Here is a 72,089-nt window from a genome sequence, read left to right on the forward strand (position 1 = left end):
CAGGTTAACTTTGCTATTGAGGCCCAGACAACAACTAAAATAATCTTTGAGAAACTAATCTGTAGCTGGTGTTTGTATATACTCTTTAAAAATATTTATCTCTAGGTAAAATTTGTACAAAGTGAGTAATATATTTACTTAATATTCATATGTCTATTTTAAAGTAATGCTTTCTTGAAAAGCTAAGAAGCAGGGTTGTGTGGTCCACACTGCCTGTCCTGTGACATGCACTTGAGGACAGCTTGGCTGGTTAGGCACAGAAACATAATTTCTCCCCTGAAGGCAAAGTCCCTGAGGAAGATAACCAACTCCTAACAGCTGACCTTGGGAACCCAATTCTTAAGAACAACTGCAAAGTTCATGGTAATATCATAGATTTTTTGTTCTCATTATTTCCTGCAAATAATTATTATCTACTATGTGACAGATACTGTTCTTTGCACTGGGATACGGTATCAGACAAAGCAGAGTTCCCTGCTCTTGTGGGATTACAGTCTAGTAGTAGGTGCAGTCAATTACCAAGGAAATAAAAAACATGCTTGGAAATAATGATATGCACCATGCCGAAATAAAAGCAGGGCATGCTCTAGGCAGAGGCAACAATTACAAATTCTCTGAGATAAAATAGGACTTGGTGTTCTTACAAGATGAGGCAAAAGAGAAAAAAAAAAAAACTAATAGGCAGCCGAAAATAGTTAACTTTTATTTATATCAACATAGTCACATTCACAATCATGTGAATTTCTGAGGTTGACATATTAGGCTCAAAAATCCTTTTATTTCAGTCTTTTACATTTTCTTTTTAGATTTTCTTTCACCTTTTAAAGACTACCAATATGTAAAGATTATAATTGTAATCTTTCCTGAAGTCAAAGGATCAGTTATAATTGCTTCTTGTATTGTGCTATATGGGTTAAGAGTCAAGTATTACATGAATCTTACCCTCTGCAGAATATGTTTGAAGTTTCTATTCCTGAATAAACCTGTATTAGTGGCTTGATCTCAAAAAATAAATATCTCTTATTTCTAAAAGTAGAATGATCTCTTAGAAATTGAAAATTAGCCTTTCTGCAAAATAATTAAGTAGCTGAAATGCTTGAAACAGGCTTATCTGAAATGGTCTTGCTCTAAATAAAATAATCTTTGTATTTTGATCAGTGTTCTTTGACTTTTAAGAGGTATCATTTGGCATATAAAATCTTTTTAGCATCATTACTGCTTCTAACACCTATTCAGCTTCAATTCAGGCTCTAGAGTCCTTCCTCTAAACTGACTTGCTGACAATACCATTTGTGCAGTCTGCTAAAATGGAAAGGACACTAGATTTGAAGGAGTCAGACATTTGCTCCATATTTGTTCATTCCTCTAACTGATTAATCTTAAAGCCCTTGCTATGTGACAGGCTCCAAGATAGGACCTAAGTATGGGGTAGTAATGAGCAGACACGTCTTCATGGGACATGCAGTTTGTTCCCAGTTCCCTCACAGTCCTCCGCCTGGACAGTTCTCAGTGAGGAACTCTCTCAGAGCCTGGATGTCCTCATTTGTCAAACTGGCAATATAGAGGGGTTGTGAGGATGATAGATAGTTAAACTGGCATACATTAGATACTTAGTAAATAGATATCAATAAGGACAAGATTGCAGGAAGTCTGGATACTATAGCATAGACAACAACAAAAAAATTTAGTTCTAAAGAACAAATGAGATAGTTTCAATTTAGTGTTTATTTCATCAGTTTCATTTGTTTCACTTATTGGAGAGCTGTATTAATTTGTTAGTTTGAGCAAATGTCTCTCCAGTTTGCCAATGCCTATTGATAAATAAGAACTTTAATTCCGTAAGGTTTCCATCACAAACTCACATTTCCTAGAACAGAACTTGCCTCAGTAACTTTTTTTTTTTTTTTTTTTGAGACGGAGTCTTAGTCTGTTGCCCAGGCTGGAGTGCAGTGGCGTGTGATCTCTGCTCACTGCAACCTCTGCTGCCCGGGTTCAAACAATTCTCCTGCTTCATCCTCCCAAGTAGCTGGGATTACAGGCATCTGCCACTGAGCCTGGCTAATTTTTTTAATTTTATTTTTAGTAGAGACGAAGTTTCACAATCTTGACCAGGCTGGTCTTGAACTCCTGACCTCGTGATCCACCCGCCTCGGCCTCCCAAAGTGCTGGGATTAGAGGCATAAGCCACCGCGCCCAGCCCCTCAGTCACTATTTTTAATCAATGACAAGAATCCAGGAGGACACAAGTTCTTTAGAATCTTAATTGATGGCTTTGACAATAAATGTTTACTATTGCAGATAATTGTTTTGGTTCCCTACCAAACATGTGACAATAAGGAGATGCACAGTGATTTTTCTTTCAGGAGGTAGAAACAAATTGAACGCTTCCTTCAAAATATTATTTTAATCCATTCCCCTAAAGCACAACATAATCACTCATTTTCAATTAAATCTCTTTGTAAAGGTCATATAAGTAAAAAGAGTCTTTATCAAAGTAGAAGCTTAATGCAAAGCAAGGAGGAAAAAGACATTTTCTTTAAGGTGAAGGTACCTTGGTTTCATAGAATTTGTAAGGTAAACAACAATTCCCCACCAGAGTCATTTGGGAAATGCCCATGAGCACCAGTATCAGGGGCTTTGCCCACAGAGGGACTCAAGTTTATATGGAAAAAAGAAGGCTGACAAATGAGGGCCAAACTCAAGTATCCTCCTACGTTCATGGGGAGAGACAGCTCTGACATGGTTTTTGTCAAGTGCACCACGTGGCATATTTCTGCATAAAAGCTGGATTCCAGATATCTAGCCCAGTTCTACAAATCCAGGGGAGGTGGACATGCCATAGTCTTTGTGGCCTGGCTCCCCAAAATGGGAGAGGGTTCCTGTAAGGCACTGACAGGTAAAGCTCATCCATTCTGATGGTATACACTTGAATTTTTCCTGTTTTGAGTCCGCAATTTGCTAGATGAGTCCGTGTATACAATTGCCTACTGTGTTAAATAAAGTATTCCATATTGGTTTGGTGGCAAAATAAAATTATTTGCCTACATGGTTGCCCAATTGCCCAATTGTTCACCTGAACTGACCAGCACTTGGCATGAGTCAACTGTCCTTACCATCAGCTAGATGTTGGCTGAATGGATTGGTTAGTTCACTGACCACTTAATTCAGCTAAGAGGGTAGATCCTATTCATATAGCCCCTGATTCCTCCTCTGCTTTTTGTTGTTGTTAGTGGAAGTTACAAAGCCCAGGATAATTCACCGAGTACTTGTGTTTTTTCTTGGCTTTGTGATAAGCGTCTTATATTTTGCCTAAATTTGCTTTATGTGTGTGTCCTAGGGGAATGAAATGCTTCTCAATTAGGAAAAAAAAAAATCTCAAGTTTGAAAGGAATGTTAAAAATCGTCAGATCCAAATAATTCTCTACTGATTTAGTCTCCTTTAGTTGTCTTCACATGTTTTTCTCATTGAACATCTCCAGTGATGGGGAGCAGATTCCTTCCTGAAAGAGTCCATTTACCTATAGACAATACTAACTGTGCTGGGCATATTTGGAAGGAAAGGAGGGAGTAGAGGAGGAAGAGCTGGAGAGGAGAGGATGAGGAAAAACCACTGCCACTTACTGAGCACATTCCCTGGGCTCAGCCCTGTGCCAACATCATTTACAGACATATTGTGCAATTTGCCGGGCTGTGGCTCTAGAGTCAAGCTGCCTTATGTGAGCGGAGTTAACATAAGAGCATGTTAGCAGAGTTCACACCTTTAGCTTTTTCAATAATATTCTTTTAAAATTTGCTCACTTCTGCTGAGGAGATAAGGGAGGAGATAGTGGCTGCATGCTAGGGTGGGAGGTCACTATCACTGGCTTCTCTGCTGCCCTTGAAGGCCTCTTTCTACTCAGATCTGGAGACAGTAGAAGTGATTTTCCCTTAAAGGTTATCAAACTTGCCTTTGCTGAATGTCTTTGTCGCTGAGCAGCAGTTTGAAGCCAGCCTGTTTAGTTTTACAGCCCGTGCTCTCACAGGCTTCACTGTCTTTCTAGTCAATTCTCTCCTACTTTCACCTGGCCTTCCATTCTCCATCATGGGGCTCTGCCCTGCATCCAAGTGGTGAGGCAGTCCCGCAGCAGAAATGTAATTGCCTGGTAGAGGGGAAGTGGTAATGCCCTGTGCACATAAAAGTAGCAGCATGAAGGCAAATTCAGGAGATGATACAGAAAGTTGTCAGAGAGTGTGACTCTTTATGGGATTGTACTCTCACCAAGCAACAAAGCAGGCCTCACTTTCGCTGAAGTTAAAACCAGAATGAAAGGCTGCCCTGTGAAAATTTTTATCTTCCTACCGCTGTGAGATGATGCACACGAGCCAATGTACTCAGGCTCCATGATGGGCAGTGTTAGCGGTTAGGTACGAGAGATGTAGAGTGAGTCTAAGTTTCATCTTTGCCATTTTTTAGATGATTGTCATGGATAAGTTATTTAACATCTCTGTGACTCCACGTAAGTGTGCTTCCATCTGTAATAAAAGTACTCACCACATAGGGTTGTTGTGACGATGATATTTAGTTCTACATTTTCAGCACTTAGAACGGTGCCTGGGATAGAGAACATCACCATCATTAGCAGCAGCCCCAGCCAGGAGTTTGGCTGTGTTCTGTCAGAACTGAAGCCCTCTCTTTGAGATCTCAGATCATAATTTGTGCTTTGCAGGGGCTGGAGAGAAGTTTTCTCTTTGCACCTTCCCCATACTCCACTCAATGTGTTCAGGGTCTGAATCACCAGTTGCTGGGCATCCTCTGGGCACCAGGGCATCCTCTAGGCACCAGGACTGCCAGGCAGGTTATTTCTATAAGCCACCTGGAAAGCTAGAACTGATGCTCCACAAAATGGTTCCCACTGGATCAGTTTAAACATGCGATCAGTGTATTACCAAAGGCTATTGGTATGAGAACAGATAGCAGGAGCAGCTTAATTATTCATGCAGCTACACACACACACACACACACGTACACACACACACACACAGAGTACAGGATACTGCAAAGGAGACTGAGCTTTGTTTCCAGTGCTCCCTTCAAAGTAAAAGCAATTCCTTGGTAAATTTAAGTAATGTCTGCAGCCCTGAATAGCCAACGATTTCCCAGTCTTTTCAGTTATATGCTTTTTGTACATATTTAGCACATGTTAAGTCCTCCAGTCCTATATCCCATTTTATAGTTTATGGCAAACTGTTAAACAACTTGCTCGAAGTATGATGCATAAACAGAGCTCCTGGCTTTGTTTGGGACTCTCTGGCTACTCATGGTAGCTACCTCATTATTATGGCCACACAGTGCTTTCCGTGCCTGTGTGTGTCCCATCTCCACTTGCTTTCCTGCAGCCAATGGTCCCTCTAAAACTACCTTAAGTAGGTGCAGATCCAGCACAAGGGAGCTGAGGATACTAAAGTGGGTTCAGCTTCAGACCTTGCCTGTGGCCTTAGCAGTTTTTTGGGGGGGATTGGGGGAGATTGTCTATCCATCCCGAGCATTTTGGTTGAGTGTGTGGTTAGCTTTAACCAAGATGGTACTGAAGATGAGACTTGGGCTTCCTTAACTCACTTAAAATAACCCAAGGCTACCTTACACTCAATTGGTTGTTTGCACCCAGTGTGTTAGGCCAGTTAGTTCTGAATCTTATTTTCCCATTTACTGCAGTCCTAAATAAAATACTTCCAATGATCTGACTTTATCTATTTAAAATTGCAATAGAAGGCATTCCTGGGTTATACCAGCATTGCACGCTGACCTCAGAATTGGGGAATCTCAGCCAGGCATGGTGGCTCATGCCTGTAATCCCAGAGCTTTGGGAGGCTGAGGCGGGTGGATCACTTGAGATCAGGAGTTCAAGACCAGCCTGGCCAACAAGGTAAAACCCTGTCCCTACTAGAAATACAAAAATTAGCCAGGTGTGGTAGCACGTGTCTGTAATCCCAGCTACTTGGGAGGCTGAGGCAGGAGAATCGCCTGAACCCGAGAGACAGAGGTTGCAGTGAGCCAAGATTGCACCACTGCACTCCAGCCTGGGTGAAAGAGTGAGACTTTGTCTCGGGAAAAAAAAAAAAAAAGGAATCAGAGAATCTCAAACCTCACATTCACGTGATTTTCTCTTGATAGTGCCATAGAAACCGAAACAGAAATAAAAATCTTCCTTCCCAACTCAGGAAGAAACTGAAAAGTAAAACTGAAAAGTAAAGGATACATGATTGATAGGATGGGGCCATTTCACTAAAAACAAACAATGCTTGAGGCAGGAGGGAAGGGCGGAGGAGTTCTTTGTCTTGGATCCATGACTCTCTAGGTACTGTGTGAGAGTTCTCGAATCCTCCAGAATGTGCTCCTCATCCTGTTCTTGGTCCCACCTCCCTTCAGATCTTCTTCCTTCCTTTTCATAACTCACCAGATGAATACAGAACATGCAGGAAGGGCATATAGTAGGTGATTCTTCCTCTCTTTCTTTGTCCTCCTTCCCCCTTTGCATTCCTCTGTTTCCGTTTTCCTCAAAGACTGACATTGCTCCTGAGGAAGTGAAGATACGAGATAAGAGAAAAGAGGAGATTGAAATCATAGGTTCTTATTCCAAATTTTTTTCTTTCCCATTTTAGACCTTGAAATGAAAAGATGATCTCTCTCCACTCAAATAAGAAACCTTCCAAAAACCTGAGTGGGGATTAAAAACCCTTCACTGTCCGTGTTCTTCATGTAAGCTAGAACTTTCTGCATTTTCTTGTTTTATCATTGGGTGTTCTGTTTCTAGTGAAGTTGAGGCATGGTGATCCTGTCATGGGAAAACCAAATGATGAGAGTGGAATTCATGCTTCGAGGATTCTCTTCCATCAGACAGCTAAGTATTTTCCTTTTTATGATAATTTTAGTTTTCTATATCTTAACTGTTTCTGGAAATATCCTCATTGTCCTTCTAGTTTTGGTCAGCCATCACCTCCACACCCCTACGTATTTCTTCCTGGTGAACTTGTCACCTCTTCTGCAGTGACTCTGGTCCCATTTCTCCTCATTGTAGCCTCCTACTCCTGCTTCCTTTCTGCTATCCTAAGAATTCCATCTGGCACAGACCAGAAAAAGGCCTTCTCCACCTGCTCTTCCCACCTCACTGTGGTCATGGTGTTTTATGGGACACTGATTGCCACATACCTTGTGCCCTCAGCCAACTCATTCTGACTCTTGCGCAAAGGGTCCTCTCTGCTCTACATCATCCCGACACTCCTGTTTCACCCCATCATGTATAGCCTGAGAAACAAAGACATCCATGAAGCTCTGAAGAAGTGCCTGAGGAAGAAGTTAGGTTGCCCTAGATAATACGAAAAGGAAAAAAGTTGTATTTGTCTAAATGTTGATGAGCTGGGTTGAGTCATTTAAATTCTACATGAAACACAATTGCCTAAATGAGGAGCTACCTAAAACAGATGGCCAGACACTTCTACTGAGTTATGACAGCCCCAGGTAAACTGCTGTCCCAGGATACGATCTATGCAGGTCAGAGTGTGCTCCATCATCTCCCGTAGACTTGGATTCTTATGTAGAAGCCCATATTCAAAATGAGCCAGTAAGCATGTTCACTCATTCATTAAGATATTCATCAAGGGTTTGTTATGCTCAAGGCATTGTGTTGGACATAAGCAATAAAGTGATGGGCAAAAACAGAGGCAGTCCCTGCTTTCACTGAACTCACAGTCTATGGGGAGAAAAACATTAATCAAGTAACGAATATAAAACTACATATATGACATACAACTGTACTTGTAATTCATAATTGAAAATAAGAAGATGACCAGTACACACCTATTAGAACGGCCAAAACCCAAAACACTGACACCACCAAATGCTGGTGAGGATGTGGAGCAACAGGAACTGTCATTCACTGCTGGTGGGAATGCAAAATGGTACACCCACTTTGGAGTATACTCGCAGTTTCTCACAACACTGAATATACTTTTACAACAAAATTCAGTAATCACACTCATTACTATTTACCCAAATTAGTTGAAAACATATGTCCATACAAAAACCTGTACATGGATGTTCATAGCAGCTTTATTCATAATTGCCCACATTTGGAAGCAAACAAGATGTCCTTCAGTAAGTGAATGAATAAATAAACTGTGGTATATCCAGACAATAGAATCCTGTTTGGTGCTAAAAAGAAATGAACCATCAAGCTATGAAAAGACATGAAGTAGCCTTAAATGCATATTACTAAGTAAAAAAAGAAACATCTGAAAAGGCAAAATTATGCGAAGAAGTCAAAAGATTAGTAGTTGCCAAGAGCTAGGAGGGAGGGAGGAATAAGAGCACAAAGCAGAGCACAGAGAAATTTTACAGCCGTGAAACTACTCTATATGATAATATAGGGGTGGATACATGCCATTAAACATTTGTCCAAACCTATTAAGTGTACAACACCAAGCATGAACTCTAATGTAAATTACGGACTTTGGTGATGATGTGTCATTGTGGGTTCATTGATTATAACAAACGTACCACTCAGGTGTGAGATGTCAGTAGTGGGGAAGGCTGTGCATGTGTGAGGGTGAAGGGTATGTGGAAACCCTCTGTATTTTCTGCTCAATTTTGCTGTGAACCTAAAACTGCTCTTAAAAATCAATTTAAAAATAATAACTATTATAGATGTTAATTGCATATCAAGAATGTAAGACTTCAGTCTCTCTGGAGTAGATTTTGCCTAGGAAAAGCATTTTCTAGTCCTTTGTACTCTTGAAATTAGAAGTGGGAAAATGAAGATTTGGGGAAATATGCTAGACAAAGGACCTATGACAGAATCTCCAGCACTCCATCTTCTCTGCTGCCACAGGCTAGAGTGCAGTGGTGCAATTTCGGCTCACTGCAACTTCCACCTCCCAGGTTCAGGCAATTCTCCTGCCTCAGCCTCCTGAGTAGCTGGGACTACAGGCATGCACCACCATACCTGGCTTTTTTTTTTTTTTTTTTTTTTTTTTTTGTATTTTTAGTAGAGACAGGGTTTTACCATGTTGGTCAGGCTGGTCTCGAACTCCTGACCTTAAATGATCTGCCAGCCTTGGTCTTTCAAAGTGTTGGGATTACAGGTGTGAGCCACCACGCCCTGCCTGTCATGTCTATCTCATACTGCTAAGAACATGTCCATTTCACGGTCTGGCCCACAGGAAAATCTCAGTAAATGAAGAGCTCTTGTAATTCTTCTAGATTCCACCTTTTGCACCAAATCCTAGTCAAAAATATGCTCTACTAAGAATTATTTTTGATATTATAAAGTGATAAATGCCCAGAATTTTTTTTTTCCTTTGAGACAGAATTTCACTCTGCTGCCCAGGCTGGAGTGCAATGGTGCGATCTTGGCTCAACACAACCTCTGCCTCTGGGGTTCAAGCGATTCTCCTGCCTCAGCCTCCTGAGTAGCTGGGATTACAGGCATGTGCCACCAACCCAGGCTAATTTTTGTATTATTAGTAGAGATAGGGTTTCACCATGTTGGCCAGGCTGGTCTCGAACTCCCAACCTCAGGTGATCTGCCCGCCTAGGCCTCCCAAAGTGCTGGAATTACAGGCATGAGCCACATGCCCGGCCAATGCTCAGAATTTTTAAGGTGCAGAGAGAATATATGGCTTACCTAGTCTATATTATTTCACAGATAGAAAAGTGATCTCCTACTTTAGGTGGACTTTTCCTGGATAATTATATAACAAAGGCTAGAATCCAGTGCTTCTGTTTCCAAATCTAGGCCTCTTCCCCAGTGACACACCACCTACCAACTCAGTGGCTTCTCTCTCTGTCCAGAGGCACCTAACAAACTTCCCTTTCACAGTAGTGCTCCCCTTATCTGAGGTTTTGCTTTCCAAGGTGTCAGTTACCCTCAGTAAACTATGCTCCAAAAATATTAAGTGGAAAATTCTAGAAATGTATAAGCTTTAACTTGCTTGTTCTCCTGAATAGCATGTTAAAAATATTTCACTGTCCCACTCTGTCCTGCACAGAAGTGAATCATCTCTTTATCCAGTGTATCCACACTGTATAGGCTACCTGCCCCATTAGTCACTCAGTAGCCCTCTGGAGCGTCAGAGCAATTGTCTCAGTATCGTAGAGTTTGTGTTCAAGTAACCATTATTTTGCTGAATAATGGACTCTAAGTGCAAGAGTAGTGAGACTGGTATATTGTTATTACTGTTTTATTTTGTTATTAGTTATTGCTGTTAATCTTACTGTGCCTAATTTATAAATTAAACTTTACCAGGGGCATGTAGGCATAGGTAAAAAAACATAGTGTATATAGGGTTTGGTGCTATCTGTGGTTTCAGGCATCTACCAGAGGTCTTGAAATGTGGTATCCCCTGCAGATAAGAGGAGACTACTGCATATGCCACAATTGCCTCTAGGATCACTGTTTGGTTACGCTTGGCAGGGATAGAGTGCAGTGTATCACAGCACATGCCAGCGCCATTGACATCCTCTGCCAGCACTGAGCTCCACGTTGTACCTTCTACAAAGTTACAACCTTGAATTAGGTAACATGGCCTCGAATTTTTGTGGTGAGCAAACCTCTATCACCTGAGAGATATTCCCATTATTCTTTCTGCAAAAAAGCCACAACTCCCAGCCTTCTAAATAGGGAAGGGGAAATGTTGGGTATAGAACTGGCTTATTTTCATTGTGACATGACAATGAAGCACAAAGACTGGGGAGTCTTCTTCCAGGTCACTGAGGGATGTAGGACTGGAGGAACCACCCCCCTGGTCTCAAAACTGAAAATAAATTCCAACACTGGCAAGGAACCCAGAAGTGTGACCCCCTGGACCAGTGGTTTTCTATCCTGAGAATTGGGCAAAGGTGCCTAAGAAGCCACCAAAGGAGAAAAGTGGCTGGGCAGTCTCTGAGCCCCACCCCTGTGCTCCCTGAGCAGTTCTGCTTTTATCTATCCTGTTTACTGCTATTCCGTTTAAAACTTCATTTGAATAAAGACTTTTGGTGCCATATATGCATGCCCACACACTTTCACACATATATCTTTTTGCTAGGCCTTTTCTTTCTTTAGAGCTTACCTTATTTTTCTGCTAGAAAACATGCAAAACACAAGGGTCATGTTTGGCTTAATTTATCTCCTGTGAGTTCAAAGACAGTTGGTGTGCCCTGGCTGAGAGGAGAAAAAGGAGAGAGTATCTGGAGAAGGCTACAGCTCCTAGAGAATGACCAGCTTCTATAGATAATTTTGTACATCACCATTACAAGCACTACACCTTTTTAAGCCTTCTGAATCTCTGTAACTGACTTTTCTTCTACAAGTTGAGTCTTAAAACAACACTTGCCAATGCCTTCTCCAGATTTGTCAAGGATGCCCATCCCTGTGTGGCACAGGATACCCCCAGTTAACCTGGCTACACCCTGACATATTTGTTCTTTGAAGCTCAGGTGTGAGATGGACTTCAAAAGGAGTGTCTTGTTATCCACAGACAGTCAAATTACTTTTGAGGACAAGAAAAGGGAGTAATGCTACATCATGATCTATAAATTACTGCTCATAGCTGGCAGTCCTTTGGTGATAAATGGGAGAGGATACTGATGTACAGTCAAGGTCGGATTGGAGAACTGCATGGGAGATAACATAGCCACTGCAGTCATCACAGGATGTAGCAGTGTTTCCTGAGAGACTTCTCACTCTTCCCTCTTGGGACAAGAAAGCCCATCTAGTCGGGCTACGGTGTCATCCAGTCTTGGTTGCTTCTCACCTATCTATATCCATCTGAGCTCAAAGAAGATGAAACCTAAACAAGAGAGAGTCACAGCTTTCAAGCTGAAATCAAGAGTCTGCAGCATAAGGAGACCACTTCTTGTACATCCTCCTGGGACCTACCTGTCCCTCAACCGCTGAGTGAGTCAAGGTTGTGATGGTTCCTATGTAGCTGACAGACCTGGGCCAGTCTCTTAACTGCTTTGGGGCTCAGACTCCAAATCTGAAAAACCAGGAATATTGGCTACGTGTTTTCTAAGGAACATAATAATAACTAATATTTATATTTTATTTTAAACTTTATAAAACTTTTCCACACAGTTACTCATGTGCTCCTCATTTAGTTGTAAAGTAGAAACCATCCCCATGGCACAGATGAAAAAACTAAGACTCAAAGATGCTAAACAACTTTCACAAAGTGTCTCTGTGAATGCCTTCAGGTTCCCAACATTCCATTATTTATTTCCATTACATCATACTCTTAGCTCTAAGATTTCATAATTCAGTGTTTTTCTTCTGGAGATATATATATAAATATATATATATATATATATTTCTTCTGGAGATACATATATATATATATCTCCATCCAAAGTACAGCAACTTCAAAGACTGAAGGAACATCAGCCCACACAGATGAGAAAGAACCAACTCAAGAACTCTGGCAACTCAGAAAGCCAGAATGCCTTCTTACCTCCAAACAACCACACTAGTTCCCCAGCAACGGCTCTTAACCAGACCAAAATGGATGAAATGACAGAAAGAAATAGAATTCATACATATACGCAGTTATATATATATATGTATATAATTATAGCTATATATAAATATATATATTTAATGACAGTTACAATAATCAGTCATAATACAGCCTTATGGGCCGGGCGCGGGGGCTCACGCCTGTAATCCCAGCACTTTGGGAGGCCGAGGCGGGCGGATCACGAGGTCAGGAGCTTGAGACCATTCTGGCTAACGCGGTGAAACCCCGTCTCTACTAAAAATAAAAAAAAATTAGCCGGGCGTGGTGGTGGGCGCCTGCAGTCCCAGCTACTCAGGAGGCTGAGGCAGGAGAATGGGGTGAACCTGGGAGGCGGAGCTTGCAGTGAGCCAAGATCGCACCACTGCACTCCAGCCTGGGCAATAGAGCGAGACTCCGTCTCAAAAAAGGAAAAAAAAATACTGCCTTATCTTTGGGGCTTAATCCAATGTGATACAGATTGGAAAGCTTGCATCCATGGTAGCTGCATGCTGGTACCATTGTCCCAGATGCCATACTGCCAAATAGTTTGGTACTTTTTATGTAATCTATGACATATTACGCATAACTTGAATTAGGCCCTAGTAATGATATGGGTTCTTGGCAATACATACCCAATGTCTGAAACCCAGATTTTAATTCATATTTAATATAATTTTTTTAACTTTTATTTTAGGTTTGGGGATACATGTGGAGTTTTTTTACATAGATAAACACATGTCACGGGGGTTTGTTGTACATATCATTTCATCACCCAGGTATTAAGCCCAATACCCAATAGTTATCTTTTCTGCTTCTCTCCCTCCTCCCACACTCCACCCTCAAATAGACCCAGGGGCTGTTGTTTCCTTCTTTGTGTTCATAAGCTCCTATCATTTAGCTCCCACTTACAAGTGAGAACATGCAGTATTTTGTTTTCTGTTCCTGCATTAGTTTGTCTAGGATAAAAGCCTCCAGCTCCATACATGTTCCCACAAAAGACATAATCTTATTCTTTTTTATGGCTGCATAGTATTCAATGGTATGTTTGTAACACATTTTCTTTATCTAGTCTGTCACTGATGGGCATTTATGTTGATTCCATGTCATTGCTCTTACAAATAGTGCTGCAATTAACATTTGCATCCATGTGTCTTTATAGCAGAATGATTTATATTCCTCTGGGTATATACCCAGTAATGGGACTGCTGGGTTGAATGGTAGTTCTGGTTTTAGCTCTTTGAGGAATTGCCATACTGCTTTCCACAATGGTTAAACTAATAATTTACTCTCCCACCAACAGTGTATAAGCATACCCTTTTCTGTGCAGCCTTATCAGCATCTATTGTTTTTTGACTTCTTAATAATAGCCATTCTGACTCGTGTGAGATATTATCTCATTGTGGTTTTGATTTGCATTTCTCCAATGATCAATGATATTGAGATTTTTTTTCACGTGCCTGTTGGGCATATGCATGTTTTCTTTAGAGAAGTGTTTGTTCATGTCATTTGCCCACTTTTTTATTGGGTTGTTTTTCTCTTGTAAATTTGTTTAAGTTCCTTATAGTTCTGGATATTAGACCTTTGTCAGATGCATAGTTTGCAGATATTTTTTTCCCATTATGTAGGTTCTCTGTTTACTCTGTTGACTGTTTCTTTTGCTGTGCAGAAGTTCTTAAGTTTAGCTCTTAATCAGGTCCCAATTGTCAATTTTTGCCTTTGTCGTGAGTGCTTTTGGTGTCTTTGTCATGAAATCTTGCCCATTCCCATGTCTGGGATGGTATTTTCTAGGTTATCTCTCAGGGTTTTATAGAGTTTTATGTTTTAGATTTAAATATTTCATCCATCTTGAGTTGATTTTTGTATATGGTGTAAGGAAGGGGTCCAGTTTCAATCTTCTGCTTATGGATAGCCAGCTAGCCCAGTACCATTTATTGAATACAGGGTCTTTCCCCATTGCTTGTTTATGTCAGCTTTGTTGAAGATCAGATGAATGTAGATGTGTGACCTTATTTCTGTGCTCTCTATCCTGTTCCATTGGTCTATGTGTCTGTTTTTGTATCAGTACCATGCTGTTTTGGTTACTATAGCCTTACAGTATACTTCGAAGGTGAACAACATGATGCCTCCAGCTTTGTTCTTTTTGCTTAGGATTGTCTAGGCTATTTGGGCTCTTTTTTGTTCTATATGAATTTTAAAAATTTTAAAATAGATTTTTCTAGTTTTATAAAGAATGACATTGGTAATTTGATAGGCATAGCACTGAATCTGTAAATTGCTTTGGGCAGTATAGCCATTTTAATGATATTGATTCTTCCTATTTGTGAGCATGGGATGTTTTTCCATTTGTTTGTGTCTTTTCTGACTTTTTTGAGCAGTGTTTTGTAATTCTCATTGTAGAGATCTTTCACCTCCCTGAGTAGTTATACTCTAGATTACTAGATATTTTATTCATTTTGTGGTGATTGTGAATGGAATTTACTTTCTGGTTTGGCTGTTGTTGGTGTATAAGAATGCTAATGATTTTTGTATTGTACAACTTTGCTGAAGAGTTTATCAGCTTGAGGATCTTTTGGGCTAAGACCATGGGGTTTTCTAGATATGGAATCATGTAATCTGCAGAGATGGTTTGACATCCTTTCTTCCTATTTGGATGCTGTTTATTTATTTCTCTTGCCAGATTGCTTTGGCTAGGAATTCCAATACTATGTTGAATAAGAGTGGTGATAGAGGACATCTTTTTCTTGTGCTGTTTTTCAAGGCGAATACTTCCAGTATTTGCCCATTCAATATAATGTTTCTGGAGTTTTGAAAAACCATTTGTTGTCCCACAGCCAATGAATTTTTTTTTTTTAACTCCAGAAATATCCAGATTATATGAAGGCAAATATTAGAATTTTTAAGCACTTTTGCTTATTTCTAAGACAAAGTAATAATAGAAATGAAATTATATGATACATTTTTTTACCGAAGATGATGTTTTGGCACTGAGCTTAGTTGCTATTTCCATTGCTCCATCTTCTCTGTTCTAGGAGTCTCTGAGTGATTCTACTGCAGCCTCTGTCTGTCATCCTGTGACCTGCAGATACTGGGAGGAGATCCATAGAAAAGACTCCAGAACATATGGAGGCTGGGAAATGTGCTGGTTGATTCCACCATGCTGTCATGGCTGCTGGCATGCATGAGTGAACATAGATCCTGATAAAACACTTTGGCTAGAACCACCCATTGGAGTGTTGTGGCCAGTACACTAGCAACACTTTGGGCCCACCAGTGTAGCAGGTTCCCATCCCTGAGAGATTGGAGAACAAAGCCAGAGGCTGAGTACCAGCCCCCCAGAGTTAGACCATGCAGATCAGAAGTGCTGAGCTGAGCCTTCACCCTATAAAACTTTCCAGATATGAATCCAGTCGACTGAACCCACCTCATGTTACAGCCAAATCCCCAAAGGCATCAAAGAAGATAAAAGCAAAAAAAAAAAAAAAAAAAGAAAAAACAAAAAACAAAAACAAAAAAAAACACACCAAAGTACAGCATCTTCAAAGACTGAGGGATCATCAGCCCACACAGATGAGAAAAAAACCAATGCAAGGACTCCGGCAATTCAAAAAGCCAAAATGTCTTCTTACCTCCAAACAACCATATTAGTTTCCCAGAAATGGTTTTTAACCAGGCTGAAATGGCTGAAATGACAGGAAGAGGATTCAGAATATGGATAGGAACAAAGATCATTGAGAGGAGGAAGTCTAAACTCAATCTAAGGAATCTAAGGAATACAATACAATGATACAGAAGATGAAAGATGAAATAGCTATTTTAAGAAAGAATCAAATTGATCTGATAAAGCTGAAAAATTCATTTCAAGAATCTCATAATACAATGCACATATTAACAAAAAAATCAACCAAGCTGAGGAAACAGTCTCAGAGCTTGAAGACTAGTTCTCCAAACTAAGTCAGACAAAAATAAAGAAAAAACAATAAGGAAGAACGAACAAAACCTCTGAGAAATATGGGATTATGTGAAGAGATCAATGTATGACTCATTGGCAACCCTGAAAGAGAGGCAGAGAAGACAAGCAAGTTGAAAAACATATTTGAAGACACTATCTATTAAAGTTTTCCCAACCTTGCTAGAGAGAAAAACATTTAAATTCAGGAAATGTAGAGAACTCTTGTGAGATACTATATAAGATGATCATTCCCAAGTCACAAAGTAATCAGATTCTCAAAGGATGAAATGAAAGAAAAAATGTTAAAGGCAGCTAAAGAGAAGGGAGGAGACACCTACAAAGGGAATCCCATCAGCCTAATAGCAGACCTTTTAGCAGAAACCCTATTGAAGGGGTGGCCTGCCCCTCCACACCTGTGGGCGTTTCTCGTTAGGTGGAACGAGAGACTTGAGAAAAGAAATGAGACACAGAGACAAAGTATAGAGAAAGAAAAAGTGGGCCCAGCGGAACGGCGCTCAGCATACAGAGGACCTACGCCGGCACCGGTCTCTGAATTCCCTAGTATTTATTGATAATTATCTTTACCATCTTAAAGAAAAGGAAGTGGAAGGATAATAGGATCATTGTAGGGAGAAAGTCAGCAGTAAGACACATGAATAAAGATCTCTGTGACATGAATAAGTTTAAGGAAAAGTGCTGTGCCTTGATATGCATATGTAAACATCTCCATCAACCTTTTCAGTGCATAAAGAACAGCATTGCGCTAGCAAGTCCTGTCTTTCACCCTAAGGCGGTTTTCTCCTTTCTCAGTAAACAGAACGTACAATTGGGTTTTATACCGAGATGTTCCATTGCCCAGGGATGGGCAGGAGACAGATGCTTTTCTCTATCTCAACTGCCAACAACCGCCAAGAGGCCTTCTTTCCTCTTGTACTAGTCCTCCTCAGCACAGACCCTTCACGGGTGTCAGGGTGGGGGACGATCAAGTCTTTTCCTTCCCACGAGGCCATATTTCAGACCGTCATATGGGGAGAAACCTTGGACAATACCTAGCTTTCCTAGGCAGAGGTCCCTGCGACCTTTGGCAGTGTGCGTATCTCTGGGTACTTGAGATTAAGAGAATGGTGATGACTTTTAACCAGCAAGCTGCCTTCAGGCACTTGTTTAACAAGGCACAGCCTGCACAGCCCAAAATCCTTTAAACCTTGAGTTACCATAGCACATGTCTCTTGCAAGGACAAGGTTGGGGGTAGGGTCATAGATTAACAGTATCTCAAATACAGAACAAAATGGACTCTCTTATGTCTACTTCTTTCTATATAGACACAGTAACAGTCTGATCTTTCTTTTTCCCACACTCTATAAGCCATAAGACATTGGGGGCTATATTTGGCATCTGTAAAGAAAAGAAATTTCAACCAATAATTTCATATCCAGCTAAACTAAACTTCATGAGCAAAGGAGAAATAAGACCACTTTCAGAGAAGCAAATGCTAAGGGAATTCATTACCACTAGTCCTGCCTTACAAGGGGCACTTATAGGAGTGCTAAATATGGAAATCAAAGACTGTTACCAGCCCAACACAAAAACACATTTAAGCACAGAGACCATTAACACTATAAAACAACCACACAAACGAGTCTGCATAACCAGCTAACAACATGACAACAGGATCAAATCTTCACATATCAATATTAACCTTGGACGTAAACAGATAAAATGCCTCAATTAAAAGGCACAGAGTAGCAAGTTGGATAAAGAAGCAAGACCCAACTGTATGTAGTCTTCAAAGAGGACCATCTGACATGCAATGACACCCACAGACTCAAAGTAAAGAAGTGGAGAAAAATCTATCAAGCAAACAGAAAACAGAAAAAAGTAGGAGTTACTATTCTAATTTCAGGCAAAACAGACTTTAAACCAACAAAGATCAAAAACAACAAAGAGGGTTACATAATGGTAAAGGGTTCAATTCAACAAGAAGACATAGCTATCCTAAATATATATGCACCCAACACAGGAGCGCCCAGATTCATATAGCAAGTTCTTAGAGACCCACAAAGAGACTTAGACAAACACGCAATATTAGTGGGAGACTTCAACACCCCACTGACAGATCATTGAGATAGAAAACTAACAAAGATATTTGGGACCTGAACCTGACACTTGACCAAATGGGCCTAAACAACATCTACAGAACTCTCCACACAAAACCAAAAGAATATACATTTGTCTCATCTGCACATGGCACATACTCTAAAATTAACCACACAGTTGATCATAAAACAACCCTCAGCAAATTTAAAAAGACCAAAATCTTGCCAAACACATTCTCAGACCACAGTGCAATAAAAATAGAAATCAGTATGAAGAAAATCACTCAAAATCACACAACTACATGGAAATTAAACAACCTGCTCCTGAATGACTTTTGGGTAAATTATGAAATTAAAGCATAAATCAAGTAATGCTTTCAAGCTAATGAGAACAAAGATACACTATACTAGAATCTCTGGGAAACAGCTAAAGCAGTATTAAGAGGAAAGCTTATAGCACTAAATGCCCACATCAAAAAGGGAGAAAGACCACAAATTAACAACCTAACATCATACCTGAAGGAATTAGAAAAACAAGAGTGAAGTAACCCCAAAGCTAGCAGAAGACAAGGAATAACCAAAATCAGAGTTGAACTGAAGGAAATTAAGATGCAAAAAAACCATACAAAAGATCAACAAATCAAAAGGCTGGTTATTTGAAAGGATAAATAAGATTGACAGACTGCTTGTTAGACTGATAAATAAAAAAAGAGAGAAGATACAAATAAACACAATCAGAAACGACAAAAGGGACATTACCAATGACTCCACAGAAATACACAAACTCTCGGAGACTACTATGAACACTTCTATGCACACAAACTAGAAAACCTAGAAGAAATTGATAAATTCTTGGAAACATACACCCTCCCATATTTGAACCAGGAGGCAATTGAATGCCTGGACAGACCAATAAGAGGTTCCAAAATTAAATCAGTAATAAAAATCCTATCAACCAGAAAAAGCACAAGACCAGATGAATTTATGGCCAAATTCTACCAGATGTATAAAGAAGAGCTGGTACCATTCCTACTGAAACCATTCCAAAAAATTCAGGAGGAGGGTCTCCACTCTAACTACTTGTATGAGACCAGCATCATCCTAATACCAAAACCTGGCAGAAACAAAAACCAAAAAAGAAAATTTCAGGCCAATATCCCCAATTAACAGAGACACAAAAATCTTCTACAAAATGCTAGCAAACTGAATGCAGCAGAACATCAAAGAGCTAATCCACCTGATTAAATAGGCTTTAACCCTTGGTTGCAAGGTTAGTTTAACATACACAAATCAATAAATGCAATTCATCACATAAATAGAACTGAAAACAAAAACCACAGAATTACCTCAAAAGATACAGAAAAGGCTATTGATAAAATTCAACATCCCTTCATGTTACAAACCCTCAACAAGCTAGGCATTGAAGGGACATACCTAAAAATCATAAGAGCCGTCTATGACAAACCCACAACCAACATCATACTCAACGGGCAAAAGCTGGAAGCATTCCCCTTGAGAACTTCAACAAGACAAGGATGCTCACTCTCATCACTCCTATTCAAATAGTACCGGAAGTCCCAGCCAGAGCCATTAGGCAAGAGAAAAAAATAAAAGCCATCCAAATAGGAAGAGAGGAAGTCTAACTATCCTTTTCTGCCAACAATATGCTTCTATACCTAGAAAACCCCATTGTCTCTGCTCAAAAGCTCCTAGATCTGATAAACAACTTCAGTAAAGTTTCAACATATATAAAACCAATGTACAAAAATCAGTATCATTTATATACATCAACAACTTCCAAGCTGAGAACCAAATCAAGAATGCAACCCTATTCACAAACACCACAAAATGAATAAAGTGCCTAGGAATATAGTTAACCAGGGAGGTGAAAGATCTCTGCAATAAGAATTACAAAACATTGCTCAAAGAAATTAGAGATGACGGAAACAAATGGGAAACATTCCATGCTCATAAACTGGAAGAGTCAATATTGTTAAAATGACCATACTGCCCAAAGCAATTTGCAGATTCTATGCTATTCCTATCGAACTACCTACACTATTTTTCACAGGACTAGAAAAAAACTATTTTAAAATTCATGTGGAGCTAAAAACAAGCCCAAATAGCCAAGATAATCCTAAGCAAAAAGCACAAAGCTGGAAGCATCATGTTACCTGACTTTGAACTACACAACAAGGCTATCATAACCAAAACAGCATGGCACTGATACAAAAACAGACACATAGACCAAGGGAACCGAATAGAGAGCCCAGAAATATTGCTGCACACCTATAACCATCTGATCTTCAACAAAACTGACAAAAACAAGCAATATGGAAAGGACTCCATATCCAATAAATGGTACTGGGCTAACTGGCTATCCATGTGCAGAAGATTGAAACTGGACCCCTTCCTTATACCATATACCAAAATCAACTCAAGATGGATGAAATTTTAAATCTGAAACCTAAAATTTTTAAAACCCTGGGAAATAACCTAAGAAATATCATTCTGGACAAAGGCCCTGGTAAAGACTTCATGATGAAGATGTCAAAAGCAATTGTGACAAAAAAAAAATTGATAAATAAGACCTAATTAAACCAAAGAGCTTCTGAACAGAAAGGGAAACTATCAACAGAGTAAACAGACAACCTAGAGCATGGGAGGAAATATCTGTAAACTATATCTGACGAAGGTCTAATATTCAAATCTATAAGAAAGTTAAACTAATTAACAAGCAAAAACTAAACAACTCCATTAAAAAGTGAGCAAAGGACATGAATAGACATTTGTCAAAAGAAGTCACACATGTAGCCAACAGGCATATGAAAAAATACCCAGCATCACTAATTATTAGAGTAATGCAAATCAAAACCACAGTGAGATACCATCTCACACCAGTCAAAATGCCTATTATTAAAAAGCCAAAAAATAACAAGTGTTGGCGAGGTTTCAGAGTAAAGAGAATGCTTATACACTGTTGGTGGGAATGTAAATTAGTTTAGCCAGTGTGGAAAACAGTTTGCAAATTTCTCAAAGAACATAAAACAGAACTGCCTTTTGTCGCAGCAATCCCATTACTGGGTACATATCTAAAGAAACATAAATTGTTCTATCATAAAGACACATACATGTGTATGTTCATCATAGCACTCTTTACAATAACAAAGACATGGAATCAATCTAAATGACCATCAATGGATAAAGAAAATGTGGTACATATATGCCATGGAATACTATTCAGTCATAAGAAAGAATGAGATGATGTTCTTTGCAGCAACATGGATGCAGGTAGAAGGCCTTATCCTAAAAAATTTAATGCAGGAACAGAAAACCAAATATCACATATTCTCACTTATACATGGGAGCTCAACACTGAGTACACATGGGCACGAAGAAGGGAACAACAGACACTAGGGCCTACTTGAGGGTGGAGCAGGGAAGGAGGGAGAGGATAAAAAAACTACCTATTGGTCACTACACTTATCACCTGGGTGATGAAATAATCTGTACACCAAAACCGTGTCACATGCAATTTACCTATATAATAAACCTGCAAATGTACATTTGAACCTAAAATGAAAGTTAAGAATGATGTTCTATTGCATTTTCTTCAAAACTTTACTCTTAGAGCCCATAAACAAAATCCAATGTACTACTAGTTAACTTTAATCTCTCGTTTGAAGTTTCCAATCTTATAATTCTCACAAAATCTATACCTCCTAAACTCTAATATCCTTATGTACTTAAATAACTCTGAAATAAACTTGGAAGTTCTATCTGTATTCTCATATTTCAACAGTGATTATCTTCCAATAATAAAACAGTTAGAACTACTCACTTAGAAGGCTTTTGAAAAAGGTCTAAATGGGGACTCATTTCACAATGTCCATAAGAGGTTTTGTCTATTCAGAATATATTTTGGCCAGTACGAACTGCATAATAGTGGAGTACTCATAATTTGTATTCCCACTATTCATCTGGCCAAGTTCAAGTTTCCTAAACTCTCAGGTTCTATTTATCATCTATGATGGTGATCAATATACCCTGTATTGAGAAGATCAAGCCATGAGTCTGAGCTTCTGCTAAATGCATTTTCTAAACTAGTTTGTTCAAAGTTTTTGAGCATTCTTTTGGGTTATTCAATAACATGGAGTTCCCTGACATTGTCTTATTCTCCAGTTGTTTTTGTTCTTGTCCCTGCAAATGAATTCTAAATATTTGATAGTCAGAAACAGAATTAATTCTCAATAAAATCTTATAGGTATGGGTATAAGTGGGCATGTTGTTCTCTACCAAACCCCTAATCCCAGGAAACAGCCACCTCTAGTTGTCTGGCACTTTGAACAACTCTTCCCAGTGAAATGATGGAAAGAGGCACATTTAAGGAAAAATGTTCTCCATTAAAATGGTCATCTATTCTGCTGTGAACAATTTGTCTTGAGAGTCTTCCTGATATTCCTAAGATTCCCCCTTATTTATCACTTCTGCCTCTGCAGACGTTCAGTCTACCTATCTGTTTTTTCCCCTTACTCTCTCTGCCTGTCCCAAAATTCTGGTTCCCCTAACTTTCAGGCCTCACATTACCTGAAACTATTGAAATATTTATAGAACACCTCTTACGTGCCAGACCCAATACCAGGCACTAAAAATAAAGTCATGAGCAAGATCACCTAACATATACAGAGTAACACAGAACCTACAGAGCTTTGAGTCTAGTGGGGAAAAACAATGAAAAACAAGGAATGACAGAGGGTGGAGGGATGCCTGTGGGCAATGGGAGCAGAGAGCAGGAGTAACTGGCCCTGCCTGGAGGGCTTTCTAGTGCTATGATGGAGGATGAGTAAGGAATTAGGTGAACAGGTGAGAGGATATTCTAGAGAGAACATGTGAGACAGAACTAGATTGATTTGTTTAAGCAACTCAAAGGAATTCCACATCCAGTGTTATCCAGTGTGAGGAGATCTCCCGGGTGGGGCCAGGGAAGAAATAGCCAGCTGAGAGTTTTAAGCTGGGGAGTCATGTGATTAAATTTGCATTTTAGAAGGCTCTCCTCCCTTCTTCCTGAGGACGGAGTGAAGAAACGTCCAAGCTGGTCTTGAAGGAGACTGGCATCCTGTAACACAGGTAAGAGATAAGGACTAATGTAACGTCTATGGAGTTGGAAACAGGTGGTCTGGTTTGAGAAATATTTAGGTAAAAGCATAGTTGACAGGACTTGGTGGTTGATAATAGGTGGTGGTGTGGGAGACAGAGTAGCTTAAGAAGATACCTGGTTTCTCATGAACGTGGCTGAAAGGCCAGTCAGGTCTTTCCTAGATGGTGGACATGGTGGGAGGAGCAGGCTTGAGTGTGGGGATGCCAAGTTCATCAAACTGAATTTGGATATTGGATTTGAGGTGCCTGGGAGAGAGTGGAGCTCAAATGAGAGATCATGGCATCCATATAGATTTGTGAATCTTTGGAACAGACAGAGTAATTAGAGTCATCAGAATGGGTGAGATAACTAGGAAAATATGAGTTCAGCCAGAAGCCTCTTCTCAGCCCCACCACTTCAGGCATCTGTCAGCATGCCCTGAGTGACGGGCAGTGATTCCAGCTGAGGAGCAGAAAGTTTTTAATAGCATTCCCTAAAGTGTAGTCACACTGAAAAAATTGTTCCCTAAGAGAAACCACACACACACACACACACACACACACACACAGAAACCACACACACACACACACACACACAGAAACCGCACACACACACACACACACACACACACGGAGTTGATGCTCAGATAAGTTTGGGGAAATCTGTATATTATTTCCCCCGCTTAAAGAATATTAAGGACTGACAAGCTCTGCAGTAAATACCTTTTTACCATCATTTAACTCAGTTTTCTCCACAAGACAGCCCTGGCTGGAGATTACTCTGGATCTGAATGTCTCAGGGTGAAGGAAGCGGGAGACAGCTAGCTTTCCCAGAGGCATGCTTCCAAGTCAGCATCACAAAGAGTGTCATCTATCTGTTCATTTATAAGATGAAAACACTGGGGCTCAGTGATTGCTTCCAGGTTTCACAGTTAGCTAGTGACGTATTTGGGTTGTCACCTACTCCTTTGACCCAGTCTAAGAAAATTCCAGTGATGCAGCATAGTGAAAGTAGAAACACATTTTTCAAAATACATTGATCACAGTGTTTCTCAAAAGGCATTCTCCGTGACCTGGAATTTGAATCCTAGCTCTGACATGTCTTAGTTGTATGAGCTTGGGCAAATTTTCTAACCTCTTTGAGCCCCTGTTTTCTTGTATATAAATAAGGATGTAACAGTAACTAGTAGGATTATTATTAGATGCTACCATTAATAAACTGAGGCTGACAGATTGAGACTTGCTCAAGATCTCACGGCTAAAAGAGATAAAGCTGGAACTGAAACTCAGATCTTTGGCTCCAAATGTGGTGTTTCCTGTACTAACCAAATCATTTCTACCAGTGCCCCTGGGATTATGCCTTGGGGACTCACCTTAAGACAATCTTGCTCTTGAGACAGAGAAGTCTGCAAATGGTGTCCAATTAACTGAAGTCTAGAGACTGGCTGAAGCCAGACAGGGAGTGTGAGGAGGGAGCAGAGAATCTTCAGAAAGACATTCCGAAGTCTCAGGCCTAGAAAATGTTTAGAAATATTGTTTCTTGTGTTCCCCTCCAGTCTGTCTACCTGAATAGGAAACTGGTGGTGGGGCCAGGCATGCTTATTTTTGAACAAATAAACAGTTAATTCTGAGATGCCACCTTGATTGAGAAGCACTGTCCTTTTCTAAGCAAAAATCATCGCCAAAATTACCCTAGAATCCACCACTGCTCAGAGATCTGTGCCTGAACCAACTTGGTTATGAAGTTTTCCTTTGTTTCACGAAACTAGTTTAGGGTGGGCTGTGGGAGGAAGTTTCTAAAAAGCCACTGGGGAAGGACTGAGTCTCTGAGGCGAGAGAGGGCGGACTCAGCCTCACTTCCTCCTTCTTCTCATCTGGGCTTCCTGTCGTCACAGCACGATCATATTTTTTCGCCCTTTACTTCTCCTTTTACACAAATAGCCCCGGATACCCGTGTTACCAGCCTTGTCTCAGCCACCTCAAGGATAATCACTAAATTCTGCCTAAAGGACTGAGGAACGGTGTCTGGAAAAGGTAAGGTTGATGACATTTTAACCTGGTTTGCTGTCTAATGTGGGGTAGGGCGTATTCTTAGGGGTCTCCACATACCTCGTTAGTAACCATAAAATCTCCTGCAACTTCTCTTTCGCAAATATTTAGTGCACAAAGTAAGACAGATTAGCAAGATACTAGTAACATCCCCAAAGGCAATCAGGCCAGAAATGCTTTTACTTAATCAGGTTCCCGGTATCTAAATCTCTGAGTTGAGGCATTCACACGCCTTAATTGCTACAGAGCTTGAATTACTCTGTGTAGTAATTCCTGATGCCTGGAGCTTTCTCTGCGAGATGACAATGGGGAGATTTCCTATGTGCTCTGGTTTTCAGAAAATTGGCCTTGTGATTTTAAAGTGAGGAAAGAACCCACAGCCAGAGCTGTCTTTAGAAAGACAGCTAGAAGACACAGTTCTTTTTCATTTGAGAAATTTTCTAAAGTTAAGTTAGTGACTCTTCAAAGCCACTAAATAGAAAGGTGGCTAAAAATCAAAACACCAGGATGTGCTCAGTAACTGTATTTTAAAAGGTGAAAGTTAGACACCTCTAAAGGACGTGTAGATTGTTGGCTTTTAAGGAGCAGGAAGCGCATTGTGATCCTCAGCATTTCTCCAGATTATCCTTGGTGTACAAAACGTGACCACTGATGCACGTATAAATGCAATCCCCAAAACTTGATACTGCAGTAATTTCCAATCATGTGCTGTAACTAATGACTGAGGTTGCATGAACTCAGCAAAGTGATAGCAGAGCTTTGGTCCTGACTCTCTGTGACCACCATAGGAAACTCTATATAAGAGCTTTCTTCTTCCAAGACCTGTGAGAATTTCACTTGATTACGCCCTGGAGCAGAAAGGAGAAAGTTCTCTTTGACTACACCCACCCATCTAAGAATGAGGGTTGGGAACAGGGCAGAGGGCTCTAGATTTCCAAGAGGGGTGGGGACAGGGGAGAGGGTTCTAGATTCCCAAAACACCTCAGAGCTTATTGAGCCTTGAATTAAAAAATAAAAAGCAGTCGTCTAAAACACTTTTAGAAGACACTAAAAGTGGCTTTTAGAAGAAAAAACACTTAATAATCAAGTGTTAGGTGCCTCCTGAGGCCAGGCACTGTGCTTTGGGAATTGTGGGGGAGGGAGATGAAAAGGTAGAAGGAGAATATTTATCTAGCAAACAGTCCTACTCTTAAGGAACTCCCATGGGAGATAAGAGATATCATACTATGCATGTGCTTTGGAAGAAAGCTGAGAAAAAGCAGACTCCTAGCTGCTGGATAAACAAAGAGGTTTTGCTTTCTCAATCTTGAGGAGAATCTGTACTATTTTGAAATTGTGGTTGAATGGGAGCAAAGACTGAACTGAAACATTATTTCCTGTGATGTTTCCTGTGTGGGTCAGTTAAGAACATTTAACTTTTAAATGAAAAGATTGGGTACTTTTACATTCATGAGGAATGATTCCGAGTCCATGCCTTCACAGCTATGGTTACCACCACCTAAGTGACCTCACCTTTGTTCACTGACAAGAGGCACAAACTGGAAAGGATGAAGTCTGTCAGTCCTTCCTTTTTTATGCCCTCTGATTGACCCCTGACTGCACAGAGGCCCTTGGACTGCGGTTCTCCTTTCCCACTCCTACCCCATGGCCAGATATGGCACTTGGTGCTGGAGATACAGGATAACAGAGAAGATTATCATCTGAAAGGAGTTGTACAGTTTATTGTGGACTACAATCACAGCAATATACAAATACAGTGCAATGTGCTCTTTTCTATAATAGATGGAGAATGTGCACAAACTGTAGGAGGAGTTAGGAGTGTGCCAAAGAATCCCTGGAGAGGTGACTGGTGGGTTCACTTTCACAGAAGTATGGGTTTGCTATGGAGACATTCTAGACCAAGGGTGCTGTATATTCAAATTCAAAGAAGTGTGTACCTCCAGGCATGTTAGAAATGAGAGCGAGCAAGTGAGACTGCAGTGTAACACACCATGCTTACAGAGTCACATGAAGTGGAAAGTCCTTTCTCCTACTTGGCACCAGAAAGTGGAGGGCAAGATCGCTGACCAGGCAGGTCCTAGGTCCAGCTCTGGGTGGGGCTATGCCCACCATGTTCACACGACAGAACTGATGGGATGTGGGGTTGAAATGAGGGAGAAGAGGCAGGTTTTTCCCTCCTCAACCTAGATTTTCACTTAGAGCAGAAGGAAGGGTGGAGCTTCTTGTGAGGTTACAGCCATTGTTTTCAGCTTAGCTTCTGTTCCAGGAAGTACTGCACTGATTCAGTTATAGTGGTTTGTTTTGCGTTCCTAGATTAGTCAGCCCAGGGCACTTCTTGTACTGAGCAAGCATCCACTATGTGTAAATCACCCTGGGCCCTAGAGACTGGGCACCTGTCGTCAGGAAGCTCCCAGGACCCATCTGCCACTGCAGGTGCAGGGCACTGAAGCAGAGTAACTCAGAGAAACCAGACAGCTGTGCAGAGTAGGACAGCATGGCTGCTGGGGCAGAGGAGGGAAGGATTGAGGTGGAGGTTGGGTGGCCAGTTTGGGAAGGCTGACTGGAGGTAGGTTCTGGAAAAGAGAAAGACATGCATTTGCAAAGTCAGTGAATGACCACTCAGAGTAAAGGCCAGGAATCTCTATGCTGAGAGTTAGAGGTGAGTGCTCTCTCTTCATTATCCATTTCATAAGCACACAGCAGAATTTCTTTTTTTAAAAAATTATACTTTAAGTTCTAGGGTACATGTGCACAATGTGCAGGTTTGTTACATATGTATACATGTGCCACGTTGGTGTGCTACACCCATTAACTCGTCATTTACATTAGGTATATCTCCTAATGCTATCCCTCCCCGCTCCTGCCTCCCCATGACAGGCCCCTGTGTGTCATGTTCCTCTTCCTTTGTCCAAGTGTTCTCATTGTTCAGCTCCCACCTATGAGTGAGAATATGCAGTGTTTGGTTTTCTGTCCTTGTGATAGTTTGCTGAGAATGGTGGTTTCCAGCTTCATCCATGTCCCTACAAAGGACATGAACTCATCCTTTTTTATGGCTGCATATATTACATGGTGTATGTGTGCCACATTGTCTTAATCCAGTCTATCATTGATGGACATTTGGGTTGGTTCCAAGTCTTTGCTATTGTGAATAGTGCTGCAATAAACATATGTGTGCACGTGTCTTTATAGCAGCATGATTTATACTCCTTTGGGTATATACCCAGTAATGGGATGGCTGGGTCAAATGATATTTCTAATTCTAGATCCTTGAGGAATCGCCACATTGTCTTCCACAATGGTTGAACTAGTTTACAGTCCCACTAACAGTGTAAAAGTGTTCCTATTTCTCCACATCCTCTCCAGCACCTGTTGTTTCCTGACTTTTTAATGATTACCATTCTAACTGGTGTGAGATGGTATCTCATTGTGGTTTTGATTTGCATTTCTCTGATGGCCAGTGATGATGAGCATTTTTTCATGTGTCTGTTGCCTGTATGCATGTCTTCTTTTGATAAACGTCTGTTCATATCCTTTGCCCACTTTTTGATGGGGTCATTTTTTTTTCTTGTAAATTTGTTTGAGTTCTTTGTAGATTCTGGATATTAGCCCTTTGTCAGATGAGTAGATTGCAAAAATTTTCTCCCATTCCGTAGGTTGCCTGTTCACTCTGATGGTAGTTTCTTTTGCTGTGCAGAAGCTCTTTAGTTTAATTAGATCCCATTTGTCTATTTTGGCTTTTGTTGCCATTGCTTTTGGTGTTTTAGACATGAGGTCCTTGCCCATGCCTATGTGGTATTGCCTAGGTTTTCTTCTAGGGTTTTTATGATTTTAGGGCTAACATTTAAGTCTTTAATCCATCTTGAATTAATTTTTGTATAAGGTGTAAGGAAGGGATCCAGTTTCAGCTTTCTACATATGGCTAGCCAGTTTTCCCAGCACCATTTATTAAATAGGGAATCCTTTCCCCATTTCTTGTTTTTGTCAGGTTTGTCAAAGATCAGATGGTTGTAGATGTGTGGTATTATTTCTGAGGACTCTGTTCTGTTCCATTGGTGTATATCTCTGTTTTGGTACCAGTACCATGCTGTTTTGGTTACTGTAGCCTTGTAGTATAGTTTGAAGTCAGGTAGTGTGATGCCCCCAGCTTTGTTCTTTTGACTTAGGATTGTCTTGGCAATATGGGCTCCTTTTTGGTTCCATATGAACTTTAAAGTAGTTTTTTCCAATTCTGTAAAGAAAGTCATTGGTAGCTTGATGGGGATGGCATTGAATCTATAAATTACCTTGGACAGTATGGCCATTTTCATGATATTGATTCTTCCTATCCATGAGCATGGAATGTTCTTCCATTTGTTTGTGCCTCTTTTATTTCACTGAGCAGTGGTTTGTAGTTCTCCTTGAAGAGGTCCTTCACATCCCTTGTAAGTTGGATTCCTAGGTATTTTATTCTCTTTGAAGCAATTGAGAATGGGAGTTCACTCATGATTTGGTTCTCTGTTTGTCTGTTATTGGTGTAGAGGACTGCTTGTGATTTTTACACATTGATTTTGTATCCTGAGACTTTGCTGAAGTTGCTTATCAGCTTAAGGAGATTTGGGGCTGAGACGATGGGGTTTTCTAAATATACGATCATGTCATCTGCAAACAGGACAATTTGACTTCCTCTTCTCCTAATTGAATACACTTTATTTCTTTCTCCTGCCTGATTGCCCTGGCCAGAACTTCCAACACTATGTTGAATAGGAGTGGTGAGAGAGGGCATCACTGTCTTGTGCCAGTTTTCAAAGGGAATGCTTCCAGTTTTTGCCCATTCATTATGATATTGGCTGTGGGTTTGTCATAAATAGCTCTTATTATTTTGAGATACATTCCATCAATACCGAATTTATTGAGAGTTTTTAGCATGAGGGCTGTTGAATTTTGTCAAAGGCCTTTTCTGCATCTATTGAGATAATCATGTGGTTTTTGTCTTTGGTTCTGTTTATATGTTGGATTACGTTTATTGATTTGCGTATGTTGAACCAGCCTTGCATCCCAGGGAGTAAGCCTACTTGATCATGGTGGATAAGCTTTTTGATGTGCTGCTGGATTCGGTTTGCCAGTATTTTATTGAGGATTTTTGCATCGATGTTCATCAGGGATATTGGTCTAAAATTCTCTTTTTTTGTTGTGTCTCTGCCAGGCTTTGGAATCAGGATGATGTTGGCCTCATAAAATAAGTTAGGGAGGATTCCCTCTTTTTCTGTTGATTGGAATAGTTTCAGAAGGAATGGTACCAGCTCCTCCTTGTAACTCTGGTAGAATTCGGCTGTGAATCCGTCTGGTCCTGGACTTTTTTTGGTTGGTAGGCTATTAATTATTTCCTCAGTTTCAGAGGCGGTTATTGATCTATTCAGGGATTCAACTTCTTCCTGATTTAGTCTTGGGAGGGTATATGTGTCCAGGAATTTATCCATTTCTTCTAGAATTTCTAGTTTATTTGCGTAGAGGTGTTTATAGTATTCTCTGATGGTAGTTTGTATTTCTGTGGGGTCGGTGGTGATATCCCCTTTATCATTTTTTATTGTGTCTATTTGATTCTTCTCTCTTTTCTTCTTTATTAGTTTTGCTAGCGATCTATCAATTTTGTTGATCTTTTCAAAAAACCAGCACACAGCAGAATTTCTACCCAAGCAATAGCATCAATACCTCATAGCTATGACCAAGAATTGTTGTAAAAGCAAATATGCCACAAGGATACATTTTTATAATCATTTAAAATGAGAGTGCTATATTCCAAGAATTAGAATATTGGTACTTAAAGTGATGTTAGAGATTATTTAGATTCAAATAAAGTATCTAACTCATAATGAGAGCTCAATAAATGTGAGCTGTTGCAACTGTCCAATCTGCTTACTTTTCAAGTAAAATGACTTGTCCAAAATCATAAAATTACTTAGTAGTTATTTAGAATGTCTTCTGATTCTCTATGGCATGCTCTTGCTTCTATATTATACTATAGTCCCTTTCCTAAGAGATTTTTTATTAAGTAGGCATCATTAGACTATTCTTCGTTTACATAAATTCTTAGTGCATTTTAACATAAACATAAAAATACAGCTTACTTGTAAATGTAATTGATCCTAAGCCGCTATGCTAGAAAACTAAACACTAGAAAAACTAAATATATATTTTATTTTCCAAATCTTTTTGTTTGGCCTTTTCTATTTCAGGAGAACTAGATTGAGGAATAGGGGTAAGAAATGATTTTAACACCTCATATCTTTTAAAACTTGTTAAAGTTTACTTGTTAAAGTAAATTTGAACTTATGGCTTACTCTATATCAGGAGCAAATAAAGGCATTCAAGAATTATTCCATGGTTTAGTCTTCTTAAAATAACTATTGTAGAATCTCAATATTTATAACATAGAAGACTTAAATTGTAATGATTTTGAGATGAGAATCCCGTAGATCATTTATTTATTTTCCAACTCTTTAAAAAAATTCTGACAAAATTCAGACTGATAAAAAAGTTGAAAAAATATTATTAAAAATTTCTAAATTCTTTTCACCCAGATTTCCAAAATGTTAACATTTTACTTCATTTGTTTATTCTTCTCTGGCTCTCTCATTTAAGAGTAATTAGTAACTTGATTGATGCCCTTTCCCCTAAATACCTTAGTGTATATTTCTACAAACAAATGCATTCTCTTATATGACCACTTTACAATGATCAAAACCAGGAAATTAACACTTATGCAATATAATTAACAATCTATGGATTTTATTCAGACTCCACCAATTACTTCATTAATATTCTTTATAGCAAAAGGAAATTTCTAGTCATGCATTGCCTTCAACTCTAACTTTTGTCTCCTTTAGTCTGGAACACTTCCTGCGTTTTTCTTGCCGTTGATATTCCTGGAGAGTAAGGTCAGTTCTTTTTTAGAATGTTTCTCCATTTGAGTCTATCTGATGCTTCCTCATGATTAGATTCAGGTTATTTAAATTTTTGATAGGAATACCAACAAAGTGGCTTTTCTTATCCCACAAGGAGTCTTGCTTAATCTGAGCACAGCCAGCCTGCAGACACCATGGACAGGGCTCTAGCCAAGCGACCCTGTATGTAAAGTTCTGCATATTTCTACATAGGAGGAAAGAGAACCTCTGGTCTCTTGACTCTGTAACAGTGCTAACTGTTTTAGGTGACTGTTCCTGATTTAGGGAGTAAGTTTATTAGAAGAGTCCCTGTCCCACTTCAGCTGTTAGTAGTGTCTTGCTAAGTTCCCAAATGGGAGGAAGTGAGCTTCCAAGATCATCTGGATTTGTCTTTCTTCATTTTTTCTCTCCTCTTCTCTTCTTCCTTATTTCTCTCTTCTTCTATAAATCACCAAATCCCCTCCCCTAACAGTGGCCTAGATGAAACAAAATTTTTACCAGATTACAATTTTAGGAAGGAATAAGGTAACAGACATTCCTTGATAAGTTGATGGAGAGATGAGCCGACACTAATACATGAGAGTTGATGCTTTGGCTTTGTTTTATTTTACTCCTGCTTCTTTCTCTACAACTGCTTATTGCTCTTCAAAAGGATGTACAGCCATAACTCTGATTGCATCTCAGCCACTGCTCATAGGAGTTCAAACTGCAGAGGCACAAGCTGATGAAAAATGGAAGGTCTTCTCCTGGATGCTCAACACATTGCACCAAATGAATTGGGAAGTAACAGGCACAAAACCAGAGCCTGGGATAGTGGAAAGAGCTTGGGCTTTGGAGGCTGAAAGACCTTGGCCTTCACCCTGCCTTTGATGATTCTTAGCTGGGTGACCTTGTGCCAGTCCTTGACTTCTCTGCAGAATGGGGCTAATGACACCTATGTTGTCAGGCTGATTTGAGGATTATAAATAAGACATTTATGAGGAACTCAGTATTTTGTGGGATTCAGTGAACTATCTATTATGTATCTAAATTTGTTTGAGCAAGAAAGCCTAAATTTGGGAGCCCTCATTGGGAACAGATTTTCGCTCCTATTTAGAAAAAAATTTTCTTAATCACAGCCTCAATTTTCTTTGCTAAGGAACAAAGAGTGCTACAGGCTCTGTGTAGGAAGGGATAGGGAGCCATAATTACCTCGCAAATGCTCTTGTATGTAAATTGACAAATCTGTATATAGAGAAATGTATATGGAGAAGTGTCTGGAAGGATGTTTGCCAAAATGCTAATGATGGTTATCTCTGGGAGGTGGGATTTCAGAAGACTTTATGCTTTCTTCTTTATACTTTTCTTTATTTTTTAAATGTAGATTTTTTTTTTTTTTTTTTTTTTTTAAGAAAGCATGCTTACATTTGCTTTCTATTGCTGGATTTTTCAACTTTTCCTAATAGATTTCAATGGAGTCAGAAATGTGTTCTAATAATATATATATTCTCACTCTTAGCTTACAAAGGTGTTGCTCTACCAAATTCTTCCATTCACTGAAAGAAAATAATTATGCATCTTAAAGAAAGTGTGCTTACATTTGCCTTTTATTGCTGGGATTTCCCAACATGTCTGAACAGAGTTCAGTGGAGAAAGAAATGTGTTCTAATAATGTATTCTCAATCTTAGCATACAAAGGTGTTTTTCTATTAAACACTTTTCTTCACTGAAAGGAAGTCTTACAGAAACTATACTTACATTTATTTATTTATCTTTTATTACTGAAATTTGAAATTTTCAATTTGTCCTATAGGTACAAATGGAGAAAGAAACATGTACTTTTCTTTATTGTTTGATTTTTTAAAATTTTTTTACAAATGGCACAAGAAATCTCTTTTTAAAAGTTATGAAACAAGCAAAGGATTATTCTGGCCCCATGTATATTTTATTCCTAAAAATCTATTAGAAGCTAAGGGTTACCCTTAGGAATGGACTGGTAGGTAAGCTCTGAACTTGATCTTTCAGTGAGTATTCACTGAATAAGGCAGATACTCAGGGACTGGGCCATCCTGGAAATAGTATCTCATTTAGCCCTCAGAACAACCTCTGAGGTAAGCATTAATAGCCCTATTTCAAAGATATAGTGAAAGACAGGTTAAGCAAGTTGCCCAAGATCACACTTCTGATAAGTAGTACTACCAGAATTCAAAACTAGACCTGTCTGATTCCAAAGCTAGTGTTTATCAAACTGTGTTCCATGGAATACTATATTCTTTGAGCTGTTAATAAGTAATCTCCAACATAAAAATAGGTTTGTAGTTATATAAGTATATGTTTCTCTTTTCACAGCGCATATTAGCATATAAGAAGCTTTTCTCTTACACTGTTTTTTTGTTTATCTTGGCTTTTGTTTGAAGAGCACTTATTAATATCTCATAAGTGTAATTGTCTATGTAGCACCAAAGCTGTCTTACTGTGGCTCCAGACCAGCTTGTAACATTGGATCAGATAAGGCTGAAGATGAAGAACTGATAGAGGTTTTTTTTTTTTTTTTTTTTTTAACTTAAAAATTTTTAAAAATAGAGACGGGGTTTCACTATATTGTTCTGGCTAGTCTTGAACTGCTAGGCTCAAGGGCTTGTCCCACCTCAACTTCCCAGAGGTTCTTGAAGCCTCTATCCAACCATAACCACTTCTAAGCTTGATTAAATTCAAGAGTAGATTACATGGTGCTGTTAGTCCAGGTCAAAAAAAGACAGGATGGAATTAGAAATCCACAGGTCTACCAGCTCAAGCCCATTGGAGGAAACTAAAGGATAAAGTTAATCCCTAACCTCCATGTTGAGTTGTGGAAGGTAGCCACAGCTAAGTGTAGTTTGGTCATGCAGATTTCCTGGAAACTGATGTTGGTGGTTTTTGCATAGAACCATGAGTCATGGAGCTGAGAGTCATAGACTTTGACTGTGGGAGAGGTGTCAGTTCCTCTAGATGGTAGTTGGAAGGGGTGGGAGGCTTAATCACTGCCCAGTAGCAGTGAAGAAGGGGAAAGGGAAATGGAGCAGCATTCTCTCTGGGGCCCTTATGGCATGTGGCAAAAGTAGTGACAATCTTCACCAGGTGAGAAGATTTTCTTACTCAATTTGGTATGAGTCTGGAAAGGTAGAAAGTGAGAGAGGAAGGAAGAAGAGGTTCTTCTTCCTGTCTGTGAAGGAAAGAATCAGTAGGAATGTCCCTAAGTTTGGGCACCTAGCCAGTTGGTGCTCTGTGGACAATCAGGTTACAGGGGCCTGAACTAATTGTCATAGGATACCAGGATGTTGGGGCTGATGTGATTCTAGGAGGCATCTGGCTCAATTCCTTTCTGTTACTGATGGGTAAGTTAGTTATTTGCCTATGTCCAAAACATCAGTTTATTAGTAGACTGAAAATTCAAGCCCAAGGCTCCTGACTCTGCAGTGTCATGTTCATTTCACTACATCAGATAATTCTGAGGTAATGAGGCTTTGAGAATCCAAAGATGAATAGCATAGATCTTACCCTCAAGGAGCTCATATTCTAGTGAGGGAATAGTCATTTATAAAATAGAATGGTTAGTACAATGGCAGAGGTACACAGGTATTACAGATACTCCTTAGGGGAAGTGAGGGTTGGGTGTGAACACTTAGACATAAACAGAGACGACTTCCTGGAAAAGTGACACTTGAGCTGAATCATTAGGATGATCAGTATCTAACTAGAATAAGAGACCATAAAGAAAAGGGGAAATTTCAGCAAAGAAACACATTAGCAAAGTAAAGAAGGAAGCATTAAGACAAGGATTCAATATTGCTTGCTAAATTTTAAAGTATAATACAGGGGGTGTTGCCATGAGTGTGAATTGATGGACAAGAGTAAATTAGGAGGGGCCTTTGACGTAAATGTACCCATGCATAAATCCATCACCACAGTCAAAACACTGAGCATATGCATCAGTCACTACAGATTCCTGTGACCTTCTGTAATCCCTTTCTCTCACCCTTCCCTGCTCCCTCTATTCACCTCCTACCCTCCCCTACCTTCATCCTCAGACAATCATTGATCTGCTTTCTGTTGCTATAGATTAGTTTTCATTTTCTAAAATGTTATATAACTGGAATCATACAGAATATACTCTTTTTTATTTACCCTCTTTCATTCACCATGATTATTTTTACATTCACTTATGCTGTAGAGTGTAACAATAGTTCATTCTTTTTAATTGCTAAGTAGTTTCCATTGTAAAATCATACCACTCTTTATTTATACATTCACTTGTTTATGGACATTTGGGTTGCTTCCAGTTTGGGTTATTACAAATAAAACTATGAACTTTCCTGTACTAGTCCTTGTATGGACATATGCTTTCATTTCTCTTGGGTAAATACCTAGGAGTAGAATGGCTGGATCATATGATAAGTATATGTTTAACTTTGTACAAAACCAGCAAACTGCTTTTGAAAATAGCTATAGCATTTTACATTCCCTCCAACAGTGTGTAAGAGTTCCAGTTTCACCACATCCTCGCCAACACTTGGTGTGGTCAGGTTTTGAAAACATTTTAGCCATTCTAGGAGATGTGGAGTGGTATCTTACCATGGTTTTAATTTGCATACCCTTAATGACTAATGAAGTAGAGATTTTTTTTCATGTGCTATTTGCCATCCATATAATATCTTCTTTCTTTAAGTGTCTGTTCTGATCTTTTGCCCATTTTAAAAATTGGATTGTTTATTTTCTTACCATTGAGTTTCAAGAGTTGTTTTTATACTCTGGATACATGCCTTTTATCTTCTGTGTGATTTGGAAATATTTTTTGCCTTATGTGCCTTGTCTTTTCATTCTCTTAACAGTGTCTTTTGAAGAGCAGAAGTTTTTAATTTTGAAGAAGTCCAATTTATCAACTTATTGTACTTTTGGTGTCTTATCTGAGAACTCTTTGTGTAATCAAGGTTGCAAATATTTTCTCCTAAATTTCCTTCTGGAGAATTATAGTTTTGGATTTTACCTTTAGATCTATGATTCACTACTAGTTATGATTTCATATGGAGAGAGGTATAAATGCAAGTTCATTTTTTGCATATTAATAGACAATTGTTCCCAGCACCATTTGTTGAAAAAAGTATTGTTCATTCTCTAATGTATTAATTTTGTATTTTTTTGAAAATCAGTTGTCCGTATACATATGGACTCTCTATTCTGTTCTCCTGATATATTTATTTAACACCAGTGCTATGCTGTCTTTATTGTTGTAGTTTTATAGAAAGTAATATAATTAGGTAGTGTTTGTATTCCAATTTTGTTCTTTATCAAACTCATTTTTACTATTCTAAGTCTTCTGCATTCCCAAATGAATTTTAGAATTAATTGCTTGAAGTCTACAAAAAATTCTGCTGTAGTATTGATTGGGATTACAATCTATAGATAAATTTGGAAGAATTGACATCTTAAAAATATTGAATTCCTGGTAGATGGATGTGGTATATCTCTCCATTATTTGCATCTTTTCAATTTCTTTCAGCAATGTTTGTTTTTAAGTTTGCAGCGTACAATTATTTCACAACTTTTGTCAGATTTATGCCTAAGTATTTCATATATGATGCTATCATAAATGATACTTTAAAAAAATACTTGATTTCTAATGGTTACTAGTGCATAGAATGCTATTATTTTTTGTAGATTGAATCTTGTGTCTAGCAACCTTGCTACACTTACTTGTTAGTTCTAGTATTTTTTTTTGTAGATTTATTTGGATTTTCTACAAAGACATTCATGATATCTGTGAACAAAGACAGTTTTACTTTTGTTTTCTTTCCAAAATTTGGATGCCATTCTTTTCATATTTCATTTGCACTGCCTAGAAACTCTAGTACAATGCCAAATAGAGTAGTTAAGAGTAAACAGACTTATTTTCTTCCTTATATAAGGGTAAGACATTTGGTATTATACCATTAAGTATGATGTTCTTAATTCTATGCCCTTCATAAATGCCTTTTATAAGTTTGCATAAGTGTTCTTCTATTCCTAGTTTGCTAAGTTTTTATCAGAAATAGATGTTGAATTTTGTCAAATAAATTTCCTGTATCTATTCAGAAGATAATTTGTTTTCTCTTTCAGTTTGTTAATATGATTAAGTACCTTTTTCAATGTTAAAATAACCCTGCATTCCTGAGAGTAGCCCCATTTGTTCATAATTTCTTATCATTTTTCTATATTGTTAGATGTTTTTTACTAAAATCTTGTTTATGATTTTCACATCTTGTTCTGAGGAATGTTGGTCTGTGGTTTTATTTCTTGTAATATCTTTCTGCTTTTAGTAACTGAAAATTCTGGCCTCACAGGATAAACTAGAGGCTGTACCCTCCTTTTCTATTTTCTGGAAGATTTGATATAGAATCAGTATTATTTCTGCCTTACATATTCAGTAGAAATCATCAATAAGACATCCGGACTAGCAGTTTTCTTTATGGGAAGATTTTTAAACTCCAAAATCAGTTTCTTATTAGAGATAGGATTATTCAGGTTATCTATTTCTTGAGAGAGATTTGGTAATTTGTGCCTTTCGATGAGTTCATCTATTTCATCTAAGTTGTATTGGCATCAAGTCATTTATTATATTGACTTATCCTTTTGATATCTATAGAATTTGTAGTGTTGTTCTCTCATTCCTAATATTGATAATTTTTGTTCTCTATTTTAAAATTGATTACCTGTGTGTAAGTTTATCAATTTTATCAGTCTTCTAAAAGAGCCAACTTTTGTGAGGTTTTTTTTGTTTTGTTTTGTTTTTCTGTTTAATTGATCTCAGTGTTTATCTTTATTACCTACTTCCTTCTGCTTATTTTGGGTTTAATTTGTTATACTTTTTCTAGTTTCTCAAGATGCAATCGGAAGTCATTAATTGGAGACCACTCTCCTTTCAGCTATAGACATTTAGCACTAAAATTCATCCCGAAATATTGCTTTAGTGACATTCACACATTTTCAACATGTTTTTAAAGTTTTTCTCAATTCAGAATTATAATATTCTCTTTGATTTCTTCTTTGATCTATGAACTGTTTAGAAGTATGCTATTTAGTTTCCCAATTTGAAGAGATTTTCTAGGGATATTTCTGTTATGATTTCTAATTCAATTCCTTCTAAATTTATTGAAACTTGGTTTATGTCCAGAATGGTCTATCTTGGTAAATGTTTCATGTAACCTTGAAAAGAATGTATATTCTGCTGTTGTGGGGTGGAGTGTTCTATCACAATCAGTTAGTTTAAGTTGATTGGTGCTGTTGTTCAAATATTTACTGCTTTTCTGTCTACTGATTCCATCAATTATTAAGAGAAGGATATTGAACTATTCAAGTATAACTGTATACTTGTCTATTTCTTCTTTCAGTTCTGTTCATTTCTGTCTCAGATTTTGACTAGGTGCAAAAACGCTTAAGATTTTTATGTTCTTTAGCTCAATCAGTCCCTTTATAATTATAATCTTCTTTATCCTTGATGATTTTTTCTGTAATAGTGTTTGTTTTAGTCTAAACAAACTCCAGTTTAGACACTCCAGCCTTTTTTTCCTTTTATTAGTGTTAGTATGGTACATCTTTTTCTGTCGTTTTACTTTAAAATGTATTTGCTTCTTTATATTTTAAATGCATTTTTTGTAGGCAACATAATTGGGTCTTGTTTTTATAATTCATCTATTTATTCCTGCTTCATATTTTAAGTATTCAGACCATTTCATTTACTGTGATGTTGATATGGTTGGGATTTTAGCATATTTGTTTTTTATTTGTCCATTTTTCTATTTGTTCTTTATTTTTCCCATCTGTTGTTCCCCCTTTTCTCTTTTTCTGGCTTCTTTTGATTAATCTAGTATTTTTAAAGATTTTTACCTTCAAGTGAGGTTACCACTTCCATATAAGAAGCTCCCAATGGTATACTTCCATTTCTCCCTTCCCAGCCTCTACACTATTATTATCCTAAAGTTTACTTTTACATTTATTATTAATGCAATGCAATATTGTTATTATTTTTGTTTGAACTGTTCAGTATCTTTTAAAGAGATTTAAGACCAGGTGCGGTCGTTCAAGCCTGTAATCCCAGCACTTTGGGAGGCTGAGACAGGCGGATCAGCTGAGGTCAGGAATTCGAGACCAGCCTGGCCAACATGGTGAAACCCCCTCTCTACTAAAAATGCAAAAAATTAGCTGGGCTTGGTGGTGCATATCTGTAATCCCAGCTACTCAGGAGGCTGAGGCATGGAAATTTCTTGAACCTGAGAGGTGGAGGTTGCAGTGAGCCAAGATCATGCCACCGCACTCCAGCCTGGGTCACAGAGCAACACCTTGTCTCAAAAAAATAAATAAATAAATAAAAATAAAAATAAATTAAAGAGATTTAAATAAAAAGAAAAAAGTATTGTGCATTTATTCCTGTAGCCACCTTTTCTGGTGCTCTTTGTTCCTTTGTGTAAATCTGTAATTCCATCTGGTCTCATTTTTCTTCTACTTAGAGGATTGCCTTTAACATTTCTTGTAGTATGGATCTACTGGTGTGGAATTCTTTCACCTTTTGTATATCTTAAAGTCCTTTTTTTAGTTAGTAAAATGTATTTTTGTTGGGTATAGATTTTTAGGATGACAATTTTTTTTTCTTTAGTATTTTAAATGTGTTGTTCCACTTTCTTCCAGCTTGCCTATTTTCCAGTAAGAAGTCTGCTATTATCCTTACAATTGTTCCTTATTCCTTAACAGGTCTTTTTTCCCCTGGTTGTTTTAAGATTTTCTTTTTATCACTGTTTCTTGAGTACTTTGATACTGATAAAGGGCTGGGAAATACCCAAATTCATCATTCACTCCTGATAAACAGAATAGTTCTTTAAGACTTAATAATTGGCAGGTCGCGGTGGCTCACGCCTGTAATCCCAACCCTTTGGGAGGCTGAGGCAGGTAGATCACAAGGTCAGGAGTTCGAGACCAGCCTGGCCAACATAGTGAAACCCTGTCCTTACTTAAAAAAAAAATACAAAAATTAGCTGGATGTGGTGGCGGGCACCTGTAATCTCAGCTACTCTGGAGGCTGAGGCAGGAGAATCACTTGAATCCAGAAGGCGGAGGTTGCAGTGAGCCTAGATCATGCCACTGCACTCCAGCCTCGGTGAAAGAGCAAAACTCCGTCAAAAAAAAAAAAAAAAAAAGACTAAATAATCATGGGTTCAATTTACTGAGTACCGGTCTTGCTGTATCACAGTCTGTGTGATAAGATCATTTAATCTTCACATCCACCCTAAGAGGGATAAGTATTGGCCCGTTTTACATAGGTAGGAAGAACTTATGACTAGAACTGTTAAGTTTGGTGTCCAATTCTCACAAAGCTGTTTAATGGCATATGTAAGAGGAAAATTCGAGTTTGACCTCAAAGCCTGGGTAGTAAATCATCACATTTGACTCTTGATATATATTCAAATGCATTTGTAATCCAATTAATTTTATTTTAATTTTATTAAAGTAATGATGTAGATTTAAGGATAATCCTGAGGAGTAAGACAAGAAGAAAAAGGGTGAAAAAAGCACAAAGTAAAGGAAAAGGGTATGAAATAGATCTAAGTTTTTGGTGTTTACAACAGAGAAATTCACTTTATTGTGGAAGAGAAGTAGCTCACCAGGGTTATCTACAGCCTGGATGAACTATTCCCTCAAGACCATGTGATTCCCTGGTACCTTGAAACTGCAAAGAAGATACTATGGATTGCACAAGTGACCCATGCACTGGAAAAGGCATAATTTTAATGGAACACTGCCTCAACATTCTGCTTTAAATATCAGTCCTGTGCACAGTTTTAAAAATGAGTCACTTTATAGAATATCATTACCTCTGACAGAAAATTCAAAATTCTGGCCAGGCATGGTGGCTCATGCCTGTAATCATCCCAGCACCTTGGGAGGCCGAGGTGGGTGGATCACTTGAGGTCAGGAGTTTGAGGCCAGACTAGGCAACATGGTGAAACTTCCTTTCTACTAAAAATACAAAAATTATCCGGGCATGGTGGTTCATGCCTTTAGTCTCAGCTACCTGGGAGGCTGAGATGGGAGGATCACTTGAGCCTGGGAGGCGAAGGTTGCAGTGAACCAAGATTGTGCCACTGCACTCCAGCTTGGGTGACAGATTGAGACTCTGAAAAAAAAAAAGAAAGAAAGAGAGAGAGAGGGAGAGAGAAAGGAGGGAAGGGAAGGGAAGGGAGGGGAGGGGAGGGGAGGGGAGGGAAGGTCAAAATTCTGTATCTGGATTTCTAGAATTGAGGACCAGACATTGGAAACTGATGTCCTCACTAAGAAAATGATATTCTAGTTGAAAAAAAAAAAACAACTTACATTGCTATCTTTTTTTACTTCTCCATTGCATATTTGTTGGCTTGTTTTATCTCTGCTGTAAGACTGTTATCTTCTGGAGGATAGCTACTGCTTAGTCACAGTTGTGTTTTCCACAACATCTAGAACAGAAAACATTATAAATGTTTCTGCAGTAAAAGAATAAATGAGGCATGGCTATGTTCTCCCCACTTTCATGTGGAGAAGTTTACTATCAAATGTAGTATGTACATGAATCATAGAGTATTTAAGAAACTGGCCCATCAAGCTGTTGGCTTTCTTGATGGCTGATTGACCAGTTCATCCCTGACTTCAAGGGCTTAAGTAAGTGCCCAGACACTAGTTGCTAATGCTGCAGATAGAGCTGAAGCACTGGCCTGGTCTTTGTCACTGTGACCCATCCTCTTCTAAGAATGGCTCTATTTTCTTCTACAGTGCTTAATTCAATGTTAAGCATTGTTGACTTACTGAATTGGACAAAAACTGAATGTCTAAGATGAGCCAGTTGGTATTTCAGTTCAGAAACTAAGAAAGTGGAGAGTTTGGGGAAACTTTCCAGAGGAGAGCCACAGCTCAACCCCAAGGTAATGCTAGAGATCCCTGAACATTTGCGCACTCTGATCTCTGGCTACCTTACAGAGCCAGGTAACTTAATTTCTTCTTCCTTATTCCTTAGGGCAAGAATATCACAGCATGGGCATGAGTAGCTTGAAATTGCTGAAGTATGTCCTGTTTTTCTTCAACTTGCTCTTTTGGGTAAGTGTGTCTCTTCTGAGCATGGTTAAGCTCACCTTTCCCCAGCTAAGCTCTCCTCTCTCCTCTACTGAAGAGGCTGGTGTGGGGGAAAATGCATGCATGTTTGGGTCATGTCCAGCACAACCATCCCAGAAACAAAGGAATAATAATTTTTCCCCTCTTCCTGCCACAGAATAAACCTGCAAAATTGAAAGGTACTAGTGCAGTTATTAATGGAGGTGCTGTTTCTCTCTGAGGGCTTTAGTTTACTACTACTTATAGCTCATATATATAGGTGAGAAACCTGAGACTGTGTGCTTTGGGTATTGAGTGCCTCTGTTTTTCTTGTCTTTTTTTTTAGATTCCTTGAAACAATAAGTGAATGAAAGGAAAGTCACCCTTTCCGGGGAGGTTTCACTGTACAAAATTCAGCAATTGAATTTCAGATACAGGATGGGTTGGTACTTGTGTATATGAGAAGATTATTATAAGTTTGGCTTCTCTAGTTTTCTGCCTAGCAAGATGAGCTTCCTCAAGCAGGACATCTTCTCTACATGGTCACGGTTTCCACAGGGAAAGCCATGTGTGAGTGACTGAAAAGATAAGGAACAGGAAGTTAGACCTATATATAGTGAAGATATTGTGCGGCTCACAGGAGTGCTCTTTCCTTGGTATTTCGAAATGGGTAGGAAGAGTTGTGAGTAGGTCTCCACATGAGAAAGCTGAGATTGCCTCTCCAATGTAAGCATGGAAAAGTTTGGTAAAAAAATTGTTCATGAGACTCTGATTGAGCCAGTTAAAAATAAAGTGATTCTGATCTCAAGGAAGTGAGAATATGAGGAGATACCCAAGAACCACATTTTGCTTCAGGATGTTGTGGGATTCTTCCTTTCAGATCTGTGGCTGCTGCATTTTGGGCTTTGGGATCTACCTGCTGATCCACAACAACTTCGGAGTGCTCTTCCATAACCTCCCCTCCCTCACGCTGGGCAATGTGTTTGTCATTGTGGGCTCCATTATCATGGTAGTTGCCTTCCTGGGCTGCATGGGCTCTATCAAGGAAAACAAGTGCCTGCTTATGTCGGTGAGTCCTTACAGAGATGTGGTGCCCCAAGTCAGGGAGATGGTGCCTAAGTCCCAGGCAAGATGTTTTTTGGTAGGTCACTTATAGGCACAGAAAGATCTTAGGAAAATGAGATTGGTACCTCAGATCAGCCAAGTCTGCCCAGACCAATAGTATATTATATATGACTAAGGTCCCATGGACAGGTGAGAGAGGGCATTGCTATTCCCCTTGGTAGCCATTTTACACTGCTAATAATGACCTTTGTCATTATTATAATTCCCCTTCATAGCATTTTATTTTTTCTTTATGTCTGGATGAAACCAGGTGTCATCTATCTTCCAAAATCCTCCTCATGCTAGCTATTATTATGTACTTTCAGGATCTGACTCAGAGTCACTAACTAATGGAAAAATAATTTCTAGATTCTTTCCTCCCCAAATGCCAGAGGATGCTTCCTTAACTCATATATGCACAAGATACTCCATAGAGATCCAACTTAGTTGAGGGCTCTGGCTGCAGCCGTTGAGGTCTAATGTGAGAGACGCTAGAGCCTTTTGCATATTGCCTATCAGGTACTATCCCGAGGAGTACGTTAAGGCTTCGGTTTTGCCTGTAAGCACAGTGCCTGTAGAACACTGAGCTCTGCATTTCTCTAGTGTTCCCAGAACAGAGCTTGGTGTAACAGTGCCACTCTACCAATAGATGTGCGTTTCTAATCACCTTGGCTCTTCCTTAAGTCATCTGGTTAATCTTTTTTTCCATTATGGTTCAACTTTTTTGTGTTTTTTTTTTTTTTTTTTGAGATGGAGTTTCGCTCTTGTTGCCCAGGCTGGAGTGCGATGGCACGATGTCGGCTCACCACAGCCTCCACCTCCCGGGTTCAAGCCATTCTCCTGCCTCAGCCTCCCGAGTAGCTGGGATTACAGGCATGCGCCACCATGCTCGGCTAATTTTGTATTTTTAGTAGAGACAGGGTTTCTCCATGTTGGTCAGGCTGGTCTCTAACTCCTGACTTCAGGTGATCTGCCTGCCTTGGCCTCCCAAAGTGCTGGGATTATAGGCGTGAGCCACTGCGCCCAGTCGCTATGGGTCAACTCTTAAACTGCAGCCAAGAGAAGGAATAAAAAAAAAGTCCCTCTTCTCAGATAGTTCTCAGACTAATGGCAAAGGATGGAAGATAGCAGACATGGGGTAAGGTAAATGTTTTAAGCAGTCAAAATTAATGTTGAGGTAAAAAAGGTAAAGGAGAAGGAATAAGTGAAAATGTTTTCTGTTGTGTGTTATTAGCATAAAGGGAGTAAGCATCGGAAGCTGGAAACAAATATGAGTTAGAACCATGGCTAGGACCCTTCTTTTCACCATTGTATAGGGCTCCTCTCAGCCACTACCAGCAGTCCTCCACACAGAGGTATCCTGATCTTGTAGAAAGGACCAGGCCCCAAATGATCTAGTTTATTGAGCTTTTGCTTAACTGCTTCAATAGGTAGATGTCAAAATTGCTTAACTTACTCAACAAATGGTGTTGTGTATGTATTATGCATATAGTGCTCTGATAGGCACAGCAGGTAGGAGAGAACAAAGAAGACAGTTGATCTGCCCTCTAGAGTCTAATTGTAGAAAAAAACCACATATTTTCACAAAACAAAAGAAGGCTTACAAAGGCCTGAGGAGGCAGAACAGGAACATCCTGCACATGTGCAAACACTCCTGGATGCTCCCAGAGCTGAGTGGGAGTGGGACGAGAATGGGGATCAGTGCTGTGAGAATGTATCTGCTTTGTCCCAGTTCTTCATCCTGCTGCTGATTATCCTCCTTGCCGAGGTGACCTTGGCCATCCTGCTCTTTGTATATGAACAGAAGGTAAGTTATAAAGAGCACAACTCATTGTCTTAATACTGAAAGTGGGGAGTATGCAGTGGAGAAGTTGTTACAAAATTACAAAATAAGTCCTATAATAGAGATAGAAATGAAATGGAAGGATAGAGGAAAGAGAGAGTAATTGTAATTGGGGGCAGAAAAAATTTGTATGAAAGAGATTGTATCTGAGTGGTATCTTGAGGGGTGCCTGGAAAGAACAATAAAACAAGTGTCTCTTCCTCTACTTGCTTTCCTCTGTATGTTTGGCAGGAGAGAATGTCTGCCTCAGTGCCTAAGGATAGTCCTTGCTTTAATTGCCCCTTTTCCTCCCTTGTAAAGCCAGAGCTCTAGAAGGAAGCAAGCCTACTAAATACTTCTTCCTTCAATGTCATCTCATGCTCAGCATGTATGCCCATAGATAAACAGCCTCCCCTCACCCTTAGTTCTGAGGAGACCATTTGGAAGGGAAGAGCAAGTGGAACCACTAACCTATACTGGAAATTCCTTATTCCTTGAACTCACCTGCTTTTTACCATGTCTCCTCTGCTGGAATGTGCCTGCCCAGCTGAATGAGTATGTGGCTAAGGGTCTGACCGACAGCATCCACCGTTACCACTCAGACAATAGCACCAAGGCAGCGTGGGACTCCATCCAGTCATTTGTGAGTACAAGTGGAATCCTCTTCAGATCAGCCCAGACTTCATGTTCAAGTCTAAAACCCTGGGGGCTAGTTCCTTTTTCTGGAAGTTTCAGAATCTAAGGTCCACACTGCTGAATCCCAGAATAATGCCTTGGCTATCACAAATATGGGAGCCCAGTAATTAGTCTGATTAGTACAAAGTTCTCTACATTCTCTCTTTCATCCTTTTCTAACGTGAATAGGTTTATTATCTAAGTTCTACTAGGATGTGAAGAAGACCCAAACACAGCAAACTGGATTAGTTTATGTATTTTCCAAAATTTTACTGAAAACAGCATTGTATAACACAAGAAATTGCCATTGAATTCCTGAGTTGCCCAAATCAGGCTTGTTACATAGCCCACCAACACCCCATTCCTCATGCGCTGTTTCTACCCACAAACATGTGTATGTATATGTACAGCATATACAAGCTCTGCGTTCCTGACGTGATGTGTTGGGAGATAAAGATGGAGCCTTGCACCGGTATAAACGATTTGTGTCTCAAAACAGTACCACTATGACTGCACGCTGGCTTAGTGTGGAGTAGAAGAAATGGCACAGGAATTAGAATCTGGAGACCACAATTGGGTAGCCTTGGGGAAGTCCCCTAACTTCTTTAGATCTCCAATTCTTTATTTTTTCAATTCAGTTTAGAAAACTTTTAATTATATAATTTTTAGAAATATGCGAAAGTAAAGAGAAAAACAGAAAAATGAATCTCTCAACTCTTCAATAGTTAATATTTTCCAGTGTCATCTCCTCTAATTCCCCACACTTTTTTTGCTAGAATATGTTAAAACAAATACTAGACAATATATTATTATTATTATTATTATTTTGAGACGGAGTCTCGCTCTGTCGCCCAGGCTGGATTGCAGTGGCGCGATCTCGGCTCACTGCAAGCTCCGCTTCTCGGGTTCACACCATTCTCCTGCCTCAGCCTCCTGAGTAGCTGGGACTACAGGCGCCCACCACCGCGCCCGGCTAATTTTTTGTATTTTTAGTAGAGACGGGGTTTCACCGTGGTCTCGATCTCCTGACCTTGTGATCCGCCCGCCTCGGCCTCCCAAAGTGCTGAGATTACAGGCGTGAGCCACCGCGCCCGGCGACAATATATTATTTCACCCACTAAATATAAAAGAACTTCTTTTTAATACACCTAAAATTTTGTAATTTCTTAATACCACTAATAAAGTATATAATTAAATTTCCCTAATTTTCTCAAAAAATTTTAATTGACTTGTTCAAATCAAGATCTTAACAAGGCCTATGTGTTTATATTTGAATGATAGGTCTCTCTGTTTATCTTTTAATCTATAATAGTGCCCCTCTTTGTTCTTGCTTTTTGTGGAAAGAAATTAGGCTGTTTGTTCTTTAGACTTCTCCACTCTCTAGATCTGGCTAGTTGCTTCCTTGAGTATTTTGGTATCAGGCAGTCTCTGTCTCCCGTAAGCCCTGTGAACTTAAAAGTTTGATGTGGTTTTTGTTTTGTGATAAGAGTGCAATAGCTGTCACTTCCTATTGCATCATGTAAGCAGGTACATCATGTTTGATGGTCCTACTTTCTGTGATCTTAAGACTGTCTGGTGAGTCCAAGGGTGGTCAGCCTAATCCCTCCATTATGCAGTCCCTGGGTGCCTTATTCTTGATCTGTAAAATGTGACTAGATTAAGCACAGGGGTCTCTACTCCACGGGGATCTTATGGGAATGAAATGGTATAACAGATTAGAAAGCACTTTGTTTCAAGGAGCCCATAGTAATCAGACCAATTCTGGACTTCTGCTATAGAGTCAGTTCTGAAGGGCCCACCATTTCCTCTAAGGTCCACAGCTTTTTTTCACTGTCGACTTTCTAACCATCATCATTTTGGGGGTTTGGCTTTTAGCTCCGGTGCTGTGGTATAAATGGCACGAGTGATTGGACCAGTGGCCCACCAGCATCTTGCCCCTCAGATCCAAATGTGGAGGTAATTTTGTTAGCAATGTTTCTGTTATTGACCTCTTTGTTTAAATGTTTAATTACCTTGGAAACTGCAGTCATAGAAGACCTAGACCTTTTATCGAGAAACAGGGGACCTTGAATAAAAGAGAGGCCAAGGCAACAACCTTGGGTAATTAGAAAAGTCAGAAAAACATAGGAACAAAATCATTTAGACTAGAGACTATGATTGATCTTGCTACACTAGACTATTACATTAGAGGGGAACAGTTTGTGTGAAAGTAGCAGAGGGTTGTGTCTAGATATTTCTTAAGCAAGAAGTAGGTCTCCTTATGGTTAAAAGTGAAATGAATAGGGTCAAGATAGAAAAGTTTCCCCCTCTCCCTCTTTCTCTGCTCTTCTTCCTTGGAGATGGCAGAATCCAGCCCCTTAGGGAAATGAATCATAAGTGAAGGAGTAAGGAGTTGAGGGAGACAGAGTTAGTGGAACTATTGAAACAACCTGTCCAATTAATTTGGATCTCCAGAATAGGCTCTGAGAAGAAGCCATAACTATCTTCCAACTAGACCAAATCCCTGAGGTCTTGTCTCCTCCTGTTATCTGCTCCTGAAGGGGTTTGGAAATCTCCAGGATTTTTCAGGTTTGTGGAGAAAGACTAGGACACGCACTGACCAGCAGCTACCCTGGTGCTTGGTAGGGCTATGATGGATTTACTGAATGTTGAAGCAGAAAGTGAAATGCAAACCAATTTTAGTATTGCATGCCGTATGTTAATCTCTGATCAGCACTGAGTGTTCAAAGACAGTAGGATGTTGGTTGCTGACCTGCCTCTTAGAAGCTAGTTTAACTCAGTGGGTAAGGATCTAGGACTTCTACATTAGGTACCACTGTAATGATAACAACACCAGAAAAGTCTCTAGTTTAATATTTCCCACCTTATGCCTGTTTCTTCATTCATGCAAAGAAAATAAAAATATAATACCTAAGTCTCTTTGTATTACATAAAGCAAAATGCAAAGCACTGTATCTTCCAAATAATCCTCTTGATATGGTGCAATTTGTAACTGAAATGTTTAGAGTGGCATCATTTGTAACTGAAATGTTTTCTAGGGTTGCTACGCGAAAGCAAGACTGTGGTTTCATTCCAATTTCCTGTATATCGGAATCATCACCATCTGTGTATGTGTGATTGAGGTAAGCGCTTAATCACAGGGTTACTGTGAGGATTACATGAGTTAAGTCAGGTAAGGTTTCAGAATAGTACCAGGTACACAGTATTTACACAATAAATGTTAGCTATTTTTACTAGTATCTGAATTCCCCCAGCCAAGTAGCAAATAATGTAATTAACAATTTACTTTAAGGTATATAGAAAATGTGCTGTAAGAACATCTCTTGGCAGAGCGTGGTGGCTCACGCCTGTAATCCCAGCACTTTTGGGAGGCCGAGGCGGGCAGATCACGAGGTCAGGAGATCGAGACCATCCTGGCTAACATGGTGAAACCCCGTCTCTACTAAGAATACAAAAAGTTAGCCGGGCGTGGTAGCGGGTGTCTGTAGTCCCAGCTACTCCGGAGGCAGAGGCTGAGGCAGGTGAATGAGGTGAACCCCGGAGGCGGAGCTTGCAGTGAGCCGAGATCGCGCCACTGCACTCCAGCCTGGGCGACAGAGCGAGACTCCGTCTCCTAAAAAAAAAAAAAAAAAAAAAAAAGAACATCTCCTGGTCAATTTATTCCTCAGAGATATGGGTGATTCACATGATTCACAGTCAAACAGAAAGCCAACAAGCAGAATCCCACTTTGATCCTTCCTCAGCTGGTCTGAAAAAGACGAATTGATAAAGTATTTCATTTGAAAACCTGATCTTGCATGTTAAGGGGCTGATGATGAAAATTGTAATCAATTTCCTCTTTGTTTCTGTGCTTAGTTTGACAAGTGATGGGTGAATTGAGGGTAGTTTTTTGTCCTTTTTAACAAAAAAGGACAAAAATAATGTGATATTTCTAACATTTTTCCACCCAAGTGTTGGGTATATCATAGATTAGTTAAAACTCAAACAGGAAGCTCAGAGAAAATGACTTTTCTCTGCTTGGAAACAAAGGAGGCACAGAACATGGACAGAGATAAGTCATTGCACAGTGTTCAGTGAGCAGAATATGACCATCCTAGTAGCAGGGCTTCTGTGACTTCCTCAGAAGATAAAACATGCTCCAGTACTTTACAGCCTATTATATTGTCATCATTGACCCCGTTTCTCTCCCCACTGCTATTCTTTAACTAAAGGAAAGAGCTCCTGAGAGAGACTTGAAAGTAATGGTGGGAAGGGTGGTTTCAGTGTAATGGATACATTCTTTTTCTCAGAGGCCAATCCCAGGAATTGTGAAAGAAATGGCTTTTCTTATGAGGACTTCAAATTTTCCCCTCTTTTCACAGGTGTTGGGGATGTCCTTTGCACTGACCCTGAACTGCCAGATTGATAAAACCAGTCAGAGCATAGGGCTATGATCTGCAATTGTCCTGTGGTGAAGAGACTTGTTTCATCTCTGGAAATGCAAAACCATTTATAGCATGAAGTCCTAAATGATCACCTGCTGGATGATCCTCCTCCCAGCCTTTCCCTTTTTAGGTCCCTGTCTTATACAACCAGAGAAATGGGTGTTGGCCATGCACATCCCACCTCAGGCAGCAAGACAATCTTTCACCCACTGATGGCAGCAACCATGTCTCTCAAAGTGGTGAAACTAATATCTGAGCATTTTTGAGACATGAGAGGCAAAGAGAAACTGGTTCTAATGGCCCAACATCAAAAGGTGAACCCAGGATATGAATTTTTGCATCTTCCCATTGTCGAATTAGTCTCCAGCCTCTAAATCATGCCCAGTCTTCTCCCCAACGTCAAGCAAGAGACAAGTTGAAGGGAATTCTGGGGCCAGGCTCACTGGACCATTGTCGCAACCTTCTGTTTCTCTTTGACTAAGAGCCCTGGCTACAGGAATTACACAGTTCTCTTTCTCCAAAGGGCAAGATCTCATTTCAATTTCTTTATTAGAGGGCCTTATTGATGTGTTCTAAATCTTTCCAGACAAAAACTATCCAGTGATTTACATCCTAACTTCAACCAGTAACTTAGCTGATAATCACAGTAAGAAGACTTCTGGTATTATCTCTCTATCAGATAAGATTTTGTTAATGTACTATTTTACTCTTCAATAAATAAAACAGTTTATTATCTGAATCACAATATTCCTATATATCAAACACTCCTTCCATGACCCAGCCTGATTACCCTGATTAATGCACCAAGCCAGGTGTATATTAATTATCTACTGCTGCATAAAATATTACTCCAAAATTTAGTGGCTGAGGACAACAAACATTTATTATCTCCTGGTTTTTGTGGGTCAGGAATCTAGGAGCAGCTTGGCTGGGTGATTCTGGTTCACAGTCTCTCATGTAACTGCAGTCAACATGTCAGCCTGGGCTGCAGTAACCTTAAGGCTCAACTGAAAGAGGATCTACTCTCAAGCTCTCTCACCTGGCTGTTGTCAAGCCTCAGATCTTTGCCACTTGTGCCTTTCCACAGGGCTTCCTTATGACATGGAAGCTGGCTTCCCCGCATTTAAAGACATCCAAGAAAGAGCATGAGATTCGGCACCCAAAACAGAAGCCACAGTTTGTTGTTGTTGTTGTTGTTTTGAGACGGCGTCTGGCTTTGTCACAGGCTGGAGTGCAATGGTGCAATCTTGGCTCACTGCAACCTCCGCCTCCCAAGTTCAAGTGATTCTCCTGTTTTAGCCTCCTGAGTAGCTGGGACCACAGGTGTATGCCACCATGCCTAACTAATTTTTTTTTGTATTTTTAGTAGAGATGGTGTTTCACCATGTTGGCCAGGCTGGTCTTGAACTCCTGACCTCTGGTGATCCACCCGCTTCAGCCTCCCAAAGTGCTGGGATTACAGGCGTGAGCCATGTCACAGTTTTTTTTTTTTATAACCTCAGATGTGCCACCATATCATTTCTGCCATATACTGTTTTTAAAAAGTGAGAATATGGCACATGTATACATATGTAACAAACCTGCACATTGTGCACATGTACCCTAGAACATAAAGTATAACTAAAAAAAAAAAAAAAAAAAATTAAAAAAAAGTGACTTGAAATGTTCAGCTCATATTCAAATTTAAAAAAAAGGGAGATTATAGACAAGGGTGTAAATCTGTAGTGGATAGAGATCATTGGAGGTCATCTAAGAGGTTGCCAACCCCACCATATTTGTTTGGTCAAAAAAAGAAGCTAAATTGAATTGTCTATAAGCTAAATTTAATTATCTACATATAACCACACTTTGTAAGGCAGAAAATAAGACCCCATCTAATAGGCAGCCAAATGTAGAGAAGTCAGAGAAAGGGATAGAGAAGAACTGGTTTCTGTTCTTGAAGTTTTATGTATCATCTCCCCTCTCCCTTTAAAAAAATTAGTCATTTCAGTGGTAGTCTATAGAAAAGCCTACAACTTTTGCATTTTCCTGAGACAAAGAAGTAGCAGAGGAGACATTCTCTCTCTCGCTGTTTTTTGTTTTTGTTTTTTTTCTGAGACAGAGTTTTGCTCTTGTTGCCCAGGCTGGAGTGCAGCGGCGCAATCTTGGCTCACTGCAACCTCCACCTCCTGGGTTCAAGTGATTCTCCTGCCTCGGCCTCCTGAGTAGCTGAGATTACAAGCACACACCACCACGCCTGGCTACTTTTTGTATTTTTAGTAGGGACAGGGTTTCAGCATGTTGGTCAGGCTGGTCTCGAACTCCTGACCTTGTGATCTGCCCACCTTGGCTTCCCAAAGTGCTGGGATTACAGGGGTGAGCCACCTCGCACCCAGCCTTTTTTCTTTTTTTTTTTTAAGATGGAGCCTCACTCTATCACCAGGCTGGAGTGCAGAGGCCTGATCTTGGCTCACTGTAACCTCTGCCTCCCGAGTTAAAGCAATTCTCCAGCCTCGGCCTCCCGAGTAGCTGGGATTACAGGTGCACACTACCACGCCTGGCTAATCTTTGTATTTTTACTAGAGATGGGGTTTCACCATGTTGGCAAGGCTGGTCTTGAGCTCCTGACCTCAGATGATCTACCTGCCTGAGACTCCCAAAGTGCTGGGATTATAGGCGTGAGCCACCATCCATGGTGAGACATTCTCTTGGTTGTCACAAGTTTCAAAAGTATCTCACATTAAACATGCACAAAATGAAACTTATCATTCTATCTTCCAAATCTGCTTCTCTTCTTTGTTCCCCATATTAGTGAGTGATAACATCACCCACCTAGTTTTCCTAGCCAGAAGCCTAGGCTTTGTCCTTAACTCTAGCCTGTCTTTTACTCCCAAAAACAAGTCACCGTCAGTCATGAAGCTCTAAGGATTCACCCACCAAGTATCATTAAATTCACTCATTCTCCCTATTTCATTAACTGCCTGTATTCCTTCAACAGTCTACTATCTGCTCTTCTAGTATTCACCATTGGCCCTTATCTACACTATTCTGCATATAGCAGCCAAAGTAATATTTCTAAAACATAAATGTAGTAATGACACTTTTATGCTTGAAACTCTTCAATGACTCTGTTGTTCTTAGGATAAAGTCTAGATTTTTTTTTTATTTATTATAGCTGTCAAGCCCTACATGGGATGGCCCACTCTTAGCTCTCTAGCCTTCCTCTTGCCATTCTCATTTTGTTTTACTCACCAAGAGAATACAGCACATAATGCATCTTAAAAGAAGCATGCTTAGATTTACATTTTAAATGGGTATATGTAAACCTCTCATAATAAGGCTTTGTGAACAAGGGCAAGAAACATCCTTTAATAGCATGCTTCCACTTGCTTACAGCGATCAAATCAAACCACATCAATCACTAAAAAAAAAGAAAAAAAAGAAAAAGTAGTGCAGACTGAAAGGGAGAAGGAAGAAAGAATTCTAAAGAATAAACTTCAGGCATTAAAAAAAGTGATCGCAGATGGAAAGTCTGAAACACAAGAAGGATCGAAGAGAAGAGGTAAATACGTGGAAAATATAAATGACCACTGATTTTATAACAGTTATAACAATGTATTCCTTGAGTATAAACAAAAGATAGAAGGTATTGCGAGATGGTGGAATAGAATACCAGTTTCCCCTCCCCACCCAAGGACACCAATTTAACAACTATCTAACACACACAAAAAAACACCTTTACAAAAAACAAAAATCAGGGGGGTCCTCATAGGACCTGCTGTTAAGTTTGTATCACTGAAAGGCACGCTGGAGAGGTGAGTAAAACAGTTTTGAATCTCTAATGTGACCCTCGGCAGCAGCAGCATGATGGGGAGAGCATCTCTGGGTGCTGCGGGAGGGAGAACACAGCAATTGTGAGGCACTGAACTCAGTGCCATCCCATTAGAGCAGAAAGGAAACTGGACCAAACTCTGCTGGCGCCTACCCATGGAGGGAGCATTTAAATCAGCCCTAACCAGAGGGAAATTGCCAATCCCAATTGTCGAAACTTGAGTTCCTGCAAACCTCATCACCAACGGCTACAGTGCTATGTGTTTCTAAGTAAACTTGAAAGGCAGTCTAGGCCATAACGATGGCAAATCTTAGGTAAGTCCTAGCGTTGAACCAGGCCCAGAGACAGTGGACTGGGAAAGGCATGTGACCTACTAAAACACCAGCTGGGGTGGCTACGGGAGTGCTGGCATCACCCCTCCCCTAACCCCAGGCTGCACAGCTCACAGCTCCAAAAGAGACACCTTCCTTTTGCTTAAGGAGAGGGGAGGGAAGAGAGAGAAGGACTTGTTTTGCATCTTGGATACCAGGTCAGCCACAGCAGATAGGACACCAGTCAGAGTTGCAAGACCCCTGTTTCAGGCCCTAGCTCTTGGATGACATTTCTAGACAACCTCTGGGCCAGAAGGGAACCCACTGCCTTGAAAGGAAGAACCCAGTCCTAGCATCATTCTTTACCTGCTAAGTGAAAAGCCCTCAGGCTCTGAATAACCAGCAGTGAAACCAAGTTACTATGTCGAGGGCTTTTGGTGACCCTCTGAGACTTGCTGGCTTCAGGTGAGATTCAGCACATTACTAGCTGTGGTGGTTATTGGCTGAAACTCCTACTTGAGAAAAGCGGAGGGAAAAGTGAAGGGGACTTTGTCTTCCACCTTAGGTACCAGCATGGGCACAGGGGAATAGAGCGCTAAGTAGGCTCCTGAGGTCCCTGATTCCAGGACTCGACTCTTGAATGGCATCTCTGGACCTGTCCTGGGCCAGAAGGGAGCCCACTGCCCTGAAGGGTGAGTCCTAGGCCAGGCAGCATTCACCACAAGCTGACTTATGAGTACTTGGACCTTAAAGGAACATTAGCGTAGTCTGGCAGTACTCCCTATGGCTTGTGATGGTGGTGGCTACAGGGTGAGGCTCCTCTGCCTTTGGAAAGGGGAGGGAAGAGTGGGGAGGACTGAGTCTTGTGGTTTGAATGCCAGCTCAGCCACAGTACAACAGAATACCAGCTAGAGTTCTAAGGTTTACCACCCTAGTCCCTGACTCCCAGACAGCACCTCTGGAACCACCCAGGGTCTAGAAGAACTTGGCACCTGGCTGGCTTTGCCATCTGCTGATTGTAGAGCCCCAGGGCATTAAGTGAACATAGGCAGTAATCAGGGAGTGGTTACAGCAGGCCTTGGGTGAGACCCAGTGCTGTGCTGGCTTCAGGTATGACCTAGCACAGTCATAGTGGTGGTGGCCACAGGCACGCTTGTGCCACTCCACCCCCAGGTTTAGGTGGCTCAGAACAGAGAGAGGGAGAATCCCTTAGTTTGGGAGAAAGTGAGGGAAAAGAACAAGATTCTCTGCCTGGTAATCCAGGGAATTCTCCCAGATTTTATCCAAGACCATCAAGGTAGAACCTCTATGAGTCCCTAAGAACCACAGCATTACTGGTCTTGGGGTGCCCCTAAAGCAGATACAGCTTAGATTACAACACTCAAGTCCTTTTGAATGTCTGAAAAGCCTTCCCAAAAAGGACAGGTACAAATAAGCCCAGATGGTGAAGACAACAATAAATACCTAACTCTTCTATGCTCAGACACTAAAGGACATCTATTAGAATCAACACCATCCAGGAAAACATGACGTAACATGACGTCACCAAAAAAACTAAAGAAGATACCAGGGATCAATCAGGGGAAACAGAGATATGCAGCCTTTCAGACAGAATTCAAAATAGCTGTTTTCAGGAAACACAAAGAAATTCAGGGTAACACAGAGAAGGAATTCGGAATTCTATCAGATAAATTTAACGAAGAGATTAAAATAATTAAAAAGAATCAAACAAATTCTGGAGTTGAAAAATCCAGTTGACATATTAAAGAATGCATCAGTCTTTTAATAGCAGAATTGATCAGGAAGAAGAAAGAATTAGTGAGCTTGAAGACAGTCTATTTTAAAATACAGTCAGAGGAGATTTAAAAAAAGAATAAAAAACAAGGAAGCATGTCTGCAGGATCCAGAAAATAACCTCAGAAGGGCAAATTTAAGAGTTATTGGCCTTAAAGAGGAGGTAGAGAAAGAGATAGGAGTAGAAAGTTTATTCAAAGGGATAATATAAGAGAATTCCCCAAACCTAGAGAAAGATATCAATATCCAAGTATAAGAAGGTTATAAAGCACCAAGCTGACTTAATCCAAAGAAGACTACCTCAAGCCATTTAATAATCAAACTCCCAAAGTTCAAGCACAAAGAAAGGATTCTAAAAGTAGCAAGAGAAAAAAAACAAACAACATACAATGGAGCTCAGTACATCTGGCCGCAGACTTTTCAGTGGAAACCTTACCAGCCAAGAGAGAGTGGCATGACATATTTAAAGTGCTGAAGGAGAAAAACCTACCCTAGAAGAGTATAACCAGCAAAAATATCCTTCAAAAATGAAGGCAAAATAAAGACTTTCCCAGACAGACAAAAGCTGAGGGATTTCATCAACACCAGATCTGTCCCACAAGAAATGCTAAAGGGAGTACTTCAATCAGAAAGAAAGGAATGTTAATGAGCAATAAGTAATCATAGCTCACTGTACAAAGTACAAAGCTCACTGGTAATAGTAAGTACACAGAAAAACAGAGAATATTATAACACTGTAACTGTGGTGTGTAAACTACTCCTATCCTAAGTAGGAAGACTAAGCAATGAACCAATCAAAAATAATAACTATAATAACTTTTAAGACATAGACAGTACAATAAGATATAAATAAAAACAACAAAAAGTTAAAGAGCAGAAGGATGAAGTTAAGGCACAGAGTTTTTATTAGTTTTCTTTTTGCTTTTTTTAAAATGCAGACAATGTTAAGTTATCAGGTTAAAATAATGGGATATAAGATAGTATTTGCAAGTCTCATGCAAAAACATATGATGGATACACAAAGAATAAAAAGCAAGAAACTAAATCATGTCATCAGAGAAAAATCTTCTTCACTAAAGGAAGACAAGAAGGAAAGAAAGAAGGAAGAGAAGACCACAAAACAACCAGATAAAATGTAAACGTTTACAGATAAACTATAAGAATTAATAAGAGATTTTGGCAATGTTATTGGATATAAAATCAATATACTAAAGCCAACTGTATTTCTACTTACCAGAAACATAAAATAAGAGATAACAGAGTAGACATAGTGGCTCATGCCTGTAATGCCAGTACTTTGAGAGGCTGAAGCACAGGATTGCTTGAGGCCAGGTATTTGAAACCAGCCTAGTCAATATAGTGAGACCCCATATCTACCAAAGAAAAATTAAATAATTAGCCAAACATGGTGGCTCATGCCTGTAGTCCCAGCTATTCAGGAAGGTGAGGCAGGAGGATCACTTGAGCCCAGGAGTTAGAGGCTGCAGTGAGCCATGATTATACCACTGCACTCCAGCCTGGGTGACAGGGTGAGATCCTGTCTCAAAAGAGAGAACATTTATGACTGCATCAAAAACATAAATAAATAAACCTGAAAAAGATGTATAAGACCTTTACACGGAAAATATTCTAATTTGATTGGAATTCTAAAGAAGAGAGCTATATCCTGAAAATGAATACCCACAGGAAACTACCATACTCACCAATAGGAAGACTCAATATTTTATATATGTCCAATCTTTCCAAATTGGGTTATAGATTCAATGCAGTCTCAAAAAAAATCCCAACAGATTTTTGTAACGGAACTTGAACAAGCTGATTCTAAAATTTACATGTAAATACAAAAGGTCAAAACAACTGAGATGCTCTTGAAGAAAAAACACCAAGTTGGAGAACTTACTTTAAAAATATTGATACATATTTTAAAGTTATTACAATAGTATGGAAATTATAATAGTTTATTTTGTTTCAGGGACAGGTTAAACAGACCAGTAGAATATATTAGAGAGTTCTTAAAGAGGCCCTATGCTGAGAAGTACAAAAGAACTCTCAGCATATAACAACTCAGTCCAAACCCCTGCACTAAGAGACCTGACCACACTCTAGCATGGCTTCTAGCAGCCTAAGGTCGTGTCTTGAAAAATAGCCGAATCCCCCTTTTGAGCTTTAAGAAAGCTCAAAACTGATGGGATAATTTCCTGTTTGTTCCAGCCAAAACCTGGTGATAGGTAAGTAGATCCCTGAACCTCCTCTTAAAAACATTGACTTTAGAAGGCTTGCAATTATATATTTTTTGCTACCCTTTGAAATGTGAACGTTCTACCAGAATTTTCTTCTCAGAGATTTTAGAAATGCAAACATTAAGGGAGATAACTTGCTGTCAGTCTCTGTGGGAGGATAAGGACTTAATTTTGGTGGTCATCTTGCTCCAACTTCCACCATTGCCTCTTGTGATTAAGATTGGAGCTGGGCATGGTGGCTCACGCCTATAATTCCAGCACTTTGGGAGGTCGAGGTGGGTGGATCATGAGGTCAGGAGTTCAAGACCAGCCTGGCCAAGATGGTGAAACTCCCTCTCTACTAAAAATTCCAAAAAAAAAAAGAAAAAAAATTAGCTGGGCTTAGTGGCACACACCTGTAATCCCAGCTACTCAGGAGGCTGAGGCAGAGAATTGCTTGAATTCAGGATGCAGAGGTTGCAGTGAGCTGAGATTGTGAGACGGCACCATTACGCTCCAGCCTGGGTGACAGAGTGAAACTCCATCTCAAAAAAAAAAAAAAAAAAAGATTTGAGAAGTTTGTTTCTTTTCCAGTAAGTGCCAATTAGTAAACCCAGATGGCCTAGTCACACACACCAACCCACTTTAATATCCTTCAGCACCTTACCATTAGCATACTCTAGATGCTAAAAAATATCTTGCCTTTTGTTTCAACAGAGTTGAACTCAGATAACACATGGTTCTCTCCCCTATTGCAATAGTTATTACTGAATACAATTTGCCTTTACTGCTTTAACTAGTGCCCAACTTGTTTATATTTCAAAATGCTAATATGATGCTTGATTTATATCACAGTGACCTTTCAGAGAGATGATAAAAGGGTCTTTTCAACAAATGTTCCTGGGAAAACAGAAATTCTATATAAAAAGAACAAGTTTTGATTCCTATCTCACATCACAACAATTTGTAAATCAATTTCAAGTGAATTAAATATTTAGATGTAAAAGACAAACATAGAAAGCTTTGGGGAGGCTGGGCATGATGGTGAAGAATATAAAAGCAAAAAACCTCATTCAAAAGACAATAACTTCAAAGATTAAAGGAACATCAGCCTACACAGGTGAGAAAGTGTGAGTGCAGTAACTCCAGTAACTCTAAAAGCAAGAGTGTCTTCATACCTCCAAATGATCACACTAGCTCCCCAGCCATGGTTCTCAACCAGACTGAAATGACTGAAATAACATAGAATTCAGAATCTCGATGTCAAGGAAGCTCATTTAGATACAGAAGGTTGAAACCCAATCAATAGAAAACAGTAAAATGGTTCAAGAGTTGAGAGATGACATATTCATTTTAAGAGAGAATGAAACTGAACTTCCAAAATGAATTAGCACAGGAACTTCATAATGTAATTGGAAGCATTAATATCAGAATAGACCAAGCTAAGGTAAGAATCTCAGAACTCAAAGACCATTCTTTTGAATCAACACAGGCAGATAAAAATAAAACAATAATAATTTTAAGAAAATGAACAAAACCTCTAAGAAATATGGAATTATGTAAAAGAGACCAAACTCATTGGATTCTTGAAAGAGATTGAGAGACAGCAAGCAACTTTGGAAACATATTTAAGGATATCGTCCATGAAAATTGTCCCAACATCTCTAGAGAGGTCAACACACAAGTTCAGGAAATTCAGACCACCCCTGTAAGATACTATGCAAGATGACTATCCCCAAGCCACAGAGTCATCAGATTCTCTAAAGCCAATGTGAAAGAAAAAAATCTTAAAGGCAGCTAGAGAGAAGGGGCAGGTCATGTGCAAGGGCTAACAGTGGACCTCTTAGCAGAAACTTCACAGGACAGAAAAAGTTGGGGGCCTATATTCATCATCATTAAAGAAAAAACAAATCCAACCAAGAACTTCATATCTAGTCAAACTAAGTTTCATAAGCAAATGAGAAATAAAATCCATTTCAGGCAAGCAAATGCTAAGAAAATTCATTACCACCAGACCTGCCTTACAAGAGGTCCTTAAGGAGGGCTAAACATAAAATTGAAAGCCTAATACCTGTCACCACAAAAACACACTTAAGTACATAGAGCTTACTGCCATTATAAAGGAACTATACAACCAGTCTACATAACAACCAGCCAACAACATGAGAGAATAAAATTCTCACATATTAACATTAACTTTCAATGTAAATAGGCTAAACACCCCACTTAAAAGACACAGAGTGGCAAGTTGAATAAAGAAGCAAGACCCAACTCTATACTGTCCTCAAGAGATTCATCTCACATGCAATGACACATATAGGAGCAGGGGTAGCTTTTTTGGTGGTTGTTATTTGTTTGTTTGTTTGTTTTTGTTTTGTTTTGTTTTGTTTTTTGAGATGGAGTTTAGCTCTTGCTGCCCAGCTTGGAGTGCAATGGCGTGATCTTAGCTCACCGCAACCTCTCCCTCCCAGGTTCAAGTGATTGTTCTGCCTCAGCCTCCCAGGTAGCTGGGATTACAGGCATGCACCACCACGCCTGGCTAATTTTTGTATTTTTAGTAGAGACGGGTTTCTCCATGTTGATCAGGCTGGACTTGAACTCCTGACCTCAGATGATCCGCCCAGCTCTGCCTCCCAAAATGCTGGGATTACAGGCATGAGTCACCGCGCCCAGCTGGGGTAGCTATTCTTATATCACACAAAACAGACTTTAAACCAACAACAATCAAAAAGGACATTATATAATGAAAAAGGGTTCAATTCAACAAGAAGACTTAACTATCCTAAATATACATGCACCCAACATTGGAGCATCTAGATTCATAAAGCACGTTCTTAGAGACCTACCAAGAGACTTAGATAACTACATAATATTAGTAGGAGACTTCAGCACTCCACTGACAGTTTCACACATCATCAAGGCAGAAAACTAACAGAGATATCTAGAATTTAAACTTGACACTTGAAAAAAACAGACCTAACAGACATCAACAGAATGCTCCACCTGAAAACAGAATATTCATTCTTCTCATCTACACATGGCACATATTATGAGATCAACCATGCAATTGCCTTAAAGCAATTCTCAAAAATAAAAAAAAAATCCCTGGGGCAGACACAGTGGCTCATGCCTATAATCCCAGCACTTTGGGAGGCTGAGGTGGGTGGATCACCTGAGGTCAGGAGTTCGAGACCAGGCTGGCCAACATGGTGAAACCCCGTCTCCACCAAAAATACAAAACAATTAGCTGGGCATGGTGGCACATGCTTGTAATCCCAGCTACTTGGGAGGCTGAGGCAGGAGAATCGCTTGAACCCAGGAGGCAGAGGTTGGAGTGAGCCAAGATCTTGCCACTGCACTCCAGCCTGGGCAACAGAGTGAGACTCTGTCTCAGAAAAACAAAACAAAACAAAAACACCTGAAAATCATACCAACCACACTCTCAAAGACCACAGTTTAATAAAAATAGAAATAAATACCAAGAAGATCTCTCAAAACCACGTAATTACATGAAAATTAAACAACCTGCTCCTGAATGACTTTTGGGGTAAAGAATCAAATTAAGGCAAAAATTGAAAAAGTTCTTTGAAATGAATAAAAACAAAAATACAACATGCCAGAATCTCTGGGACACAGCCAAAGCAGTGTTAAGAGGAAAGTTTATAGTGCTAAATGCCTATATCAAGAAGTTAGAAAGGTCTCAAATTAACAACCTAAGATCACACCTAGAGAAACTGAAAAATAAGAACAAATCAACCCCAGAACTAGCAAAAGGAAAGCAATAACCAAAATCAGAGCTGAGGTAAATGAAATTGAGATGTGAAAATCCACACAAAACATCAATGAAGGCAAGAGTTGGTCCATCAAAAGAATAAACGAGAACAATAGCTCACTATAGATTAATAAATGAGAAAAAGAAGATACAGATAAATACAATTAGAAATGACATAGGTTACACTACCCTCAACCCCACAGGAAAAAAAAAAAAAAACAACTCTGGAGACTATTATGAACACTTCTATGCACACAAACTGGAAAACCTAAAATAAATGGATGAATTCTTAGAAACATACAGCCTCCCAAGACTGAAGTAGGAAGAAACTGAAATCCTGAAGAGATCAATTAATGAGTTTCAAAATTGAATGAGCTATTTTTTTAAAAATCCCTATCAACCAGAAAAAGCCCTGGACCAGATAGATTCACAGCTAATTCTTCCAGATGTGTAAAGAAGACGTGATACTAATTCTACTAAAATTATTCAAAAATATTGAGGAGGAGGGACTTGTTCCTAACTCATTCTACAAGGCTAGCATCATTCTCATACTAAAACATGGCAAAGACAAAAATAAAAAAGAAAACTTAAGGCCAATATACCTGATGAACACAAACACAAAATCCTCAACAAAATACTCAACAAAATACGAGCAAATTGAATCCAGCAGCAAATCAGAAAGGTAATCTACCAAACAATCAAATGGGCTTTATCCCTAGGATAAAAGGTTTGGTTCAACATGTATGAATCAATAAATGTGATTCACCACATAAACAGAACTACAAAAACCACATGATCATCTCAAGAAATGCAGAAAAGGCTTTTGATAAAAATTAACACCCTTCATATTAAAAGCCCTCAACAAACTAGGCAATGAGGGAATATACCTTAAAATATTAGAGCTATCTATGACAAACCCACAGCCAATATCATACTAATGGGCAAAAACTGGAAGCATTCCCCTAGAGAACCAGCACAAGACAAGGATGCCCATTCTCACCACTCTTATTCAACAGAGTACTGGAATTCCATCCAGAGCAATCAGGCAAGAGAAAGAAATAAAAGACAACCAACTGGAAAAGAGCAAGTCAAACTATCTCTCTTCATAGACAGTATAATTCTGTACCTAGAAAAATTCACAGTCTCTGCCCAAAGGCTCCTAAAATTGGTAAACAAGTAAGGTTTTAGGATGCAAAACCAATGTACAAAAATCAATAGCATTTCTTTTATTTATTTATTTATTTATAGACCGAGTCTGGCTCTGTTGCCCAGACTGGAGTGCAGTGGCACGATCCTGGCTCACTGCAACCTCTACCTAACGATTCTCATGCTTCAGGCTCCCAAGGAGTTGGGATTACAGGCATGAGCCACCACACTTGGCTAATTTTTGTATTTTTAGTAGAGATGGGGTTTCACCATGTTGGCCAGGCTGGTCTAAAACTCCTGACCTCAGGTGATCCACTTGCCTCAGCCTCCCGAAGTGCCGGGATTACAGAAAAAAAAAAAAAAGAAAAGAAAAAAGAAATACTGATCAGATTAGAAAATAATTATTAGAAAATAATTAAAAGATCAGATATGTAAATAATACAGATCTTACCAAGGATATGGAGCCTCAGGAAACCTGATTAACTGCTGGTGGAAATGTTTCCTGGTACAACAATGTTTCACAACAGTACGTCATTATATAGTAGAATTGAAGATATGACCCAACAATTCCATTCCTAAGTATATACTCAACATAAATGCATGTTTATGTGCACCAAAAGAAAGTATAAGAATGTCAGTAGCAGCATTATTTTTAACTACCTGTGACTAGAAATAATCTACATTATCATAAACTTAGAATGGGCAAATAAATTATGGTACAGCCACATAAGGAATTATAGTACATAGTAAAAAATAAGCTACAAATATTTCTAACAACATAGATGAATCCTACAAATAAAATATTAAACTATAAAAAGGCTATAAAAATAAATTTATTAATTATGTTAAAAAATGTACAAAACCATATTATTTAGGGATACCTTCACCAACAGCAAAAGTGAAGGAAGAAAAGTCATTATCATAAAGTCAGAGCAGTGACTATCCATGGAGGAGGAGAACAAGTGGTAATTGTGAAGGAATATGCAGGAAACTCTTGGGATGCCAGTAATGTTTCATTCTTGATCTGGGTGTTATACACAGGCCAGTGTTTCTTTTATCACTACTTGTTCAAATGTTATTTATGTATTACTCGTTTTTTAGATATTATGTTACACAAGGGTAAAAAATTTAAAAAATAATATAAGCTGTGAAAATAAAAAGACAAATTAACTTTTAAAAAGCAACAGATTGTCAACTGTCTTCTCAACAGCTAATAGTAGATATCTGATTAACAACAGCACATCTTTGATGACTGTTGCCTATCTTTGATGTGGTAGGAGAAAATAAATGTCAATGTAACATTTTATATGTAGTGGAAAACATCTTTTAGCATGTATGTGAAATTAGACCTTCAAAAAACAAAAACTGAATGTGTTTATCAAGAGCAGGTAAAGGAATTTCCTTTACTCACTAAAAGAAATTCTAAAATATGTACTTTAGGCAGAAAGTGATCCAAGATGAAAAGTCTGAAACCAGAAAAAAATGAAGAGGCTAGTAAAATGATAAATATATAAATAATCTAAATATATTTTGACTTTATAAACAGTGATAATAATGTCTTGCAAAGTCAAGAGTATTGTAGACACAGGAAAGGTGGCAAATGAAGTTAAAGTGCTTAAATGTAATTTCATTGTTGGAAAGAAGACGAACATATTGATTCATTTTAGACTTGTAGGGTTGAATAACATTACATCAACTAACATTAAATATGTGTGGTTACATGAACTAATCAGTAAATGCAGAGAAACAACATATAAAACTCAAAAATGATAAAAAGTAAAACCTAATTCAGTCAAAGTAATATAAAATGATACCAAAAACGAAATATTGAAAAGATTGGAAAATAGAAAGCAATAAAAATAAGAAGAGTCAACACTAACATCTTAGTAATTATAACTAATGTAAATATTCTAAATGTACAAATAAGAAAGACAAAACTTGCCCCAAACTGTTTAAAAAATAAATTCCACTGTATGCTGTTTATAAGAGATAGCTCTAAAATATAAAGATACTGAAATTGAAAGTGAATAGTTGGAAAAATATGTCTTACAGGCACTAACCAAATAAAAAGCAGTGAAGCTGTATTAGATAGACCTCAAGGCAAACAGCATTTATAGAAATAAAGAGGGTCACTTTATAATGAGAACACTGTCAACTCATAAGGAAAAAAATAAAACTTCAAATTTTTAAACTCCTGCTGTGACTTTGTCCAACTTATCTAAACTAAATTATGTTTCCTGCTTAGGGTGTGCCACAGACATATTTCCATATACGATTTGGAGGATGACAGTGAAACTGCAGTCATGTTTTTTTACACTAGTGAGTTCAGGGCAGAGTCACCATATTTGCTGGCTCACCTTGTGGGTGTGGGCAGCAGCCAGTCCTGCAACTGTTTCCCCTTCTCCTGGATCCTCCTTCAGGTTCTCCTACTCCTGAGCTAGGGTTATGTTTAGCATCAGGACAAAGTTTCTCCCGCAGGACACCTACATTATCCATTATTGGAGCAGTGAGAACTGACAGGGGTTCGTGTATTCTCACAGATTCCAGCTTACATTAGTTGGTTCCTACTTGTTTCCACTCTCTCCCAATTTACATCCAACTTTCCTTCCCAATTGCTTACCCTGCAGACTTTCAGCTCTAACATCAGACAGGAAGACAATGTCTTTTCAGAGATTGTTTAACCATCTCCCACAATTGTGTAAGTAAAATTTATGTAACAAATTATCTGTGTATTTGTATATTCAAGTGCACATGAAACATTTGCAGAAATTGACCACAATTAGGGGCATAGGGTAATTTGTACCACAATCTCTGTCTTCAATTAATTTATTTAAAATATTTACTCAAAGTTTATGACATGCCAGGAATTTGGGTGCTTGACATATATCAATGCACATAACAAAAATCCCTGGCCTTAAGGAGCATATATATATATATATATATATATATATTTTTTTTTTTTTTTTTTTTTTTGGAGAGAGGTCAACATAAAAAAAAGCTGAAGTAAACAGTTAAACTCTATAGTATGTTATAAAGTTATATGTGCTATGGAAAAAATTAGATCAGCTCAGGGGTAATATAGGTAAGGGACTGGAATTAGTTTGAGGTCTATAACTTGCAAAGAACAATATGAGAGAGGAAAATTATAGCACGATCTTATTCAAAACATACAAATCCTAAACAAAATACTAACAAAATTTGTCCAGCAACATATAAATGGTGTTTTATGCTCAAATAATTTTGTCTCAGAAATTAAATATATTAGTTTTAAAAATCATTAAATATGATTTTATTTGTTGATAGATTAAATATGTATGATTATCTTAATATATGGAAATGCATTGAATGAAATTTAAAATATAATAAAAACTTTTAACAAAATTATCGTTTAAATGGGCTTTCTTAAATTTATAAAAAGTACCTAAAAACACCTACCTTCCCTCCACTATACAAACATAAATACACACACATACAAAACCAAAAGAAATCCTAAACTCTGCAACGAACACCTTGTTTAACGATGAAGCGCTGAACAATTCCCTTTGAGACTGGTGTCAAGATAAGATTGTGTGCTGTCACTAATACTCAGCATTGTCCTGAAGATCAGGACAGTGTAGTAAGACAGGAACAAAAAATAAGAATGGAAAGGGAGAAATAATATTGTTATTACTCATAGATGATAGTGATTTTACAGTTTATAGTCAATCCATTATTACTAATAGACACAATATTTTAAAATGTTTCATAGTTGATAAAGAAATATCAAATCCAAAGATTAATTCAATGTTATGTATAAATGACAAAGAATTATAAAATGAAATTTAAAAAATCAGGAGATTTAGTTTTCTGATAATTGTGATGAGGTTATTTGGATATACTGCCTCACTGAAAATAAGAGAAATGAGGGATAAAATATTTGCAAACTCAGCTTAGAAGAACAGACAAGTTGAAGAGACAGCGAGAAAACTCCAAGGCCAATTTTATGAGAAAGACAGGCAAAATATCAGCACCCAAAAATGTATTGAGCATTTGGAGACCTCATACATCTGGGCTTTGGTTCAGAGTCTTCACGGCACAGAAGTCAGAGGAAGAACTTTCCCAGGCAAGGAGTCTTACAGGAGATCTTCTCCCTACATTACACTGGACACTAAAGAACTACACACCCAGATTAAGAGCCAGCCAGAAGAAAAACCACTCCCTCAACCCAGTTGGAAAGAGTTTCTCTGCCAGGAAACAGAGCATAATAATTAGGGAATACAAAACTGTACATAAGAAGTGGGGGCCATGGCCTGGCCCTCCAGTTTACACCTGAGTTAGACATAACTTAGGTTAGCCAAGAAATCTCTGGCTATACATTTATTTTGAGGTGGTTTCTTATGAGTGGTACCTACAAGTACCTGACAAAGTAAATGGCATGACATAGTGAAACTAGAAAACCAAAGTCAATGAGAAAAATCTTTAAAATATCTGCGATGGTTAATACTGAGGGTCAACTTGAATGGATTGAAAGATACAAAGTATTGTTCCTGGGTGTGTCTGTGAGGGTGTTGCCAAAGGAACTTAACATTCCAGTCAGTGGACTGGGGAAGGCAGACCCACCCTTAATCTGGTGGGCGCAATCTAATCAGCTGCCAGTGAATATAAAGTCGGCAGAAAAACATGAAAAGGTATGAATGGCCTAGTCTTCCAGCCTGCATCTTTCTCCCGTGCTGGATGCTTCCTGCCCTCAAACATTGGACTTCAAGTTCTTCAGTTTTAAAGTTTGGACTGACTCTCTTGCTCCTCAAGCTTGCAGACAGCCTATTGTGGGACCTTGTGATAGTGTAAGTTAATACTTATTAAACTCCCCTTTATATCTATCTATCCTATTAGTTCTACCCCTCTAGGGAACCCTAACTAATATAACATCCAAACAGAAAAAGATGATCTTCCAAAAAGTGGTAAATTGGCTAAACTTCTCTGGAGGCTAAAATCAGTAGTATGATAACTTCAATGCTAAAGAAAAATAACTGTCAAACTAGAATTCTATGCTTAATGAAAATGTCTTTCAAAATGAAAATAATAAAAAGAGAATTAGAAGACAAGCCACAGACTAGGAGAAAATATTTGCAGGCACATCTGACACAGGGCTGTTACCCCAAATATACAAAGAACACTTAAAACTGAACAATAAGAAAATGAGCCACCTAATTAAAAAATAGGCAAATGATCTGAACAGGCATCTCATCAAAGAAGATATATAGATGACAAATAAGCATATACAAAGATGTTCAACATCATATGTCATTAGGAAACTGCTAACTAAGACAATGAGATATAACACATATCCATTAGAATGGCCAAGATCCAAAATGTAGACACCACCAAATGCTTGAAGGATGTGAAACAACCAGAAGTGTCTCATTCACCAGTGGCTGGTGGTAATGAAAAAGTACACCCGCTTTGGAATATAGTCTGGCAAAACTGAGCATGCTCTTAACACATGATCCAGCAATCATGCTCTCTTTGGTGTTTACCCAAAAGAATTGAAGACGTATATTCATACAGAAACCTGCAAATGGATGCTTATAACAACTTTATTAATAATTGCCAGAACGTGAGAGCAACTAAGACATACTTCAGTAGATGAATGGACAAACTGTGGTACATCCAGACAATAGAATATTATTCAATGCTAAAAAAATAACTACCAAGCTACAAAAAGACATGAAGGAACCCTAAATGCATATTACTAAGTGAAAGAAGCCAATTTGAAAGGCTACCTAAGGTATGATTCCAGCTATAAGACATTCTGGAAAAAACAAAACAATGGTGACAATAAAAGGACCAGTAGTTACCAGGGGTTAGTGGGGAGGGAGAAATAAATAGGCAGAGTACAGAGGATTTTTTATGGCAGTGAAATTATTCCTTGTAATACTACAATGGTAGATACATTTCATTATAACATTGTCAAAACCCATAGAACCTACAACACCAAGAGTGAACCTTAGACTCTGGACTTTGGGGTGATAATGATGTGTTAGTGCAAGTTCATTGACTGTAACAAATATACCACTTGATGGGGGATGTTGATAGTGGAAGAAGCTGTACATGGGGTGGGGAAAAGGCATATATAGAAAATTTGTACTTTCCACTCCATTTTGCCGTGAACCTAAAAGTGCTCTAATTAATAAAGCTTATTAATTTAAAAAGTTGAAGTGAAATAAAAACAATTTGAGACAAATGGGAGAATTTATGACCAGCAAAATCTGGTTAGAAAAAATTCTAAAAGATATACTTCAGGCAAATAGAAAGTGGTCCTAGGGAGAACGTCTAAGATACAAGAATAAATGAAGAGAAGGAAAAAAGTGGGCAAGTATAAATGAACATGACTTTCTAAAACCAGAATAATGTTTATGAAGTTTAAAATATACTTAAAAGTTCTACTCAAATTCCCAGACAATAACATTTGAATTATGAGGTGTATATATGAAGTTAAAGTGTTCTAAAAGCTTTGTATCATCTGGTAGGTGAGTAAAGGTTTTAATTAAGTTAAGAATTTGGTAGTTAAGTTTTCATGTTTTCAATGCTTGGGTTACCAGTGAAAGTACAGAAATAGCATGAATAACTTCTAAACTAATAGAGATTTAAAAATGAAATGATTAAAAAGGAATACATATTCAGTCAAAAAATATCAAGAAAGGACTTTTCTGTTGGGACTAACAAACAATAAAAAATAAAATGGCAAATGTGAATCCAAATATTTCAATGGAAACACTAAATGTAAAACAATTAAAGGTCCAACTTTTAAAAAAATCATAAAATTGAATAAAAACAAAATTTAATAAAAAAGCTTTATTAAAATCAGGTAAAATAGTTTAAGGAAAACAACATTATTATAAGTGAAGGACCACTTCAAGTCATGAAAATAATAGCAATTAAAAATGTTTATATGCCAAATTGCATAGACTCAAAATCTATAAAGGCAATGACTGACAGAACCATAGAGAGAAATAGACAAGTAGATAATTATAATGAGATATGTCTTTTTTTTCAGTGATAGTGCTATGGTTTAGACGTGCCTCCTAAAGTTCATGTGTTGGAAACTTAAGACAACAGTGATGAGAGGTGGTCCTTTTTTTAAAAAAAAGCTTTTATTTTAGGTTCAGGGGTATATGTGAAGGTTTGGTATATAAACTTGTGTTATGAGGGTTTGTTGTACAGATTATGTCATCACCCAGGTATTAAGCCCAGTACTCAATAGTTAT

The 72,089-nt window shown here is 38.8% G+C and overlaps 1 protein-coding gene across 4 annotated transcripts; it reads left to right on the plus strand.

Moving 5' to 3' along the window:
- Positions 1–23,615: 23,615 nt before the first annotated feature.
- Positions 23,616–52,528, plus strand: CD53 (CD53 molecule). 4 transcript variants are annotated; one of them, XM_021922062.2, is made up of 10 exons: positions 23,667–23,683; positions 25,634–25,726; positions 32,605–32,655; positions 43,691–43,770; positions 44,645–44,833; positions 46,601–46,675; positions 47,238–47,333; positions 49,241–49,321; positions 50,404–50,487; positions 51,727–52,528. In XM_021922062.2, the coding sequence occupies exons 4-10, from the start codon at positions 43,708–43,710 to the stop codon at positions 51,796–51,798; spliced, it is 660 nt and encodes a 219-aa protein (XP_021777754.1). In that variant the 5' UTR covers positions 23,667–23,683; positions 25,634–25,726; positions 32,605–32,655; positions 43,691–43,707; the 3' UTR covers positions 51,799–52,528. The 4 variants fall into 4 exon arrangements, with proteins under 4 accessions (XP_003892416.1, XP_021777754.1, XP_009213316.1 ...); XM_003892367.4 differs by lacking the exon at positions 32,605–32,655 and having other exon boundaries at positions 23,616–23,683; XM_009215052.2 differs by lacking the exon at positions 23,667–23,683 and having other exon boundaries at positions 25,030–25,726.
- Positions 52,529–72,089: the final 19,561 nt, after the last annotated feature.

This window comes from Papio anubis, chromosome 1 (genome assembly GCF_008728515.1).
Source record: "Papio anubis isolate 15944 chromosome 1, Panubis1.0, whole genome shotgun sequence".
NCBI classification, from domain to species: Eukaryota; Metazoa; Chordata; class Mammalia; order Primates; family Cercopithecidae; genus Papio; species Papio anubis.

What these genes read in the sequence shown, in the direction of transcription:
- CD53 (XM_003892367.4), top strand. Translation starts at nt 43,708, where the DNA reads ATGGGCATGAGTAGCTTGAAATTGCTGAAGTATGTCCTGTTTTTCTTC. An exon ending in TCTTCAACTTGCTCTTTTGG is followed by an intron (nt 43,771 to 44,644) that starts GTAAGTGTGTCT and finishes TCTTCCTTTCAG; the next exon opens with ATCTGTGGCTGCTGCATTTT. An exon ending in CCTCAGATCCAAATGTGGAG is followed by an intron (nt 49,322 to 50,403) that starts GTAATTTTGTTA and finishes AATGTTTTCTAG; the next exon opens with GGTTGCTACGCGAAAGCAAG.